The following is a 72,089-nucleotide window of genomic DNA, read 5'->3' on the forward strand; positions in this document are numbered from 1 at the left end:
ACTCAAAATCTAATACAAACACTCAAGGTTCCACCAATCAGGACATAAGAGAGAGAGAGAGAACTAAATAAGTGAAATAAAAATCATTCAAATAAATATGCTCTCAAATAAAATCAAGATAGAAGCAGGTTTATAACCAAACTAAACAATGCTCATGTCATGTACAGTATGTGCAAACATCACTACAGCTTGTTCAGCTCAGTGACAGTAGCAGGAACAAAGCTATGTTTGTACCGCTTTGTTCTGCACCTTGGAACTAAAGAAGCTGGGTGGGAAACAAATATGCTTGAATCTGTGTTTCATTAATACAAATACTGTTCTAATTACTCAGTTACAGCACGTTTGCAAAAAATACTTTATAACTAGAGACAAAAAGTGCAAGGCCGAGCAAACATAAAGCAGTTTACTTTCCTCACATGGGGTTATTAAAAAAAAGGCTACCATCTTGGCCCTGGAGCCAGACTAACCCATAAAATGTTTAGATGGCACTATCAACTTATAGTGGCTTGCTAATGGTTTTTCTGCTACGCTGTTTCTTCAAGGATTTAAAGCAAAACACCTAAACTAGAAAAACACAGGCTGGGTTGCCAAAATTAGGAATTTTACATCATGCTCAGAGGTCTGATGGTATTTTAGCCATGCTATCAGTGTGGCTCTGGGGATTGCAATGTAGGCTTTTTGGTCCACCACTTTGGTCCAGACTAAAATATCTCAACAACTGGATGGATTGTGATGCCTTCTGATACAGATATTCATGGTGCCCAGAGGATGAATCCTAATGACTTTTGTGATCCCCTGACTTTTCATTTTTACTTCTGTGCCTACGGCTGTGGACTCTTAGTATTTTTTGGCTCTAGATGCATCCTAACTTCGTCATGTTTACCATTTAGTTACACAAAAGAGGGAATTCATTTAGCTGATTTGTCACTGGATTAGTATTGGCTACTGCTGACCTTGTGGTGCCGATAACAGTTCAAAAGTTCAACTGAATTTCCATCTCAGTCTGTCAAGTGTATTTAGTTAAATTCTATCACAGCTCTTCAGCTCCAAATTGCCAAATTATGTTAGTTTGCAGGCACCTAGGGAAACTAAATTGTGTGTTTTGGCTCAGCTTTTGCTTACTACAGCTGTAGCTCGCCAACAGTTTTTGGAGCTCCCTGACAAAAGTCCAATATCGGAGGCAAATCGGCATTGGCTGGGAGCTCGCATGCACACGCTTGAGCGTGAACTGTTCAAAAATGCAAGACCAGAGAATATCTAGCAGGCTAAATATCTGGAGCAACAAGAGCCAATGAGAGTGCAAGAAACAGGCTCAGGGGAAACCAGTGGGAGGGGTGGCCTGTACTGTTCTGTATGTGTTGCATTTGCAACTAAATGTGTTGTTGCACATAGAGAAAACAGGCCATAAATAGTAAAGATGTGTAGAAAAAGGCTATTTTTGTGAACTTGTGTGCCAAAACCCCTTAAAAACGCTCTGTCTGATCTTTCTCTCCTGTAAATCAGCTTGGAGCACTTGTTTCTGGCAGACATCCCAAAATCCTGTCCCATGTGTGGTATTATTTCATGTCCCGTGTCACTTCTTGCGTGTTTTTTTGACAAAAACATAGCCAAACTATGACTAGACTATGACTAGACTCTGGGATTCCTCCTGGTGAAAGATCTAGTAGTGTGTGAGCCCCTGTCACCTGTCAGTCAGGTAGTGCGAACTGTGAATAGTACAGCAAACTGGCGACATCAAAAGTCTTGTAGTGGGAACTCGGCTGAACTAGCTAGTTTATGAACTTGTTAATCATCAATCACGACGACAGCACTCTGAAAGCTTATGACAGTTGATGATTATCTTTTTTAAATGAGGAAATAAAGACAAAAAATGTTAAAGGAGCAGTTGGGAAGTACTGACAGTTGGTGATGGACGGGTCACCAACACAGCCAATACGTTTCCTGGGCTTACCATGGCTTTAAATATAACAATCCAATTCTTTGGGGTGACAGATAACATGCAAAGCTGCCAACTGAATGAGGCCATTATCACAAGCTGCAACAGAGAGAGCAGGCTGCACGGCTGACATCCAGCCAAGGCAGACAGAATGCTTTCCATATTTGAAATGTTTATAATTACAGTGATAATAGTCCTGTGTAATTATAACCGTTTTTTTTTTTTAGAAATGAAAAAGTGATATAAATATGGTTAAACACATTTAACACTTCCCTCACTCTGTAAACACACACGCACACTCTGTACACACACTGTATACACACATTTTTATAAAATAGTTTTATAAATATGTAAGATTTTAACTGTGCCAGACTTTAGAAAGACAGCTTTCTAAATATAGGAGGATAATATCGTCTGATTATTTGGCTAAATCACATTTAGCAGAGATGTGACCTCCTGCTCGTCTGCTCAGATCTCTAGTGTCTCGGTCGTGGCTGATTCAATCTGGAGATGATGCGATTGAGGAAAGACAAAACAGGAGTCTTTCTTTTTGGGAAAGTATTAAATAGTGTTTACTGTTTTTCCAGCATGTGCTGTGTTTATATCTCCTTTCACCATCCTGCCGAGTTTATCAGCCTGCTGTGCATCTCGAGGACGGATGAAGTTCTCGATAAGTCTGGTGACTCAGCTGTCTCACTCAGCATCAGCACGGCTATTTTTATTTTCATTTTACTTTATCCAGTGGAGTAAATCAATATCACAGCATTTGCTTTGTTGTAAGAGTGAAGTAAGTGTGAAAACTAAAACCAACAGGGACAACAGAACCAAATAAGAGGTCGGCAGACAATGCTGTATCTAGTTTCCCTGGGCAACTGAGTACCAATAACTGTGAGCTGTGAATAACAGAGCGCTGTCCTAAAATGTGAAATGTTTGAGGGGAACAATCACTTCAGCTTGAGACAAAAACACAGATATTGACTGTATAAGTAAACTCTCTCGCTATCAACACTGAAAGTGCCAATATGGTGACCCTTAAGCATAGAGCTAAAATAATTAAACAGTTGATCAATTAGTGGATTGATAGAAAAAGAATTACCAACTATCTCTGGCTTTTGGAACTTTTGTTCAGACTAAAATTAAGTTTTACAGTTTTTCCCAATTGTTTACACACCAAAATTGGAACTTGAAACACAGTCACCGAAAACCTAAAACTCATGTACCAAATCCCTAAACCAAGTCTGCAAAATTGCAAGCACAATTCCTGCATAGCACTCAGTGTCCAATTCTGTATCACACTTTTTGCAAAAAGTGTAACCCTAGCTGTCTACAATAGGCACAAAATAAATAAAACCCTAACCCTAAAGAATTAGTCACTTTCATTTGTAATTTTTGTACAGTAAATCCTTTTTCTTACTGCATGTTTTCCTGGTTTTCTCCTTTTGGATATGGAAAGTGGTACATGCAAAACACACGTGTTTAAAAAATACTGCATTTTGGAAATAAATGGCAATGTTTTTGTCACTGTATTGCATTTGTGTGTTTGTTAATTTATATTTGAGTAGGTATACATTACTGTGACAGTCTTTTACAACCGGCTACAGCGTAACACTGAGAATGCAAAAGGCATAAACCTGATACTGATGGGATATTCATAGTAGTAGTAGTTTTGTATTGGGCACATTAGTGTGCTGTTGGTTGGTAGACAGATCTATTGATATGATGTGTGTGTGTGTGTGTGTGTGTGTGTGTGTGTTGTGTGTGTGTGTGTGTGTGTGTGTGTGTTGTGTGTGTGTGTGTGTGTGTGTGTGATTTTAATGCAAAAAAAAACATTTTGGAAAGAGATGTAACAGTTTTGAATGCAGTGTTTGCTTTTGCTAGGGACTTGCAGAGTTTACCATTTTGTGTTTGTAGTTTTGTGTTTACAGTTTTGGGAAAATGAGCCAAGGACGTGTGTAACCAACGTGTGTAACCAATTTGGAAAAACTGTAACGTCAGCTTGGGCTCTAGGGAATATTTTACTATTTTATAACATTTCATAGAACAAACAATGAATCAAGAAAATAATCAGTGCATTAATTTATAGTGAGAATAAGTTACACAGCTGTTACAAAAGGGCGTTCCCTTCCTGGTCTCCAAACCAAAGTCGGACCACTGAATTGCAGTTCAGGAAAATCATTTATTACTACAAAAAAGTGATGTTAAAGGGTAACTTCGTTTTTTTTTCAACCTGAACCCTTTTTTCCTATGTTTTTGTGTCTAGTGACTGATGGGAGACCAACAGATTAATATACTAAGGGCCCTATTTTAACGATCTAAGCGCACGGCGTGAAGCGCATGGCGCAGGTGCATTTAGGGTGTGTCCAAATCCACTTTTGCTAGTTTGACGGCAGAAAAAAGGGTCCTTGCACCAGGCGCATGGTTAAAAATTGTTCATTCATAGGTGTGTTTTGGGCGTAACATGCAATAAACCAATCAGAGTGTCATCTCCCATTCCCTTTAAAAGCCAGGCGCGTTTGGACCTTGGCGCATTGCTATTATGATGGCGGATTTACACCATAATATTTTTATTTGTAATCTTTTGCATGTTTGTGTGCTGCTGTGCATCCCTGTGTGTGTGTGTGTGTGTGTGTGTGTGTGTGTGTGTGTGTGTGTGTGTGTGTGTGTGTGTGTGTGTGTGTGTGTGTGTGTGTGTGTGCGTGTAACAAGCATAGTGTGTGCGCACTGTGCCCGAGCATAGGCGCATTTTACTAATTTGCTGTTACAATAACAATGAAATGCTGCGCTTTTGACTTTAGACCAGTTTTTTGTTGGTCAATGGTGCGATCACTTCCCGCTGCCTCAAGAAAGCAATACGCCAAGAATGCACCTGAACACACTTTCCTGTAAGACCAGTACGCCCATGGGCGCAAAGATGGGTGGAGGTGCATTTGCTATTTAAACGACGTGGGCGCTGGACAGGAAATTGACAACTGCGTCGGTCTTAAACTAGTAAAGACACTTGCATCAGGCTTTGCGCCGCGCCGGGTGCAAGATAGGGCCCTCTGTGTCTGACAACATTATGGAAAGGATTTCTAAGGAGGTCGACCTTTCTGTTAAAGAATAAGATCCTTTTTAAAAACATAAACACGTCCACAAAATTACGATCGCTAAACCCACCAGACTCCATGTAAATAAACAGTAACTTTATCATCGTATAATACATTTAACAACATTTAACATTGTTGTGATCCAACAATCACAACTCTAGTTTGTGTTGAAATAACACATAGTTTACTGATTTACATGTGAAAATATGTTGGCTCTAGACACGCTAAAAGTATTGTTTTTTTAAATGGAGTCTGATTTGTTTAGTGAGAGCTGTTACTAGTTAAACAAAGACCTTAAAAAACAGTTTTCTCTATAGGGATCCTTTCCATAATTTTGTCAGACAACGACACAAAATTGACGATGTACATTTGCCCAATAGGGTTGCATTGCAGCCCGGTTCGCGGCTGCTGATCACAGTGGTCTCACTCAACACTGGACCAATTTCAAAGATTGTTGTTCCCATCAGTCACATGGTAAAATAGGGTCCAGGTTGAAAAAAACTAAGTTGTCCTTTAAAGTGACAATAAACTGAAGCAATATGACTGAACCAAGGCCAAAATAACCAACAAAGGAATCTATCTGCCCAAAAGTGCCAAACAAAAATAGAGTCTTGTGTTTGTTTGCCTCCTGTTAGGAATTTGGCAGTTCTCTACTTCCTGCTTGGCTCCCATCATAATTACTACGGCCACTAGAAAGCGACGCCACCTAACAATAAAACGTAAATATCGGTTATATGGTAATTGCTGACGTACAAACGACTTATGCAGTCGTTTTTCAGGGGAGGACACATTTCACTGTCTGCTAATACTGTTTATTTACGTTATGTCACGAGCAGAACATTTGTCATTAACCTCGTCAAATATAAGTGGTGTTTTTGGCTTTGCAGCAGTGGTCTCACTATTATGCATATTATTTCACAGCATTTTTAGTTCACTGTTTCTGTGCCTTTAGTATGCATTGCACCCTTCTGGGTATGCTCTATGTTAAATGACCCTTGTCTTGTTGTCAAAAAAGGAAATATAAGGCATAATATCACTGTTGCAGCAATGATGCCAGGAGAAAGGAGATCTGAAATCCAAAATGGAAAGGAGAAGCAGAGAAGTGGGGAGATATCTTTTAAGAGAGTACAAAGAAAAATACAGAAATACAGATTGATGAGAGGATGTGGAGAAAAAAAGATCTCGATGTCTGAGGAAATTAAAGCAATCATGATTTGAAATGCCTTATCATGAGTCCTTGCCTGGGATACCCAAATATGTGTGTGTGTGTGTGTGTGTGTGTGTGTTTGTGCGTGCGTGCGTGCATGCATGTGTGCTCATCACAGCCTTGTGAGTGCTTCAAAAATATTTTGTGGATTATATGAAAAATATGAATTTCAAAAAAACAAAGTGTGAAAAAAATATATCAGTAAGTTTAGTAAATGCCCAAAACAATATATACAGTACAACAACAATATATAAATAATAGCATAACAGAAGAAATTGTTGAAGGGGCTTTTGCGTAATGCAACTTGCGCCGTGCCTAAACTTAATACAAACCTTCACTAAAGTTGTTTTTTGAATACCAGGAATATGTTAGCTACGTTTTCTACATGATGAACACGTAAAAATAAGCATGCCCAACTTGTTCTACAATCACTGATTAAATTCATGGTGGTGCGATGTCCATATCACAAATTTGATGAGACTGTCTTTGAGTCTTTCCCTCCTTCAACTTCTTTGTAACTCATTTGATAGGAAGGAATGAGAGCTACTCATAACTACATTCAGATCCAATTAACATGTAATCAACCCTGAGGGAACAAGAGAAGATTGGACAAAAGGATCCCACAACTGAGAAAAACTTTTATCTATCTATTTCGCGCCTCACCCCATTTATTACGTCTCTATTAGCAAAAGACAGCTTGTAAAAATCCTCAAACTGAAGGCTGTGTTGCAGGCTCTTTAAAATCTGTTAAAAAATCCTAGGACGTTTCAGTCGCAGTAACAGGTGACCACAGACAGACTTTTAGCTTTTTTAATTAAACACCAAATGCACATTATTTAGTACACATGCCCTCTATTAACACAGTGCAACACTGAGAAAGAGAGAGAGGTAGATGAAGAGTAAAGAGAGGACAGATGAAAGACAGTCACAGTATAATGTCATTGAGATTTTCTAAGGTACAACGCTACCTTATCCAATGATATAAATAGGACAGTTTCAACACAGTTTGATGCCTTGAGTGTTGCACCTCTTCCCTTTTGCTGCGAGGTCAGGAGTGTGATTAGCAGCTTGATGTCACAGCAGTTCATGCTATTCACCACCTCTGTCTTGCACACAACTGGAAGCAGCCGGGGGGTAGATTAGATTTTGTTGTTGTGCATGCATCTGTGTGTGTGTGTGTGTGTGTGTGTTTTTTTTTTTTTTATTATTATTTATTTAACCTTTAAAGCTATTTCGGCACCCTGTTTCAGTCCTTTGCTCATCAAAGCATGTGCTGGTTTGGCCAAAACTCTCCTGTTATCAAATACTAAAACTGATATACTCATGTATTTTTTCTGTAGCTATTCACAATGCAGTGAATGTGATGTATAAAAATATCACATGGGTCAGCTCACCCAAATTATAAACATTTTGTCTGACCTTTAGTAGTGTCTAGACATGCAGTTTTGGTTTAATTTGTCTTGGTTTTGAGATGTCTGCGGCTGAATACAACACCATTTTTACTACCCTAAAAGGAAGAAATAGTCCTGTTGACATGGTTCCAAGTATCATCCAGAGTATAGCATTAACATTGATATCCTAGTTACAGATCCCTTAAATAGGCTGGGAGTCACGGTCGTCCCACATCTAAAGTGTGCCAGTAGCTCCTTACAGGACACTGATTAGTCGGACACAAAATGTTGAAGCCTGACAAGATGGATTTTTGTGTGATCTCGTGATCCCGCGATTCTCGCATGATCTTGTGATATCGTGAGAATTCAGCTGCCATGCAAGGTAAAATTTGTTAGGCTTGGATTAAAAGAAAAATCCACATGGCAACCTTAAGTGGCATATTTCTTGAATCGCCATGAAAAACCTTGCAACCACTATTCCACTGTTGACAGAAAATGACATCGGCAGGATGGATATCTCATTCACTACTGATGGTTGGGGTAAAATAACCCCCACATCCACCAAGCAGAAAACAGCTAACATGAACACAGTGTCATGAATGATTAGGTAAAAAAAGAAAAATACATTGATTATGAGTCTAGGACACTGATTCTGGAATAACATCTTAAAATGTAATCATTATATCCTATTAGCACCATAAACAAAATGATGTTCTCCAAAATGACATATATTGGGGTGGCATCAGAAAAGCAACAGCAGGCCAAATTAAACCAAAACTTTCTCCATGATTAGAAACCACATAAGGCATGTGAGGAAATGTTTTTTGGGTGAACTGGCCCTTTTAATCCTCTCTGAATGAAGTAAACCTGGTTGTTTTGGGCTTATTTCAGACAATCTTTTTTAGATTTAAAGGTGCAATATGTAATACTGACAGCTAGTGTTTAAAATAGTTACGGCAGTACAAATTCAAAATACTGGAGAGAGTTGTCTCCCTTATTACGGTATTATTATTACCGTAATATTACGGAATTACGGTAGGAACCGCTAAAAACACAACAACCTCGCTGTCCTCTCCACGCGACGGACAGACTCTTGGCTTAAAATAACTCACCGTTGTACCGTTAGCAGTTAGCAGGGTTAGCATGGCGGCGTTAGCCAGGACCAGTCGGGGTCACTTTACTGGCTGTGTCTCAATTGTTTTTGCGAGTAACCAACTCGGGTACTCTACCTATATAATTCAATGTGAGTACACAAATGTTGAAATTACATAAAATGTCCCTTGTAGCCGTGATAAATTAGCCTGAAGCTATGCTTACCTGTTCAGGAGGAAATTAGCCAACTTGGCATTCTTTTGGGCTCTAAGCTGTCTCCATCTTTCAAATACATCTCTGATATTTACCCAGACGTGTTTGATAAGTCTCTGGTCATGCAACTGTTAGAAACATGCGGTTTTCTTTTTTTTTAGGTCGGGTAGAATCTATCTCCGGTGGATCCTGTTCGTTTGTGTGCTACTTTCATGGCTGTACTAACGTTAGAGCTGTAGCGCGCTGGGTTCACGTTGTTACAGGTATATCTGGCAACCCGGCCTGGCTGTCAAACTGGGCCGTTGATAACAACACACAAGCCAAAACACAAATATAAATTCCATTACGGAACGGAAATTTCTAAAGGAGAAAATACTGCCCTTGGCATTGTTGTCAGAAAAGATAGTATTTCAGTTTAGCATGTTTCCTTAATATCTGATGATGCATTGGGGTCATTTTTGGATTTATTACAGTAAATATATTACATATTGGACCTTTAAAAAAATCTGATGAGCCTTAAAAGTTTTTTTTTATACCTAAAAGCAATTTCACAGAGTTATGTGCAAAACAAAACCATACATTCTATTGCAAGTTTTAGATTGTCTCTTTCATATAGAATATGTCTCATATTCCCTGCAAATCAACTGCATGACTGCACAAGTGAACAACTGCTGCTATGGTACACATTTTTCACAGACTGCAGACATTGATGGTGACATTATCCTGTAAAGACCAGTCAGAAGCTCTAATACATTATGTCCCTGCATTAGCAAAGCAATAAGAAAGAAAGAGAATAACATAAAGTAAACAAAACTAATCACACATATGCACCCTGCTGGGTTATTGACTTAAGCAGACATGACTGTGACTAGCAGCTAAATCCCTTATGATATGACTTGCATGTAATGGTGCACAGCTTTAATCAGTGATTCTGGGTGTTAACTGGCCCGTGGCTACACAACCCCCAGATCTTCCCCCTGCAGGCTTCACTCCATCACTGCTCCCTCCATCTGCCTTCAAAAACCTGATCGTTGTGTGAACGTTGATCCTGAATCCCCTGTGCTTTCGATGATACTGAAAGAATACTATACAGAGAAGGAAGGAGTGTTTCGACCAAGCCAGTTTATCCTCAAGACAAAAAATGGCTTTTGCAAGGGATAAACCCACACTGTCAACTGCAAACTGAATCAGGAGCCGATTTAGTTTTTGCTGCCTGTGGGACTAACAAGAAAAAAATCTCCATGCTGATTCTTCAGATAATCTGCAGCTTTCACAGGCTGGTCATATCGGTTGTTTCATCCTGCCCATCTCCTACCAGATAGTAGGTTTGTGAGGTTTTGCTTCTGTACTGCCCAGAGTAACAGAGAGCGTCTCTGCCCATGGTAATGATGTCTCTCTTATCAGCTGACAGACCATATATTCTGTCCCCCGAATGCCTCCTCAAAGGCAGCACGTCTATGTCCACAGACTCCATTCTTAAAGGTAATGATCCTACGTTCTCCATCACAGAGTGTCTTCTCGTTGGCAGAAAGTCTGCTGTTTGTATGGAGTGCTGGAGTGTGTGGGGCTGGCAGGGGAACAAGGAGCTGTCACACACACTGGGACTGGACCGACACCAGTCTGAGATACTGTGGTCGGATCCTGCTCGGCTGTCTGAACTGTCTCCGACCTTCCGCCCAAGTCCCTGTCCTCTAGCTAAGCTCAACAGCCTGGGGATTGCAACGATGGATGCAGACGCTGCCACAGCGGCGGCAGAAATATGGTGCCGCTCAGCAGCAGTCACTTTGGTGTCTGTAATCACTGCAGTAGGAGACATCACGGCAGCTGAGCTGGAGAATGAAGAGGAGCCGAATATAGCGGAGACTTTCTGGTAGTATCGCGTCCGTATCACTTTAGCTGAGCGGTACAGATCCCCTATGAAACAGTAACAAATGGGGTTAAGGCTGGAGTTTGTCAGGCCCAGCCACTGGGCAAATGGCCGTGTCTGCAGGAGCCAAGACGACGGCCTTTGCTCGCAGTCGATCCAAAGGTCAACCAAGTAGAGCGGCAGCCAGGACACTGCAAACAGCAGCACAAGACACACAACCATCTTGGCGATCTTCTGGCGCGTCTTTAGGCGCGAGGCATGCAGAGCTTCGCTGCGAGGGTCGAGATCAGCGAAAGTGGATTTTCTTCCACCCCAAAGCCGCCTGCCAGTTAGGAAGCCTATGGTGAGGTTAAAGGTTACTGGCAGGCAGTAGAGCATCACAAACAGCAGCACATTATATCTGTGGAAGAAAAGTGAAACAATTAAAAATTAGATACTGATTTAATTCCCTTTTAATTAAAATATATCTATTATATCCATCTGTATACAGTATGTGATAAAACACTAAAGATGCTCTCCATCCTCTGCTATTTAGATATGCCTGAGGAGTCAAGGATATTTTTATTATAACGACCGCATGCTTCATTTCAAGTTATGGATTGCAGGTAAGTATAGTTATCAGGAACACAATGGGTTCCTTTCAAGACTATTACACTTGCTCTTGTTTTCATCAACAAGACACAAGGACCAATATGACAGTATTATAACCAGCAGCGCCGTGTTAGAACTCCCAATAGGATTAGGTTTGAGGGTATCTCTGGATAATCAACACTTTTTCTAACACTTTGCAGCACTAAGTTGCAAGATGGCTGACACACAATGAAGCTATAATGGCATATACAGAAAGCTATTAAGTGAACACAACAGTCAATCTGAGAAACTTGACATGATTCATGAAACCAAAACAGGGAAATTCTGCGAAGGATAAAAAAGGAACAAAAGCCTGTCACTAAAACTGTGTTTGAAGTACTAAATAGTGCTGAAGTTGACAGTCTGAGCTTCAAGCACAGCATTGAAGAACCTCACAGGTTTTAATGGCAAGTGGGTTCCTGTATGAAAATCTAAAGGGACCAAACACACCAGTACCAACTGACTACATGTTGAGCTTCGCCTCAAGTTCCCTCAAGTTGCAAAGACGTGCACGTAAGTTATGCGCCTCACATATAACAGAAAGACCTACCTAATTAAAAAGGCTTATTACTTCCTCAAAATATCAATTAAAAATATGTCTGGCAAAAAGTTGCAACTAGCCCTGTAACATTAGTTTGCTTTGCACTGGTTTTGATAGTCTGTGGTCTTTTTTTCTGACTGGGATAAACAGAGAAGGAGAAAACGATTTCAATGGGTGAAATCGCCGATTCACTGGGTTAATCAGCCAATCGGAGAGCTCTTTTTCATTGACAGCGTCTTCTAGTTCCACATGCTCAATTGGCCATTAAGAGCCAATTACTGCCAACAGGGCTGGACAAAAACTAATGGTGATGGATGGCCATTTAGCTGGACAATGGCTCAACAGCGCCTAATTGCTCAGTGTCAGCTTGGTGTGTCAAGCTGCATCATGGTTGATTCTCTGGTTTGTAAGTGAACAAAGGATCTGAAAATGTGATGAAGAGCAGAAGGATCCTAGACTTGATGATACTGGTACATTTTGACTGAACTTACCCCTGTTTAAGGCGATGCTGAGGCCACCTCTCCTCACACACCAAGATGGCAAATGTCTCAAAGCTGATCTCCCGCCGCTGGTTCATCACTGCAATAGGAGCGCACATGATCGAAGACACTGTCCACACCACGGCTACAGTCGCCAAGATTCGACGGCGGGTAAACATGGAGCGAGCTCGCAGTGGCGATCGAACACTGTAGTAGCGATTCACGCTGATCACAGTCAGCGTTAACACACTGGCTGAGACTGAAACAGCCTGCGTGAAGGGCACCGCCCGACAAAGGAGGTCGCCGTACACCCAGGCGGTGTAGATCTGACTTCCCAGGGTGATGGGCATGCACACACACACCACAGCCAGGTCACACACCGCCAGGTTCACCAGCAGACTGCGAGTGGCGCTGACACCAGCTAGCCGCCGGCTCCGCCTGTTGGTGAGGACGCGCAGGGACATTAAGTTCCCAATGAATCCCAAAATGAAAGACAGACAGTACATGACGGTCAGAGCGATCGTGCTGGGCTCGTGGACAGTCCAGAGCAGCATGCTCTCCAGGTTGGCCAAGTCTTTCAAAGGAAAGGTGGACAGGGACAAAGGAAAGGAGGAGGCTTGGTAGACAAAAGTGGATGTTTGTGGAGAGGATGAGGCTGAAGTGGTGGAGAATAAAGGGAAGGAGATGAGGGAGGAGTAAGGAATGAGGGAGGAGGGGAGCAGAGAAGGCAGAGGTTGATGGAGGGAGGCAGTGGGGGAACTGAAAGTGGAGGACAGCATTACAGAGCTGTGGAAGCCGTAGGTGTGGTTGAGTCTTTCCTGAGAGCCGTCGTACTGCAGCAGCGGAGAGAAGCTGGGCTGCACTGAGCTCCAGTCTGACAGGTGGTCCTGGGACAGATCCATGCCGTTCTCCCAGCGGAAAAAAAAGCCACAGCCAAAAGGTAGCAGAGATGTATGCAGATCTCTCGACTGTAGGGCTTATTGTACTGGTGTCCCTTGGTCCTCATTAAAATCCATAATAATCCACATCATTTCAGGTTTCAGTTATGTGGTCTGCAGGTTCCTCTATTCTGTGTGGATAAAAACATTTCTAGACAAATGTAAATCATGGTCCCCCATCTTATGCCACATCTGATGAGTCAGCTGGAGTCATCATGCTGTTCAGCACTGGTCCCAGTGCAGTCCTTACGCTATGTACAATCATTCCTCCAGAGAGTGGCTGCCTGAACCTGATTTTCCGCCACAAGCTGTTAATAGATAATCTCACCTTCAAGGAAGGCAAACATCATGCAGACCTCCTCACTGTCTCTCTCTTCTTCCTCACCCCTTTAGTCCGTTACAGGGATGCAATCCGATCTGTTTTGAGAAAACATCACAGATATCAGTGGCTGATTCTACCTACAGTTGTATTAAAAGCTCTGTAGCAGACCAAATAACAGCAAATAACACACCCCTAGATAGAAAAACACTGAAAAGCTTTAAACACCTCCTCCTGGTAGATCACAGCTTCTCACAGTTAGGTAAATAAAGTGAGGACTGTTTCTGCTCAGGAATGGATTTGTTGTGTAGCCTACTGTAGTTTTTAGAATGTAGAAAAATTGCAGTATAGCTATAATATTAATTATTAATTGATCAAGCACAGATAGCAGCATGTCACCCTGGGCATATATAATTCTCACCAACATCAGATTATTGCCATTTAAAAAAATAAAATAAGAAAAAGGTGCAGAAGTCAAACGTTTCAATAAATAAACTTAAATATGTCCACCCCAGCCACATCTTACAAAAGATATATGTGAATCCTAAGTGGATGTAAAGCCAGAGATGAGTGGCTGTTTGTTAAAATAATTATATAACCCTCAAAAGAAAGCAAATATCGCCTTATTTCAGTTATCGTTTATACTGACCGTGTGCGGATCCCTTTATGTTCAAAGCCTGGAGATGTTGAGAAGGTTGCCAGCTGGTGACTGAAGATCTGCACCAAAATAAAAGATAAAATAAAATTAAAAAAAACAGTAGCAAAGTTGCTCCTGAATCGCTTCGAGCCGGTAAATGCGCTTTATAATCCGTTTTGAGTCTCAGAGCTACAGAGGGATTTGTTGTTGGGAGAGCTCTTTTGTTTTTCCAACAGCTTTTCCTTTTCACTACGGGCTCCTCACATGTCTGCGCTCCAGGAGCTCCGAGCCCGTCCGCCACTGCAGGACTGGATATAAGGGAGAGGAATCAAGTCAGGGAGGGAGCAGCTGCTGCACGCACGCACGCGCACGCGCGCGCACACACACACACACACACACACACACACACACACACACGCACACACCGGCACGCACTCAACCGCGCAGTACCTATGGCAGTTATTAAACCCTGTGATCAGTCACAAAGTGTATCAACGTAACTCTGCAGGCTTCATGTTTCGGTTCGTCACGAAAAATGGACTGTTGTTGCCTCCTGTCTTGACGCTCCAAGAAAAAAAATCAGGATAACTGGATTTGTTCTCGTCTGATTGGGCCAAATAGCTTAATGACTTATTGGCTTATTTTCCTTTCCCGACTTTTGTATGAGATTTTCTATACTGGTAACAGCAAAACACATTCCTCTTAAAATAAATGAGATAATGATAAATAGCAGGAACAAAAATATTGCAGAAAGGACAAATTAAATTGTTTTAGAAATGCTTTGTATGTTATGTATAGACAATGATGGAAAGAATAATTAATAACTTGATTTATTTATGTACAATTTTAACTTTCCTTAGCTTTTTCTTCTACTTTATGCCTCTACTCCATTTCCGCATGGCCAGATGAACCTGCTATAGAGGGCCAAGGGGCAATAATCTGTTGTTGAGCCCCTTTTGCCCTATTTGACAGCTTCAATATTTCCTAAGACACCCAGAGACCAACCAAGGCCTAAAGGTGAGGTCCACTTAACGTAGTAAATAGGATCGCACTCAGCCCAGAAAAAACGGTGTGGTGTCCCGGCTCTGATGCTGGCTAGGGCGTAATTTCCACTGCAGGGGGGACATGTACCCCCAATCTGTGATTGGTCCCTATTTTAAGCAATAAAGAAAGTAAGACATCTTTTTCTTATACATAGTTTAGTAGCCTACTATTCTTCCTGGCATAATTTGGTTATGGTCAACTTAATAATTTCATATACCATCGTTAGGTGCTTCTTATAACCTGTTACTGAGCAGATTCCTATTCAGACTGCGTGAAACCAGTTTCATGCTTGGTCAGTAAGAAAATGTATTTAAATCATTCAGACGGGATGGAATAATTGGAAAAGGCCACAGTATTGACCATACCACAGATTACTGTTGTCAATATTGATAACCAGTGAGCTCAGAGATCTCTCTGACGGCCCTTTTGACAAAGGCTTTATCCCTGGATCAAATACAGAAAATGAATTCTCCACCAATTAACTTGGAAGGTTAAATTAAAATGTCATGGACCTGAATCTCAGTAAGCCCAGTATCAGTGAATTAATAATTCCCTGTCATATAGCGCTTTGATCAATTTGGCAATTTATGCATATCCTGCTATAATTTTCTCCACATTAGACTCATTTATTTCATCTCAGGTCAGGACAGGTTGTGTTTCTTGTACATTTATAGAAAATGAGTTCATAGCTTGTGGCAAAATAACCGTCTCTCACATTTTTAATGTGGGTTTAGCACATTTTCTTTGGCATGTTTGGGCAACAAAGATGGTAACTTTAACTTTCATTGGGACTTTATAGTATAGAGAAAGTCCAGTATCATTAGAAAATACTGCCACAGCTTTAAAACTAGATGCATTATGAAATGTCAGAAGATCATATTCATGTCCACCTTTTACAGTGATGAAAAAAATGTATCATGTTATATAATAAAGCTATGAACCAGTCAATATTTAAATAGTTTAGTTCCAGAAAAGCATAAGGGAAAAAGACACCCACTCTGCAATATTGACTGCTGCTGCCAAAGTTGGCTGTGAAGTCATGACTCAGCTCAAGAGATATATATATATTATTTAGTTTCATTTTAAAGACTGAATCTTTTATGTTCTTTCCCATATTCCCTGCTGAATCTCAGATCTGTCTCCAAACAGACAGGGACACATACCATTTTGTAATTAAACCCTTTGTTTCAGAGTTGTTTTTTTACATGGTTTACATGGTGTTAGTTTCCACATGTATTCACAACAGGAAGTGGGAAACTGACAGAAAGAGTTTATACTCTTTTTTGGGGGGGGGACCAAAAACTGTGTTAATAATGTACAAGGTTAGTCTGGATATCACCAAACCAAGCTCAATCTTTTCAGATTGAACATTAGTCTGGGGAGTCTGCTCTGTGTTTCTACTGCACAAGAGGCGTGATCAACGGGCATAGTTCAAATGACTCGGTACGCAATTGGATAGTCCTTCAACCAATCAGACCAACGATCCGGGTGACGTACTGCCGGTCAGTAGTAAAAAAAAAAAAGCCGGTCTGTAGTAAGGCAAACACATCCTTCTTTTATAGGAATTGTTCCAGGGCAAGTTTCTGTTCCGTTTTCAGAGAAAACTTGTCTTTGAAATCTTTTTAAACAGCTGCGACAGCGGCATCAACGGGTTGCTGCGCTTCGGTGCCCGCCATGTTGAATGTAAACAAAAAGCTGCCTGGTCTATCGTCAACGTGTTAAACCCGCCAATAGCGCGCCAGGTGGATAAGCCAGTTTGTGATTGGTTCCTGCAAATTTGTAACGGAAGCAGGATAGATAAACGTACAGGTTTCCAGCCTGAGCTGCAGGGAGGAATCATATCGCCGGCATATCGGGCTGGGTCTAGTACAAGGTCAGAATGGTGACGTAGATTCAACAATAGTTTGGGTTTAAAGTGTTGCGAGCTTCATCTGTGTAGGTTCTTAAATGTGGTGGGTTTTTGCCATTTAAATGAGCTGCAGTATTTTTTCCAAAGCAAGAGTAGAGAGCAGAAGTGTTTATTTTTAAGAAAAGGATGAACACATTGCTGTAGCTTTGACTTGCTGACTAATGAGAACTGTGAGAGAGAGAGAAGAGTGTGCCAGGTTTGATACTTCAGACAGTGGAAATGCTGCAGAGTAAATGCCATTTGGACTCTTCATAGCTCCTCCGGTGATGAGTGTTAGCAGCACCTTGTTCAAAAACTGCCTTTGTGTTTTAGCCTGTAAAGGGCAGCAAAACAAAAGGGCAGCAGCACACCTGTGAGTTCAGTTAGTTTGTCAGGACGCACACCTTCACACATCAGCATCATTCTGAATCAAATCGCAGCATGGTACCATGGACGTGTTTTTGCTACTCATCATTCAAAGCCACAATGTCACTATACCATATTATTGAGTGAGTTCACGATATGCGTACATTAAGTTAAGTTTTAAGTCAAGAGTAAAATAATCTAAACACATTAGAAAATAATACAAAATACCAATAATTAATTACAAAGCAACAACAAGCTAAAAACGAAATGTATCAATAGTCCCTTTCCGACCAGAGGGATTTTTGCAGTTCCTAGAACATAACGTTCCTAGAACCCTTTTTTTCTCGTGTTCCGACTGGTCCAATTTGGGGATTATTAAGTTCCTCTGACTGTAAGTTCCTGTAACTCTTTCAGCTCCTACTTCAGGGCACAGTCTTTTCCCTTTTCCCTTTTCCATTTTCAGCGTAGGAACCCTTAGTGACCTAGCAACATCTGAAACACAAACAGGACATGTTCTTCACTGTCTGTTGCAATTCGCCTACGTATGCTAACTCATAAGACAAACAAAACACATTCAACCAGCTAACTGTTACAGTTTTTCTCGATTGTTTACACACAAATACTGGCACTTGAGACACAATGACCACAACATGTAACTCATGCACCAATCCCCTGAACTAATTCTGCTAAACTACAAGCACAATTCCTGCTTTACACTCAAATTGCAGTTCTAAAACACACTTTTTTTCAAAATTCTGCATTTGGCACAATTTTCATGAAGAAAATCTCTTGTTTTCACAAGGAACACACTGCCCTTCAAATATGCACACTAACTCATCACATGGGCAAACACCTGTCACACAGTTTTACAATTAGCAATCTGAGCTTAAGCATAAAAGGGCAACAGGTGAGCTCTTCTGTTTTGTAAAAAATGTTCTGCCTGGAGATGGAAAGTGTATGACCGAAATCCACAAACGCGTATACCCCTCCTCCAAGCTATGGAAGACGCATGTGGAGATATAGCAGTTGATGCTTTTCATGGCTGGACTCGCCATGCTAGGCAATATTTCCCCCGCTGCTTGGCCAGGGAAAACATTGCTTGTGATGTTGATGAGGTGCTGTGGCCTGACCGAAACAGAAGAGAGGACGCAGCATAGTTTTTTTTTTTTTTACTGTAACTGTATACAGTAAATTCTTCTGTTGTTTTGTATGTGCAACTTTAATTGTTAATAAATAACATTGTTTTGTGGGAAAAATAAAATATATTTGTCGTGTATTTGTGTGTTCTGAGTATAAAAATAATATTCTCAAATATTTTACAACACACTTATGTATGTACTGTCTGTAGTAAGTGTAACACTGAACAAAAAAAAGACCTAAGTCATTATGATGAATGGTGTTTTCCATTCATCATAGTGTTTTACATTGAGCACATCGGTGTTCAACTGGTTCTTATACATTTCTATTCATATGATGGTTTGTGTGTGTCATTTGAAAACCATGCTGGTTTGTTGTATGTGGCGCTAAAGTCAAGTGACAACGCTATAAAGACCGTTGTCGTGCTTGCATCACTCCCTTACCCCTCCTACCAGTTCCTATGGCCACTTGGCCAGTGTGAATGCAAATGGCAAAACCGGTTTTGCGGGAGAGTAGTTAGTAGAACTGTTTAGAAGTGGACTGTTCCTATAACTATGTTCCTGTAACTACTTGGTCGGAAAGAGGCTATTGTAGCCTTCCAAGAGTTGAATAGTTTCATGGAATGTCCTTCTTTTGAACCTTTTAGATTTAAAGGTCCCATGGCATGAAAATTTCACTTTATGAGGTTTTTTAACATTAATATGAGTTCCCCCAGCCTGCCTATGATCCCCCAGTGGCTAGAAATGGTGATAGGTGTAAACCGAGCCCTGGGTATCCTGCTCTGCCTTTGAGAAAATGAAAGCTCAGATGGGCCGTTCTGGAATCTTCTCCTTATGAGGTCATAAGGAGCAAGGTTACCTCCCCTTTCTCTGCTTTGCCCGCCCAGAGAATTTGGCCCACCCATGGGAGAGAGACATCATGGCTTTCAAACGAGAAAAGTGGCAGTTGGTCAAGGCCACACCCCCACTCTCCACTTTGCCCTGCCCTCTCTCCTCCTCAATAGCTACAGACACAAAAATGGCACATCCTAAGGAAAGCTCATTGTGGGACTGGCTCTAGTGGCTGTAATTCTGCACCAAGGCTGAATTTCGGGAAAGAGACTTCAGATATAGTATTAGGGGACCACTAAGGTCTATATAAAAGCATCCAAAGAGCAGCATGTCATAGGACCTTTAAAACTTAGTTGAGTAAAACCTTTTGCCAGAGGGCATTTTCCTTAAAGAGGGGAAGCTGCTGTGGCCGGGTTGGCTCAGTCGGTAGAGCAGGCGCACATATACATAGAGGTTTATGCCTCGGCACAGAGGTCCAGGGTTCAAGTCTGACATGTGGTGAGTTCCTGCATGTCTTCTCCCTCTCTCTCCTTTCTCACCTAGCTGTCATTGTCCATCAAAAGTGGAAAAGCCCCAAAAAACATCTTTAAAAGAGGGCAGCTGCTGCGAGAATCATCCCTAACAATGTTCAGAGCCTTTTGGTGAAGCCAGACTTTGTAAACTGAAGAGACAGGAGGAAGTGTGGATTTCAGATGCAGTTTATTTAGTTTAGAGGTCCAATTTAGGGACTTATTTAAAATGGATTTATACGGCAGTCCTGTCGTAGATACCTACAGTGTAGGTTTTGAAAGTTTGATGCTGGATTTCACACGTTAACAAAACCACAGCAACGCTACACGAATGTATCGTACGCAAATTTTTCTCCACACATTTCACATTGTTCACAAGTTCAAATTTTTCACTACGTTGTGATACAGCATGACAGCTGTAGAGTCACATCCAGGTTACATTCTATTTCATCTTGTCCCATTACTGAAAATGGAACAGCTGTAGCGTAGTTGCCTGTTGAAGTTGTTTCATTCCCTGTGGAGAGCAACTGCAGTGATCAGAAGGTTGCAGTTGCCACCGTGCGGTCAATGAAATGATGTGAGACCACACAAATTTGCCCATGGCTGTACGAACTGAGGCGAAGACGCAAGTTGAAAAATGTTTCAATAATTTACACTTGGGCTTTATGAATCCAGCATTACTTCATAGAGGCACAGAGATAAGGGGAAAAAAGGAGAGAGACTGTAGGAAAATAGCTGGAGTTCATGGTGAGCTCTTAGAGTCAGAGGCTGATCTGAGTACACCCACCATTGCTAACTAGCTTACAGCTAATGCTAAACACAAGCTGCAAACTATTCAACTTCCTTATCTTACTCTCAGCAATCTCTCCTCTCTACCTGTAGGGAAACTTGTCAGAAACTTGTAAGGAGAAAACAAAAAGCAGCCCAAGCAGCCAACCACAGCTCTTGCTGTCCCAACAGTAGCGCACATATTCTCATGAATGCATTTGTATGATATTGTATGAAAATTATATTTATACGATATTTTATTAAATTATGGCTGGTCACGTAACAGTTAAGTTTAGTGCCTGTCTCTTTAAGCCCCCTCCCAAAAACCTGCCTTAGAATTAAAAAAATAAATCTCACTTTTTACAACATGGGACCTCTAATGTAATTAAAGCAAATGTGACAACAAAGCAAAAATGACACGATTCCTTAATAGTAAATATAATGCAGATAAATATCCATTCAGTTTGAAAGTCAAAATCCTGCTGACAGAACTCCTCATGAATGTGAAAGTTTAATCCATTACTGAGATGCTGACACTGTGTCCATACTATGCGCAGTTGAAACAAGATTGCTTCAATCAATAACCTTCACCCGAACAGCAAGTGTGCCATGGGTTTGTACGAAGTAGTTCCTGTAATGGGTTTTTCAGAGCTGCACATTATGTGACCCAGGGATTTATTGAAACTTAGACATCATCATTTAAATAAGGCAAATGAAGAACGCTTGTATTTACTAAGCAGCATGAATTCCATTCGAAGTGGACATTATTTTCCTCCAGGGGCACTTCAAAGACAGTGGCTTACTGTGCATGCATGCGTGCGTGCGTGCGTGCGTGCGTGCGTGCGTGCGTGCGTGCGTGCGTGCGTGGTCAGTCTGGCCAGTGTGACAGTCTATTTTAGATAACGGTCGGTTTTCCATCATCAGTTTGTCTGGTTTGCAGAAAGTGAAATGGTGGCAGAACATGATTTTCTAGTGGGTCTTTGTGTACCCACTGTTGTGTTGAAGGTTGCAAATATATAAGTATGCTGAATCACATCATGCAAAATAATGAAACCTGTAGAGATTTAATATGTCAGAGCGTTTGGAAATAGAAAATTGAATAATGTTTTGAAGAAATCATTCGATGAGGAAGTGAGTAAACAAACTGTTGGTTTATTCATTCAGTCTTTCATTCCAGTGTCTATAAACTGATTTAAACCTCTGTCACACAGCACAAACTAAAACATCACGTTATGGAGCAGACAAACAAATGTCGATTGATTTTCATCAGAAGATAGTAACCATGCTTGCAGAAAGCTTCCTCACGCACACGTACACTAACAATGAGTCTCTGTGACATGATGTCTCTGTTATGTGTGGAAATATATGTGGATGCCTATCACACAGAGATCTCTGAACTCTCACTGTTGGATGCAAAACACACAGTCAACCCTCCATTGTGCACCATTACTCTGAGTAAACACAACAAAGTCTGGGTGGGTGGGGACAACATTTAAACATTCAAACATTGTCTGAGAGCCCTTTGTCCAGTTTTTGTCCATCCATCCATCTTCTTCCGCTTATCCGGTGTCGGGTCGCGGGGGGAGCAGCTCCAGCAGGGGACCCCAAACTTTCCTTTCCCGAGCCACATTAACCAGCTCTGACTGGGGGATCCCAAGGCGTTCCCAGGCCAGGTTGGAGATATAATCTCTCCACCTAGTCCTGGGTCTTCCCCAAGGCCTCCTCCCAGCTGGACGTGCCTGGAACACCTCCCTAGGGAGGCGCCCAGGGGGCATCCTTACCAGATGCCTGAACCACCTCAACTGGCTCCTTTCGACGCGAAGGAGCAGCGGCTCTACTCCGAGCTCCTCACCCTATCTCTAAGGGAGATGCCAGCCACCCTCCTGAGGAAACCCATTTCGGCCGCTTGTACCCTGGATCTCGTTCTTTCGGTCATGACCCAGCCTTCATGACCATAGGTGAGGGTAGGAACGAAAACTGACCGGTAGATCGAGAGCTTTGCCTTCTGGCTCAGCTCTCTCTTTGTCACAACGGTGAGATAGATTGAATGTAATACCGCACCCACTGCGCCGATTCTCCGACCAATCTCCCGCTCCATTGTCCCCTCACTCGCGAACAAATCCCCAAGGTACTTGAACTCCTTCACTTGGGGTAAGGACTCATTCCCTACCTGGAGAAGGCACTCCATCGGTTTCCTGCTGAGAACCATGGCCTCAGATTTAGAGGTGCTGATACTCATCCCAGCCGCTTCACACTTGGCTGCGAACCGATCCAGTGAGTGCTGAAGGTCACAGGCCGATGATGCCATCAGGACCACATCATCTGCAAAGAGCAGCGATGAGATCCCCAGCCCACCGAACTGCAACCCCTCCCCACCCCGAATACGCCTTGATATTCTGTCCATAAATATTACAAACAGGATTGGTGACAAAGTGCAGCCCTGGCAGAGGCCAACCCTCACCTGAAACGAGTCCGACTTACTGCCGAGAACCCGGACACAGCTCTCACTTTGGTCGTACAGAGATTGGATGGCCCTGAGAAGAGACCCCCTCACCCCATACTCCCACAGCACCTCCCACAGTATCTCCCGGGGGACCCGGTCATACGCCTTCTCCAGATCCACAAAACACATGTAGACTGGTTGGGCATACTCCCAGGCTCCCTCCAGGATCCTTGCGAGAGTGAAGAGCTGGTCCGTTGTTCCACAACCAGGACGGAATCCGCATTGTTCCTCTTAAACCCGAGGTTCGACTATTGGCCGAACCCTCCTTTCCAGCACCTTGGAGTAGACTTTACCAGGGAGGCTGAGAAGTGTGATACCCCTGTAATTGGCACACACCCTCTGGTCCCCCTTTTTAAAAAGGGGAACCACCACCCCAGTCTGCCACTCCTTTGGCACTGTCCCAGACTTCCACGCAATGTTGAAGAGACATGTCAACCAGGACAGCCCCTCCACACCCAGAGCCTTGAGCATTTCTGGACGGATCTCATCAATCTCTTTGCCACTGTGGAGTTGTTTGACTACATCAGTGACTTCTGCCTCGGAAATTGACGACAATCCCCCATCATCCTCCAGCTCTGCCTCTAACATAGAGGGCGTATTAGTCGGATTCAGGAGTTCCTCAAAGAGCTCCTTCCACCGCCCTATTACCTCCTCAGTTGAGGTCAACAGTGTCCCCTCCTTACTGTACCCAGCTTGGATGGCTTGGATGGACCCGCTGCTTTGCCTCTTTCACGGCAGAGACTGCAGCCCTTCGGCCCCTGTCTGTCGGACAGGGGCCTCCTCCAGACGTTCCCAATTTACCCGCACTACCCGTTTCGGCTTACCAGGTCTGTCCAGAGTCTTCCCCCACCCCCTGACCCAACTCACCACCAGATTGTGATCGGTTGACAGCTCCGCCCCTCTCTTCACCCAAGTGTGCAAAACATACGGCCTCAGATCAGATGAAACGATTATAAAATCGATCATTGACCGTTGGCCTAGGGTGCTCTGGTACCAAGTACACTTATGAGCATCCCTATGTTCGAATATGGCGTTTGTTATAGACAATCCATGACTAGCACAGAAGTCCAACAACAAACAACCACTCTGGTTTAGATCAGGGAGGCCGTTCCTCCAAATCACGCCTCTCCATGTGTCTCCATCATTGCCCACGTGCGCATTGAAGACCCCCAGCAGAACAATGGAGTCCCCCACTGGAGCCCCATGCAGGACTCCACTCAAGGTCTCCAAGAAGGCCGAATACTCCGAACTCCTGTTTGGTGCATATGCACAAACAACAGTTAGAGTTTTCCCCCCCCACCACCCGCAGGCGTAGGGAGGCGACCCTCTCGTCCACCGGGGTAAACTCCAACGTAGCGGCACTCAGCCGGGGGCTTGTGAGTATCCCCACACCCGCCCGGCGCCTCACACCCTGGGCAACTCCAGAGAAGAAAAGAGTCCAACCCCTATCCAGGAGTATGGTTCCAGAACCGAGACTGTGCGTAGAGGTAAGCCCCACCAGATCTAACCGGTAGCGCTCCACCTCCCGCACCAGTTCCGGCTCCTTCCCCCACAGAGATGTTCCACGTCCCCAGAGCCAGCGTCTGCTGCCCGGGTCTGGTCCGTTGAGGCCCCTGACCTTCACTGCCCCCCGTGTGGCAGCGCACCCGACCCCAGCGGTTCCTCCCACAGGTGGTGGGCCCATGGGCTGGAGAGATGGGGGCCACGTAGCTTTTTCGGGCTATGCCCGACCGGGCTCCGTGGCAAACCCGGCCACCAGACGCTCGCCATCTGGGCCTGGCTCCAGACGGGGGCCCCGGGCTTCCTCTGGGCAGGGTCACTTCACCTCTTCCTCGTTGTTTCATAGGGCTTTTGAACCATTCTTTGTCTGGCCCCTCACATGAGACCACTTTGCCTTGGGAGACCCTACCAGAAGCACAAAGTTCCAGACAACACTGCCCTCAGGTTCATAGAGACACACAAACCTCTCCACCACGATTAAGGTGATGGTTCCCGGAGAGGTGTTTTTGTGGATTTATAAAAGTTTAAATCTTATATTTTTTCTCATCACTTTAAGGACTTTAAAGCTAAAGTGTAGTAGTTTAGTTAGTTATAGTTTCTGTCACCCCCATGAGGAATTCTATGTAATGACAACACCACTGTTGTTACATCCACATGACACAAGCCTTCCGTAATTGCGCACGCACCCCCACCCCTCCTCCACACAGTTGCTGGTAGCCGAGGACGACATGGAGGATTAAAAAAACATGATGGACTCTTCAGAAGAGGTAATAATCTTCACTCGAGTTTCTGCACCCAAAAGTCGCCGGACGACAACAATTTCTAAACATAGCCATACTGAGAAATACAGAGATAGTTGTGTGGAGCTGATAGTCTTAATTAGCTTTGTAGCAACTCATTTGGCAATGGCTTGAATGTAACAGACGTTCATTAATATGAAAAAAAAAGTTTTGCACTAAAGCAGGCACAAACCTTAGGCACAAACCTTAGGCACGCGTGCCACCATGGGCACGTGGGACCTTAACCAATGGCAAGCTGGCAATATGTGTGCAAGAGAGTTATTGATGTGTTGAAATCATGGTTGAAATGCTGAAGCACTCTCTCATCCGCATGCCAAATTACAAGGTTCACAGTTGCGCGACCTGTTATTTACGGTAGTTTGATTGACTCATATCTCTGACTGGGAACAATACAAAGAGGATTACCAACGGCCGCTGGGGCAGATGAACTAATGCTAGTCTTGTTACTGTAAGTAGGCTACATTAAAACCTTTGTGAGTTAAAAGCCAATACTTATCAATGCACTCACCTGTGTAGACCAGCATAAACATGTAGAAAGCGATATTTCAATCTGCTCTGTCTGCTCAGTACACTCAATTACAATTACAATTTTTACAAAACAAGCTAAAAAAAGTGCTGTCGGTTTGTAGTCTGTTTATCTTAGTTTGCAGGGAATCTTGAAATTTGGACAAATTCTTATAAACTTAAGCTGGCTGAAGAAACCATCCTCTCCACTGGAGCGGTAAATATGGACGCATTATAATACCAAAACAAATACATGTGGCTACTTAATATGCACGTGAATGACGCAATCGTTATGTTCGTGTACTTCATTCTTGATAATGATGCTGGTTGTGTTATTATTATTTTTGCCACAGCATCGTTTCATTGAAACTGAGGCATACAGGACCTGCTTATTCCCATGCTTATACCATTCATCATTAAAACTGGGCTTTTCCACGTCAACTTTTCGCTTCAGGCTCTTTGACAGTGATATTTTTGTCATCCCATTTTCCACCAATTAGGACGCTGCATACTAAAACCATGTTTCCATAATCATAATAAGAATATACAATAATAATAATTACAAGGTCCTGATTATGAGAAATAAATGTTATCAAATGTTGCTATGGAATAAAATTACAGATTCCCTGGATATTACATTTTGATGTGATGTCATAATTAAACTTAATGTTGACATGGCACACTAATAAACAAGACATTTTGAAAAGGGCGCTTCATATCAAAAAGGTTGCCGACCCCTGCACTAAAGCTTTAAGGACTTCCAGATTGGGTTAAAAGCAGTCATCAGACCTCTGTCTGACCCTCGTCATCATCATCAGTTGAGAATGGAATAAATTAATTAGTGGGTGGTGCAAATTTACTGTAAGTTTCATCCATTTTGACTTTGGATGTTTTGGACTCTCCGTTTCCTCTCTGTGTAGAACTGACACAAAGGATTGCACACACAGTAAATTCCACAGTGTAAAATATGCAGTGCCAAATTACATGGACTCTTTCAGAGTTATTACAACTACAGCTGGAGTAAGATACTGCCCAATGTTGGTAAAAAAAAGTACGTAGTTAAAAGACGCAGTTTCAGACGTACACTGGAAAGCTCCGCCCACCTCCGCCTTGTCTTAAACGGACCAAACATTTTCACAGCGCCATTTTGTTTCATGTAGAAGGACTGCAGTAAGTTTCTCCTAAACAGCTATTAAACACATTATTTGGCATTTCAGCAGAACAGGTCAAATAATTAATTTGCTTTAATTAACTTGGTAGAATAGTCATGAATGTATGTGAATATGCCCCACATTGTTATGGTAGAAAATAAGTACAAATTTCAGCCTTTTATGGCAATTGACATTTAATGATATACTATGTAATGTAGATCTCAATTAAATTATTATTTCCTTCCAACCTGTGAGTGATTGCCACTGATTGCAACTCTATTGAAATTAAGTTCCAAATATCCATCTTGTGTTGGGCTGACCGAGTCTAAAGACTTTTTTTTTACTTGAATATTGAGATAAAATAAAAGATAAGCCTTAAAATGGGTGAGATGAATGATGTCTGCACAAACTGTCATCACTTTGCTACATTTTCCTCACTGAGAGTAATTGTATTGTAATTATGATAACGTTTTTGTTTTGTGTTCTTGTTCTCTTCGGCTGTGACAGATCAATGACACTACTCTCTCTCTCTCTCTCTCTCTCTCTCTCTTTCTCTCTCTCTCTGTTTCTTTCCTTTTCCCTTTCTGACATCATATTAAATGTTGTACTTCCTTTAAGGAAAGGGATTATCATAAATCATTAGAGCTTCTCTGCTTGTGGTAATGCTGGGATCCCTGCTGAAGGCATATATAAATCATGTTCTACAAACACACGTGCACAAACATACATATATACAGTATGCACATGCACACAAAATGATCTAATTTCTGCTATTAATTGGATCTTGTGAAAGCGATTAACGTACCATCTCTGCCATCAGGAAGTGTGTATGGAGACAATCAATTTCCAGAGGCATCGCTAACCCCCTACACACACACGCACGCACACACACACACACATCTCATGCCCCTTATTTGATAGCTCCTTGACTCCTTGGTCCTCAGCTGAACCAGAAGTTGTTCTGTCCCTCCTTGGTGAAGGCCGTCTCAAAGCTCTTATTTTTGCCCCGAGGACCGAGGAGGGATCATCGAGGAGGGATTTTCGGGAGCGACAGGAATAATACGAGGCCAGCTTAGCCGGAGGAAACAGAGCAGCCCGGGAGCGTGCAGCTGATGGAGTTGCTAACTCTGCCCATACAGCTGACGAATTAATGTGACGCTTAAGAGGAAAGGACGTTTCATCCCTCTAAAACACATTTGCTCATTTCTTCTCTTCTCCGATGATTTCCTCGCGTCTTAGTCCCTCCCACAGAGGAGGCCCGGCAGAAACGCGAGGAAGGGAGGCAAGTGGAGGAGTCGGGGATGCAATTTAAGGGCTATGGGACGTACCCACAGTTTCTTTCCCTGATCTGCCTGCCTAATAGTGACCTTTTACACCTCAACAAAACCATTTCTTTTACTCGTCTTACACACTTTTCCAGCACTTTACACCACAGTGAATGCAAACTTAAATTCTAAACCGAGGGTCTTCAGTGTTTTTTTAAGCCAAGGACCCCTTAACTGAAAGAGAGACGGAGCAGGGACCCCCCTACTACATATTGTATAAAATGAAGTTGCATATTAAACTGGGCCTACAATAACGTGTAGGACTGCAAAAAGCCTTTATACATACCTTTTTGCATAGAATCCTAAGCTATGAAATAGGCCTAATAATGGTTAGCATGATTTTATCAATCATGTTTTAATGTTAAACATACATGTGGCGCAGTGAATAGCAGATTAACAATAGAATAGAATAACAGATACAGTGAATCCTTAGGATTCACTGTATCTGTGGATGGCCTTAGTGACTACCTGGAGGAGTTATATTTGCTAATAATATGTTGGACACATGTTAAGACTTTTTAATTTTTGAAAAAACTTTCAAAAATGTAACAATTTTTTTTATTTAACAATAATTTGGATGCCCCCCCCTGCATTGACTCTGAGGACCCCCTAGGGGTCCCGGACCCCCTGTTAAAGATCCCTGTTCTAAACCATTAGAAGGTAAAAACAACACCTATTAAAGAAAACAAGTGCCTTACAAAAAAAAAAGAATCCATATAACAGCTTATTCCTGTTCTGTTTCCCTCGTGACTTTTAGCACGGGGCAGGAGGTGACCGGGACAGGTGAAAAAGTCTGAGGACATCTGGTGGATGAAGGGGCCTTGGGAAGTGGCAAAGTGGCTGAAAGGAGGGAAAGAGAGGCAGAATGGGCAAGAATAAATGCAAGTGAAGCAGACATTTTGACAGATTAGTGTCATCATTTCAGTTTTAAGTTCTTCAGTCTCTACGGTGACTACGTTTACATGCACATAATATTCCGTGTTTTGCCCTTATTCCAAAAAAGATGATATTCTGACTAAGCTGTTTACATGGCTAATTCAATTGAATTTTATTTATAGCATCAAATCCTAACAAGAGTTATCTCAAGACACTTTACAGATAGAGTAGGTCTAGACCACATTCTATAATATACAAATACCCAACAATTCCAGTTATTCCCCCAAGAGCAAGCATTTAGTGTGACAGTGGTGAGGAAAAACAGAACAGTGGCTATAATAGTCATAATATTTCTAGTCATTTCTATGACTAGAAATAGTAATAGTAATAGTTCATGGCGTAGCATGGCACTGCAGGGCATAGCAGGGCATAGCAGGGCATAGCAGGGCGCGGAGCAGGACCACGGCAACAGCTGCAATCATGATTTAGATGCCACCCTAATCCAAGGAAAACTGCTGGGCGAAAAAAACATTAGGACTCCGGGGAATAAACTCCCCAGAGCTAAATTAAATAATATTCCCGTTTACATGTAGCCATGCAAAATTACGAGGTTTTCCAGCGGTGGCGGACTTGTTGGACCGTGCGAACACAGCGTCCCTCTTTCATTCCTTCAACCAGCTTCTTGAAAAGGTCAGCGTAGGGAAGTGTGCAGGGTGCGAACTACGGGGGAGCTAGGGGGAGCTCGGCTCCCCTTAATAAGACATGGGCTCCCCTGAAAACGTGATTTGTGAAATTTTGGGGGGTCTCTAAAAATATTGACAATGTGTCATTTTGACGTGCAATTTCAGTTTTGTGTAATGTGATCATCGTGGATTATAATGTGTAAAACTTCAAAAATGAATCCATGCGTGATGGTGATTTAAACCCAATTCACTTCAATAAAGAAAACTATACATGCTATTCTTGTTATGAGCATCAAGGCGTGGCGGCGCTGCGGTGCAAATCCAACTCATGTTTAGTACGTGTTAACTCAAAGATTCGTAGAAAAAATATAAACATTGGAGGCCATTAATCGGTGCGCAAGTCCTTGAAATCCATTCGGCAGTAAGCATCATATAGCCATGGCAAAAAAAAAACAAGGCAGTATAATTAATTTTGGTTTTACTAAGAAACTGTGTAGCGATGATGTTAATAGCACGACTAATTCACCTGCTGCAAGCCCACTTAGCACACCTCCAAGAAGAAGCTGAAGAAATAATGTCCTCTCTGGCTGAAGATGATCCTAACCCCTCTCGCTCCTCTCTCCCGTTAAATTGGAACAGCCGGCAGTGGAGAGCCTGGAACAGCCGATATACATGGCTGTTTGTTAAGGATGGAAGCTTGGGGTGCGTCGCTATGGTCTAATTGAACGGAGGAATTCTGGTATTCTTCGGTAGCCTGAGTAACTTTCACCGTTGTTCATGTGAAATCTCAAAAACAGCCTGATGCTTTGTTTATATATTTGTGGCTGGCTGTTTGCCCTATCTATTCCTGTCGATAAAGTATGATAGGGTAAATCCTGTAGTGCATACACTTGTAGCTGTTATGTATCTTTGTAAGTCATTGTAAGTTGCAAGCGCACGACCCCCCCCCCGCGTGGAAAAAAAGTGGGCTCCCCCGAAGGCCACGGTATAGTTCGAACACTGGAAGTGTGCGCGTATCCAAAAACCTGTTGATATCCAAGTCTTTGATAATGTTTAAAAGTAGCTGTGTTTCTCCTACTTATCGGGTCTAAAGCCTTCCAAACTGTTGGCTGGTTGGTTACAGCAACCATAGTAGCACACAGAGCTGACCATACCATAAACAGGCAGGAGGCCGTAAACTGGGCTGAAAGAATGCCTCTAAAACCCGAATAATACTCGAATATCTCACGTCTTAATCTGAAAATGCTATATTCGGAAAAAGGCCTCATTCGGAATATCCAACCGGAATATGCTGTTTAGATCACCTGTATCAAATTGGGAATAATATTCAGAACAATAGTGTAAAAACAGTGATAACAAAGATAAAGGCATATGTATTTTTCTTACATTTTTTTTGATTACTGATCTTGGTTTTTATTCTTATTTACTTATCTCTTTTCGTTTCCCAAAGAGGTTCGTGGGTGGGTGGGTGGTGGGGTTCTGTGGTTGATATTATCACCAAGATGTTCTGTGTTGTACTATTTCATGTTATCAGACTGCTAAATAAAACTAGAACTGTTTGTTCTACAATCAAACAATCAAACCAAAAGCGTCCAAAAAAAAAAACACAAAGAAGCTGGTTGGGAACTAATCATCAAGAAAGGTTGAGCAATATCCATCACAAGTCATTCTCAGGCTCCTTCACAGATAGCATATGGGTGTTGCATTGAAAGGTTGCAGATAAACAAGGTCAAAGCTGAAACTGACTGATCTTAGAGCACACAAGCGAGACCCAACATCTGAAAGGCATGCAAAACTCAAGGTAGCTCTGCCGCAGGGCTTAGCTGTCTTCAAAACTGCTGAATGGGATTCTGCTCATTTATAAAAGGCAATGCTAGTTATACAGTATGCCTTTATGTGTTGAGATTTACATTTTGTAGTTGCTCAGCAACGCACATTTTGCTAGCTAATTTTCTAACTCATGAACAAGCAAAGTGACCTGTCCTGCCATCCCATCACGAAATCCAATTTCCTGCACGTCAACCTTCGTGGACTGCTGGATGTGTCAGTCCGAGTATGACCACGTGTGCATGTGTGTGTGTGTGTGTGTTTGTGTGTTTTTGTACAGGTTACAAAGGAAATGGATGCTTTTTGAAATGAAGTGCAGTTACTCAATGCCCGGCTCATCCGGCAAATCCTCTGTTTCAACCCTTTGCTTTGAATCATAAATATTTAATTTCTTCTAAAGTCACCGTTGTTTCTCCGCTTTTATGTGCGCGTGGGTGTGTTTCTGAGAGTGTGAGAGGGTATGACTCTTGGATTACTTCTTGCTTGTCCCTTATTGGACTACAACTGAGAAGAATTCATGTTTAAATCATTTTTCCTCTGGAATTGATATGAAGGTGTAGTGAACTGACAGCTTTTGCACTCGGAGCTACAAGAAAAGGAGAGACCACAAACGTGAGATGACAGAGCTGCTCGTATCAGATTCGAAACCCTGCGGCTGCCGTTAAAAGATTGATTCTCATACATCTAGTCCGTAGTCAAGCATTGTATGGCAGGCATGCACGCTTTGCTGTACCTGCACTGTTGTAACCTGCTCATCCCTCAGTTTGGCCTTCCTCTTTCTCCCTACAGCAGAGTCGCTCATTATATCAGCAGCTATAAAACTCAAGCAACCTTTCACATCCTCCTCTCATCATGATTTATATCACCCTATCTCATTCTGTGGCCCCAATTTGAGTTCAGTTCAACCAACAGAAATAGGACGTGGTCTGAGGTAGCTCACCTGGTACAGCAGGCACCCATATGCAGAGGCTCAGTCCTTGACGCAGTGGCTAAGGGTTCAAGAGTGACCTGCTGCATGTCTTCCCCCTCACTCTCTCTCTCTCTCTCTCTCTCTCTCTTTCTCTCTCCCCCCTTTCCTGTCTACAGCTGAAAACAAAACAAAAGGTAAAATAGTTGCCGCCATGATAACTTTCCAGAGTAAAATCGTGTGTGACAGAATTACAAATAGTTGTCCAGTTATATGGCATCTAAGTAAACTTGAAATTCATGGACTATCCAAAGTGGAGTTCCTGGATCATATGTGATTGTTTCACCAGTGTCTAAAGCAACAGACCCTCACCAACTCAGCCCCTTGGGTTGTTTTAACGCAGGGCTGTTTTCAGTTTGAAAGCCTGCCAAGATGCTCCATTCAGATAACAAAAAGTTCCCAGAAAAAAACCTTTAACCGGAAATTGAAGTCAGAAACCAGAGAAAGAGGAACTGAGGAGGGATGCCTCGTATGGATCTTAGATGTCTTAGATTTTGACAGAGAGGGGACTCAAAACAAATCTGATACCAGATTCTGTGACAGGGAATCCCAATGGACTCGATTGTCTGTCTTCTTTCTCCTTTCATTCGGCTCTTCTTTTTGCCATCCAATTCTTTCCAAACACCAAAAACTGAAAGCTATGAGATTTCTGTATCTCGTATACCCACAGCATCTCTTCGGGCCATTTTTATTGTAACTGGTTCAGAAGATTTTTTTTCATTCATGTACCATTTCAAGTGTTACTTAGTACATACAGTATTTCTATCATATCTGATCATGTCCTACATGTAGACCTGGTGATAAAGTGAATATATGAATACATTGATTTGAACGGAAGCTACTATAAATAAAACATACTTAAAACTAAAAGGATCCCATGCCATTCACCAAAGTGAATCATTTATAGGCATCACTGTCCTTTTTCAAGCTGTGCGGACACCTGCTGTACAATAATGAGGGTAGTAAACAAGGAGCTTATTATTCCGCTCTTACTCCTCTCTGAACTCTACACCTCATCCTGTCCTATAGTACATAAGACAAGTTACTGACGTCATAGGAAAAGCACACGCCTTTTTTTTTTTTTTTTTTATATGTGATATTTTTTCCCCCTCTTTTCACACCACAGTTTAAAAAAAAAAAAAAAAAAAAAAAAAAGAGGGGTAAGAAAAAAAAAAAAAAAGGAGGGGCCTCTTTTTTTCTTTTTTTTTTGGTTGTTTTTTTTTTTTTTTTTTTTTTCCCGCTTTTTTTTGGGGAGACAATCTCAAAAACAAAAAGAGGAGTGTATTAAAAAAAAAAAGAAAGAAAAAGTTTTTTTTTTTTTTATACTAAAGGTTTTTCCATCCCCATTTTCCCCCCCCCCGTCACTGCACGAACACCCACACAAAAAAAACCCGGGGAAAGCAAAAAAAAAAAAAAAGAAAGAGATGGAGGGAGGATGGAGCGAGGCGTATATGGATGTGCATGCATGTATGTTTGTGGAAGAGGAGGAGGAGGCAGGACATACAGACTGACAGTGTAATTTCCCATGGCACCATAGAATGATTCTTTTCGATGAGTCCCCATCTATTTCAGAAGACTGGAAGACTTATGAGCTACATGATTGATTACCAACCCATCTCAGCCGTGTGAACCATCAGCTGTCACTCTGTTAAGAGTAACAAATGTCCTCACATACATTCATTTGTCTGTGCAGTGTGTGCGTTTGCACTGTGTATGTGTGTGTGTGTGTGTGTGTGTGTGTGTGTGTGTGTGTGTGTGTGTGTGTGTGTGTGTGTAGGAACTAAACAAATACATGAATGTGACATGCTACAGACACAGGCAACAGCATCATCTAGTGGATAACAACTGCTCTACTCTACATGTGTGAAGCAGCTGTGTACAAGCTCCAAAACATACCAAACTGACTTGTGTGTTAGAACTGTGCCCCGGTACATTTTTATGGAAATGTCTGAGAACTGCAAGTGACAGAAATTAATACAAACAGTGGATTAAGGTCCAGTTTGGCTGCAAGTGAATCAAGATAAATAATACTTGCAACAAAGAATGACTTAAGTGCATACCCAGTGGACAATAATGCAAGAGCACAACTATTGTATCTGAACCTATCACACCACCTATCTAATAATGAGAACATCGGTCTCATGTGCTGTTCCTTATGCATTTGATTTGATACAGTGACATTAATCGGACATGAGCAGTTATTGTCCGTTTGTTAACACAGTGACAGGATGTTTCTTGCATGCTAAATATCTCTGTATTATTTAGGTGATGGATTCAAGTTAAGTAATGAATCATTTAGGAGTCCAAAGTCTCAGGATGCTTTAAGGCTCTGACACACCAACCCGACGGCCGACCTTCGGCAGAAAAGGAAGTCGGACTGACTGCCTCCCCGAGTTGGCCAAAAAAGTGCCTCGGGAACACACCAAAGCGAAGCCGACTTGAGCGTACGTTCTGCGCGTGCGCGAGACGTATACAGCAGGCAGCGCTAATCTGTATTGTCGCCCATAAAATGAAAACTGGCAGCTGATTGGACGACCGCGTCACGTGGGTCTGGCTTCTCCGCAATTTCAAAGCCAGACCATCATGGCGGCTCATTCGATCTCATATTTTATGAAAAATAGTTCACCGAAATGTGTTTCTGAAAACATTTCAACAAAGGTCACATCCCGCTCGTCATTTCCGGGTTAGCACTCCACCAATCAGATTGGTCATTGAGTCCGACTGCCCACCTTCCAATTCAACATGTCAAATCGGCCCAAATGAAGGCCGACGGCTCCTTCAACTGACGACGGCACGGAACAGACTCGAGTCACTGACCTCGCCAGACTGTCTGACGGCCGATAATCGGGTTGGTGCGTCAGGGCCTTTAAACGAACAAGCTTGTGCGACGTGTCGTCCAACCACATCTAAAGGCAAAGAGGTGGGATGAATCGTAGAAATGGGTACAATGAAATTAAGTAATAATCAAGCATGAGATTCCTTTGACAGGAGGTTATAGACACTGTTAGAAAACTTTATTTATAGCACACTGAGGCCTTTAGGGTTCAGTATAACATGCATTTAACAGCAACATTTCAGACAGAATTCTATTAAATTAAATTAACTAAATTAGTGTTCAGTTTTCTTATAGAGTTCAACTTTCGGGCAGTTTTGACACGTGAATTTGTGCCATTGACCAACTGCAACGCATCTTGACAGTGCTGACCTTTGAGGGAACAGAGAACCAGAGAGTCCAAAATGGAGGAAAGTGCCCACTTAAATATACCCCTGCTCTGCTGGAGAATTAAGATTCAGAAAAGAGATGCAATATGTTTTGCAGTCAGTTGTGAGAAAGGAATGGAATGGTACTAATACATTCCTTTGAATTATCTTAACTTACTGTCTGATTAGCAACCAAGGACTCTAGTTGTCACTGTGTTTCCAAACTTCCAGCATCACATATTTCGCAAGAATGGTCAAATAAATTATTCTGTGACACTTTCTGTAGTCACCAGCCACTTAGGTCACAATTACAATATGTGACAGATTATGTGCTACTAAGCATTGTATGATTGTTGTTGTAGTTGAGTCACCAAATCTGGGTCAATTCAACAGAAATGCTGTACAAATAGCACTTCTTGTCTTGTACAGTAGACCGATATGTTGAGCTTGTCTTCAGCTCTGACTTAAAGAAGTCTGCTGGGAATACCATGTTGCTCTCTAAGGCCAGCTCAAATAAAAAAACACTCAAAGTATTTCAGAGGATTGGAGCAGCTTTTGTCTACTGGACTTTAAAGTGCCTGAAACAAACTCCAGATATGGTCTCAGGGTCAGCGTGGATTAGTTTAATCTGACCAGAGATGGCCTGTAGATCTGGGCTGGAGCCTAAAGTCATCCTTTGATTAGTTTCCTCTGATTCCTCTTGCCATGTTTGAGTCCTAAGGGGAATTAAAACCATAGATGGCTTCATTTGGAGGGCTCTCTGTCTTAGACAAGGGTTTTTTAGGGGGAACTTTTCTTGGACACACATAGCATGCAAACACACATACATACATTTATATGCATGTGAAAATCCACAGATAGTCAGTGCTAAATCAGTACTAAAAATGATTCTATGTGTCCCTAGGGTTGTTTGTTTATCAGTGTTAGTGGAAAGTGTTGCACTGTAAGGCCAGCTACTGTGTGTGTGTGTGTGTGTGTGTGTGTGTGTGTGTGTGTGTGTGTGTGTGTGTGTGTGTGTGTGTGTGTGTGTGTGTGTGTGTGTGTGTGTGTGTGTGTAAGAACTGTTCTCACACTATGACTCATTGTGACACTGTTTTATTTTGGTATCACTTATACTTGATTTGATGGGCTCAGAACACACATACACACACACACACACACACACACAAACACACACACACACACACACACACACACTTCAGTGCAAATAATCTTTTATCCGGCAATATTGTAGTTAAAAATAGTTACCAGTTACATAAATAAAAACATGTTGCCATTTGAAGTATTTTATTAGGATCTGGACTTTATTAGGATCTGGACTCAATGTAATCATGTCAATGTAATATGTAATCATAAATCAATAAAGAATATAGACGTTCTTTAAGTTTACTTTTAAATGGGGGGCTGAAAGGGAGCTAGTAGGCTTCAAATGTTTCAAATGAGTGATTCTCCTCTCTGAGTAACAATCACTCACCCTTTGTACAGTTTATAAGGTGGCTATAAAAAGAGGGCAGTTTGCTCCTTCATGAGGAACAAAGGATGAAATATGGTCATACTTTCAAAACAACTAATCAATAGAAACTCCTCAAACTACTTTTCCACTCTTATACTTAGTATTTACACGTTTGAATTGCTAAATAAAAAGCTTCTAGTTGAGCTTCAGGGCCTCAAGAAGGCTGATAGCATGACATGAAGGGCTATAGAAGCAGTGTGTTTAGCAATAGTTTACAAAATGATGACTATTTGGCACATACTGAGCATATGGATATACAGCAGAGAATTATGGGTTATGTTGCAAGGTTTTATGTTTAAAGGAAGAGGGGTTTAAAGGAATGTGCTTATTTGCTTCCTTACCAGGAGATAGATGAGAAGATTATTAACACTCTGCGTTAGATATAGAGCTACAGCCAGCAGCTGGTTAGCAAAAAGACTGGAAGCGGGCTTGAAACAAAAGATAAATAAATCTGCCCCATGGTGACAACAAGGTTCCAGAAAGTTACTGTCCCGGCCAATACATACGTAAAGCCCCAAAAAAATGACAATGTTTTGTTTTGACACAATGGTTTTTATGGATTACACAAAAGGATACAAATTGTATTGAATGCCTTTATTGTCATTGTACTTTACAACACAGCAAAATTAGGAGCGCTACTCCACTGGGTGCATACAATAAATAATCCTTACAGGACATATAAAACAGAATAAAAACAGTAAAAGAGCAATGATCAGATAAGTGCAAGTATTGAAGTGCAGGAGGTGACAGTGAGTGACTGGGTTTGTCTAACTACATTTGTTTAGGGAAACTATTGCAGCATGTTGATTTGTGAGCTTTTGAGGCCCTTTGGACAGAGCCAGGGTAGGTTTTCCCCTGTTTCCAGTCTTTATGCTAAGCTAAGCTAACTGTCTCCTGGCTCCAGCTTCATATTTACCAGACGTGAGAGTGATACTGATCTTTTCATGTAACAAAATACAGAAAGCCAAGAGCATATTTCCCAAAATGTCAAACTCTTTCTTTAAGAATTTTCAACTGATGTTTTGAGATTTGTTTTTTCCACCACGATACATGTCATTTAAAGGCCTTTATCACACTTTACTCTCCGTAAAAAACACAATGTATGGTAGCTGTCATGAAATTACAGCCTGAAGGACTTGTTGCCATTCTCAAATTAAGAGACCTTTAACTTTGAATATCCTTCCACGATCAACAAATGTGATCTACGCTGACCATTTGATGTTCAAAAAATAGATTTTTCATGTAGCATTACTTAGGAAGTAAATCAGTTGTGTACCTCCTTCTATTGTAAACTCCTGGCATGGTAGGGGTAGAACAGAGTAGAAAGAGAGAAATAGAGTAGAACACATGGCTCGGTGTGTAAAGATTAAATAAAACTTTAGATGAATAGCAGGAGTATGTATGCATGCAAGGTGTGTGTATGTGTTATATGTGGGAGTCGGTCCTTAACGAGGATGTAACTGGCAGTGTGTGTGAGTGGAGATTTGCAGGTGTCGGACTGATGCCACACACTTCTGCTGCAGGCCTGCTTGTACCTCGCTGATAAGATAAGACTTTGTGGCTGTCACTATCACATTCACACAAACTGAAAGGTGTCGGCTCCATTCATCCTGACAGATTCATGCGTTGCCATATCTGAAGTGTTGTTATCGCTCACACAGCAGACACAAACATGTTCATGTTCGGCTATGCTTGTGAGGACATAACATGGGTTTTCTTCCCAAATGTGGCTTTACCTCATTTTCTTTTAAAGGGGTGATATAATGCAAAGTTGACCTTGTCATAGTTGAATAACGACAGTTCGGTGGGTAAATAGGACATACATAGAACCTCAAAGTCCCATTGACACCCCTTTCCTCTGCAAATCTCACAATTTGAAACTCTGAAAACAGGCAAATCTCAACGAAGCTAATAGTTGACGTCAACTCGGTGGCTGTACCTTATTTGGCTCTGGTCTCTACCTTTGTCACGCCCCAAAATTTACATAGCTACAGACCCACTGTTCTGAGACCAGCTGGTGTTCTAAATGTAGCTGGCACAGATCTGACACACTAGTTGTGTGCACCTCCACGGGAATTACAAAGAAGAAAGTTTGGAAGTTTTTCAAGGATATTGAAAACGAACCACGGTCGTAAATGCAGTGTTCCAGGCTGTACAGGGAATGCTGACACATTTTTCACATTTCATCGCGGGCTACAGAGCACCATGAGCTCCATCAGGTCAGCGTAGTTGGTGGTCTAGTTACCGGGTAACTGCGAGTGTGGTAGGCATGTTCCCTGATATACACTTAGTAGCGGAGTGGGAGAGTCTGGACTTTTCCCGGCTGGCCAGTAGGGGGCCAAACTGTGCAGCCTCTGCTCAACCCGTACGGTGGGCCGCAGCAGCGGGCATCATTAGACACACACTGTCTGTTAACGTTACCGATAGACTTCCAAAACAGGCAGCGGCCGTGGGCTTCCCGACCGCGGGGCAGCCTGCCGCACATTTCGAAGTCAAAGACCGGGCAGCTCGCTGCGGGCTTCCTGACCGCTGGCAGCGGCCGTAGAGCAGCCCGCTGCAGTTTGGAAGTCAAAGACCGCTCGGTGTGTGTGTGTGTGTGGGTGGGTGGGTGGGTGGGTGGGTGTGTGTTTGTGTGTGTTTGTGTGTGTGTGTGTGTGTGTGTGTGTGTGTCAGTGTGTGCTGCAGGCAGCGGTGTGTCTGTGTGTGTGTGTGTCTTTGAAAGTCTATCGGTAACTTTAAAGGTCCCATGGCATGAAAATTTCACTTTATGAGTTTTTTTTAACATTAATATGAGTTCCCCCAGCCTGCCTATGGTCCCCCAGTGGCTAGAAATGGCGATAGGTGGAAACCGAGCCCTGGGTATCCTGCTCTGCCTTTGAGAAAATGAAAGCTCAGATGGGCCGATCTGGAATCTTCTCCTTATGAGGTCATAAGGAGCAAGGTTACCTCCCCTTTCTCTGCTTTGCCCGCCCAGAGAATTTGGCCCACCCATGAGAGAGAGACATCATGGCTTGCAAACGAGCAAAGTGGCAGTTGGTCAAGGCCACACCCCCACCCTAATCATTCTATCACCCCTTTAAGAGGGCGGCTTCAGCAGGGCTGTGAGAGGTCTCAGTAGAGTGGAAACAGGACGGCTAATTACTTGATGAACCGCTGAATTCACTGATTGTCACTGTTAGTTTTCAGGATTAAATAGTTATTAGGATTCATTATGACAAAAAGGTATTTTTTTAAATCTGATGATTATTTGGTGTCATGGAGCAGCGGACTGTGCAGTTTTAAAATGTCTTTCTAATTGGTTCCAGTTGCACTGCGAACACTGAGCAGAGCTCTTTTTAAAAAAGGATAAAGATGACGTTTTTCTATATTTTTGTTACAGTCAACAAATCAAAAAATCAACGGTCCATTAGTCCGTTTCTCAATACCTCCACAACCTGCCTATGGAAGTCAGCCCTAAGCCCATTTAGTCCTACAGAAGATGTATAACTTTGAATAATAACTCACAAATATATTGTATAAAGGATTAAAAAGGACTAAATAATTTCCTAAAACAGCTGGGCACTGTGATTTTTAAGCACACTTTAATGAAACAGGAGTAAATTGTTTGGGAATATTGTTTTAAGCCACGGATTGATATGCGATATCTACAGCAGCAGGACAATATATGTTGGACTGACAAATAAACTAGTGTGTGTTCTTTGTAATGAAGTAATATGTCAAAGGAATAAGTTATATCAGGTTGTGGCTACAAAGACGATACATGGAAGAAACAAAACATTTTCACGTGATACATGTAGTATATAGAAAATATAGAATATTCCTACACATGACATGACATCTTTTGGGCCCAGTCATCCAAGGTACAACTCAAGTCTTCGGTTGTAGAAGAATGTAAGAAACAATGCAAGTGTTTAAGGTCTCCAAATACTGCCCTGATTATTAATAACGTGGCACTAGTGGATGTTAAAATGTTTCTTTCAAAGCAGTTTTTATAGTGCTGGGACCAACTCCTGTCAATGTATTTAATGAAATCCTTTATATTGAGTTATGCTGGAATTTTGTGTTGTAAAAAGTACTTTTGCACACTTGATGCTTGTTTCTCAAACACCAATGTTGTTCCATTTATTCTTCCGGAGGGCTCAAATATTTGAGGTGGTACCATGTGTTGCCACCTCTCTGAAGTGGCCAATAAGAATGCAAAATACAGGACTGCTACGCCGAGCAGACATGACATACCAGTACGCATACACAAATAATATATCTAACCACTGACTAACAAACAAAAGTTATGTTTACATTCAGTGTTACTCACCAAAACACACTGTTGGAATTGAGGTCAGCAAACGTGTTGAATGGATTTCCTTCCTCATTAAACAGTTGCCAAGTTGATCTTGCTTAAAAGTTTGAAACCTGCAGTCTTCTTCTTCACTGCCTTTGCTGGCGCACTGCTGCATTTCGTCACACATTTCCTCCACCTGTAGGTCAGTGGAATAATGTAAAACCAATGGCAGGACTTGTAGCTCCAGCCTTCTTTATTTTTTGGTTCAATTTTCCAATGATGTTGAATTTGTAAATCAATTTTGTGTTCATCCCTTAACTGTCAAGACTATCTTCAACATTTCTTTGGACTAGGCATCAATTTTAACACTAACTGTGACTCTAAAGCTGATTTAATGTAAGTCACTTGTGATTTATTATTGACTGTGACTTTGTTTCTGTGCAAAGACAGATCTTAGAATTGAATACATTTTAATAATTAAGTTAAATACTTTGTTTTATATATATATATTGATTTGTTATTGTGACTTTTCTCTGAGTGCCGCCCTTCTGTCAGTTTTGTCTTGGATCGATAATGTTCTCTAAACTATATAGCTAGGGGGTATTAAAAGATACAGAACCAAAAGAGTCGTTCACAGGGCTGTTCGCTAGTCGCAAGTGAATGAAACCAACCGGGTCCGTCACCTACTGGCTATGATATTTTTTGGCTGGCTGGCTGAATATGTTTTGAGGCATCTTGGCAGAACACAGATGTCAGAAGGATTTGAGTTGAGGCTCCAGCTGCTGTGAGCTTGAATTATAGTTTGTTTAAAAATGCAGTTTTGTTGAATTTTTTTTGTCTCTGTTTTTACATACTGAGCGGGGTGATTTGTACGGGATGGGGAGTGTTTTATAGTATTACATTTTTATAGCATGACATACTATAGATGTATATGAATCAATGTTCCCATGCAGCCATTACTGTAACAACACACAGCTCAAACAGCCTCACAGGGAGGTCACCAGTTGCTATAAGTGTCATGTGTTGTAAAATGGAAAGTCTCTTTTAGCAAGTAAAATTTTGCTCTCACACACTCGGGTCCAGCAGACAGTTTAACCAGATATGTGTGTTTAAGATTGAATAACAGCTGTAGATTTATCACTCTGTGGAGACTAACTAAATCTGATCGGCTGCTTCATTTTCCCTTTCCCCCCCATCATCCTCCTCCTGTCCTCAAATTATAAAAAAAAAAAGAGACATGACACCTTTACAGTCATCACCACAGAGGTCGAATGGGGCTTTTGCCTGTTTCAATTCCATGTCAGTTCAGCAGATTCACTTTCCAGTTTGAGACGATGACTGTAACACCGTGACAGTGCTGAGGCTCCACACACAGACCAGAGGCTCCCCTGCATTTGTCATGGCTTAGAGTTGGTTGGCTGGATTTTAACGGAGCCTGAGGATGGGGTTAAAGTTGTCAAATGTGTGTGTATAAAAGTCAGTGTGTGTTGAAGAAGGTCAGGGCAAACGGTGTGGATTTCAGTGACCAAAAGAGCAGGGGTTAAGGGTGAATCACCGGGGGAGGGGGAACAAATCAGCCATTAGATTCAAGGGTTGGAGGGAGAGCACTGAGGGCAGCGGCTGGCCGAGGTAAAAGCAACAGGGTCGAAGTTTTTAGTTGTAACGAAAACAAGTTTAACCTTTTAAACCACACTGACCAGCTGGTGGTTTCATACGTTTCATATGGTGTGCAGCCAAACATTAGTCAATCCCAAAGAACTTTTCTTATTCTCGTGATGCAAAGATGCTAATATGTGAGTTTGAATTTTGGGTAAATAACAATAAAATGATGCACAAAAACATCTAGAATATTTACATTTGATAGAATGGAGCAGCCAAAAAGACACTTCTATCTATCTATCTATCTATCTATCTATCTATCTATCTATCATCTATCTATCTATTTATTTATCTATCTATCTATCCTGGGAAAGTGTTTGCATTCGCACCAGACACATGAACCTCTCACCTTTGTATCCATCTGTTTTCTTTTCATTCTTTTAGTTATTTTCCCTTCACCCTTTCCCCTTGCTGTGTGTGTCAGTGAGTGTGTAGCTGTACACATGTGTGTGGAGCGATATTAATCCAAACTGATTAGATGTCTTTTGGCTCAGACCCAAATGAAACAGCAGTAAATTACCCCCTTCTTCCCTTCATTATTAGTCTCTCCCAGTCCTATCTGGGTCTCTCACCCTCACTGTTAAACCTCAAACACACACACACTGGGCTTCATCATCATGTCGCTGGCTTTGATGTGAGTGATCATGTAGAGCTGATGTGCAGTGGGGGTTCAGTGCAGCCTGTGGTACGATCGTGGGAGAGGTGATGGCAGGAAGTGAAAGAGGTGATGAGAGAAAACAAATTCACATTTGACATGTACTGCATTACAGGGTCATCAGTCTAACTATTACTGCACCACTGAAGGACTCTACTTTATTTTCATAACGGACTTGTCCCCTTTACAGCCCTTTTACATTTTCATAACTCCAGAGTCTCTCACTATAGCTTGTTTTATTTGATCACACACACTTTTCAGAATCCTAACAGCCTCATATGCACATTCCCACACACACACACACACACACACACACACACACACACACACACACACACACACACACACACACACACACACACACATACACACACACACTCTTAGATGTACTATACAAATCTGTCAAGTCAATTTTATTTATAGATCACAAATTTGCCTCAAGGAGCTTTACAATCTGTACGGCATAAAACACGCTCTGAACTCACACTGTAAACCCTCAATTCAGATAAGGAAATCTTTGTTAATGTAGTATGTAATGTAGTTCAACAGACTCTTTATTAACACACCAGCAAGCCTGGTAAAGCCACATCTGTCAATCTCGCACATCATCAGCAGACTCATTAAGTTAACTGCTGTGGAATCTTGTGATCAGGGATTCTGCGCTTCAATTCCCCCCCGGGATCATACACTGTCTCCAACTGCTCCTGGGAGGCGCCTTTGACCCACACACGCACACACACACACACTGGGTGGTATGTGCTGTTGCGATATCATTTAATGGACTCACATGGTCCAAGTTAATCAGCTTTGCGTAAGTAGCTGCTAGGTCATCCATGAAGATTTATTCCTGTTTTCGATTAATCATATGATTGTGACTCGCTTTCTTCTTTTAGTCTAGAAACGTATGTGGCTCTGAGCGTTATGTAATCATCATCATCATCATCATCATTATAATCAGCAGCAGCAACAGCCTTACCACACTGTCATCTACCATATAACACCATGTAAGGCTTAATTAATATTGACACAGTTCATCATTCCAGCTGAGCTGAGACAGCAGTCAGATTCTTGATTAGGACTTCAACCAACAGTAACAGTAAGATGTACAAAGACACCACACACACACACACACACACAAACACAGCACTTGTTTTTATTACAGTAACATATTGACTGTGCAGTATCAGTCCTTTTATCCAAAACTGAGGGAAGTATTTTAATGAGAAGCACATGACTGTACAATCCTGGTTAAGATGACAAGACCTCTTGTTGTAGCTGCACACACACACACACACACACACACACACACACACACACACACACACACACACACACACACACACACACACACACACACACACACACACACACACACACAAACACACACACACACACACACAGCCTACTGGAAGTTGTCAAACATCCACTAAATTGAAAGGAAATTTCTCTTGTCTGTGGGTTTATTTGTTCAGGAGAAGAAACAGAAGGTCTAAGAAAGAACACACACATTTTTCACTGTTAATGGGATTTTAATTGCATAATAGCATGAAAACAGACAAGTGATGTAAAACACAAGCAGGGAACAGGGAACCTTTTGGAATGACCACACAGACAGTCGTATGCATCCCTACTCTGTTCAGTGGTTCGCCGCGGAAAGTACCTTGCATGACACAGAATCAGAGAGATGGTGAAGCACAGGCACAGGATGAGATAATGATGAAAATTGAGGGGATGAAGAGAACTGAGAAAAGAGAGCACGAATGGATAAAAATAGAGAAACGAGTGAATGAAAAAAAGTGCTCATCCAGACTGTTCTCATTTGTCTGTCCTTGAGACTGAAAAACACTGTTTTGTTCAATGTTAATCTTATTCTTTTTCTCTCTGTCCCTCTCTCTCTCTCTCTCTCTCTCTCTCTCCCGCGCTTTCTCACTCTCTCTCACACACACACACACACACACACAAACACACACACACAGTACACAAAGGCTGTGCCTATGTTTTTCACATCAATAAAACGATACTGATCTCAGCCTGATGAGCATTGGTGTCTGTTTGGCCCCATACTGTCTCTTTCCATCTTTTAAGTGGGCTGACTCTTTTATGCTGAAAGGTTGCTTGGAAAAGTTAGCCACTTTTTGTGGAAGACAACTGCTCAGATCCACAGCAGCTACAGTTCATTCTAATAGTGACCAAGAGTCAAAGCAAAAAAATGAAACTTTGCAAACCACTGACAATGGTCAAAAACGTTTAATATGTTGCGCTCATTGCTTCTCAAAAACAAAGCCATAATTATTTTGATTTTGTTTTTCTTAGAATTTCCGGCAGACTATAGGCACGGGAAATGCATTGCTGCTGCACACAGTTAAAAATAACAATATATTTGGTATTTTCAAAAGGAAATGTACATATTTATTATATTTATTTGAATATAGAGCGGGGAAGTGAGATCCGATCGTTAAGTGATTACTCGAGACGCATTCTAATGCCAGGTGTGAACTGACGTACTACGAGCTGTCTACTTGTGACCGGATCACCTAAGACACGTGACACAGCTAAGACACAGCGTGGTTTGGTAACTGCACTGCTGTGGAACGAAAGGCCCTGCAGCGGATTGTGAGGATGGCTGAAAAGATCACTGAGGCCTCTCTTCCCTCCCTCTCTGACATCCACAACACCCACTGTCTGCGCAAAGCCATAAGCATTGTTGAGGACACAACACACCCGTCCCATGCACTCTTCTCCTTACTGCCATCAGGTAGAAGGTACCGCAGTATAACTGCCCGCACCTCCAGAATGGAGAAGAGCTTCTTCCCTCAAGCAGTCAGACTGTTGAACAACAAAACATGATGCAACATTTTCACACTGAACAGGAATGCACTCTTCCACTTTTTTTTCTGCTGCTAAATTCTATATATTCTACCTTCACCTCACGGTGAACCTAACTTATAACAACCAGTGCTCTTTTACAAGTCTACTTATGCCCTGTCTTTTGTTGTCTGTTGTCTGTCCTGTCCCTTGTCTGTCTTAAATGCTCTACGTTAAGTAGTAATTGCACTTTATGTATCATCTATAATGGGAGTGCACTAAATGTAGCCTGTCTCAAATGTTGTTTTTATATATTTTAAATGTGTAACACCACTTGATCCATGGTGAAACGTTGTTTCGTTTCACTACATACAGTGTATATGGTTGAAATGACAATAAAACCCACTTGACTTGACTTGACTTGACTTGATTTGACCAATGCCAGGTATGAACAGGGCCTGAGGCTCCAGGGCAGCTGCCCGCTTTACCTGGTTGGTCATTTAGTGTTGCGTTCTGAACGCAATGATTTGGATTCAAGAGCAGAGAACTGGATTATGGTGCAGGATCAGTTTGAGAAGTTTTAGGTTGCTTTCACGCCTGCCTCGTTTGGTCCGTTTAAAACGAACCCTGGAGCCTTTGGTCCGATAGTCCGGTTCGTTTGGGCTGGTGTGAAAGCTCATCTGAACTCTGGTGCGGATCAAACAAAGGATCTCGGGTCCGCTTAAAAACGGGGGTCTCGGTTCGCTTCCAAGTGAACTAGAGTTCGGTTTACTTAAGGTAAGAACGCGATCCGATCCAAATACAGGAAGTGAACCAAAAACAGAGCATTTACTAGCCTGCAATTTCAACTGTTCTGAGCTCACATCGCCAGTCGTCTGTGTGACATCATCAGTCTGTTTGACATCATCATCTCTCTCTCTCTCCTTCACCTGCTGTCTGTCAGCTGCTCATTGTTCGCCTTCTTCTAAAATATTAGAAACGCTGAAGCAGAACCAGGAAACCCGAGACCTTATAATTGTGGTGTTGCTCCATTGTTTCTGAGACCAGAAGTGTCGGCGAGTTTCGGATATTCTGTCCAATAAACAAGCAACCGTCTCAATCGCGTTACGTGTGTTTACAGTGTTTGGTGCGTTTGACAATGTGCAGTGTGAAAGCAAACGAACCACGTGGAAAAAAATGCAACAATGTTGTAACTTCACCCCCGAATCGCACAGAGTCCACAGAAATATAGATGTGAAAGCGCCCTTAGTCTACATCCACGACATTCCACTTCTGGGATTCCCCCGGTGCTGCAGGAAATTCCGAAGGATGCAGGTCTTTTCTCCGATGTCCGGTACCTTCCGCTTTCTTTGTGTTGGAATTTTAAACTCTGGTCGATTTATGAGGACTATTAACTGCTCCTCAGATCTCTGCAGGGTAAATCAAGACAGCTAGCTAGACTATCTGTCCAATCTGAGTTTTTTGTTGCACGATTAAAACAACTTTTGAACGTACACGTTCCACCAAAACAAGTTCCTTCCAGAGGCCATTTGGCAGCGGCTCCATGTGGAGCTTAGCGCCGCCCATGACGATTGATTTAAAGGAATGCCAGTAAACCAGAGCACGTTTATCTCCCATCCCGGAATGCTGTGTGGACTCGCCAGACCCTCCTCCGCAGCACCTTGGAGGATAGTCTGGCAAAGCGAGACTAGAGAAGTTGCCATAGACGTTTTGAGAAGTTCTCCTTGATATTACTGTGGGTCTTCATTCGAATCTATTGTATTTGCTGTGAATCCCAGCTGACTGCAGTAGCTGTCCTTCACCAAGCAAACACAAAGCCACCCTTAAGGCCTAACGTTACTCAAAAAACACAATTTTCAGTAAAGTATTCATTTAAACACACACACACAGGCTCAAGTACACAAGCATATGAATTGTTTCCCTATTTTTCAGGGCAGAGAAAAGCTTTAATCAATATCACATTGTGGACCAGAATCCCTTGAAATCGTGACTGACGCCACGATAGCCACAAAGCTCTGTCCCAGACTGCGACCTATGACATATGTAATCCCCCCTCCTCCTTTCCCCCCAACCCTGATCACTTGCCCCCACTTACCCCTTCCCCCCTTCCTCACCACTGCATCCTCCTCTCCTCTAGATGTGGTCTGAGAGTGATCCCTCGCTCTGGCAAAAAAGAAAGGAATAAAACATCCTTGTTGTTTGTTCTCCTTCCCAGTCGCAATCACACAGCTCCACAGTTTCTCTTTTCACTGGAATAACCACATTTAAGCAGTTGATCTTCGATTAATTTAAACGTGGAGATGAAAGAGACTTTTAAAACTCAAAAATGTGTAGTTTTTTTTTTTCATGTCTGTGTGTGCAATTCAGAGAGAATGAGAGGAAACAGGGCAAAAAGTCCCAACTTGAGGCTTGGAAAACTGTGACCTTGCACTCTGAATCCTGCAACATATTGACGACAAGATGAAACAAGAGAGGAGAAAGCAAGAAGGGAGGGGAAACAAAGAAAGAATGGGAGAAAGGAGGGAGATTTGAGAAGCAGAAATCAAAGAGAGAGGGATTAAGCTAGGGGAAAATTGAGCTTGACTGTCCCTGTATGTTACTGTTGCACATATCACACACAGAGCCAAAGAGAACCATTATGTTCCAAACACAGACAGAAGGGGAAATTATCAGCACACACACACACACACACACACACACACACACACACATAGCTTCTGACAGGACTGTCAATAGAGATTCTTCAATCCACGTCTATTCAACAACCACAACGTTCTCCAGATACACGCTCACAAACGCAGCTTCAGCTCACACTGCGGCTGCACTGATATGGTCTGAGAGGAAATTAAAGCCATCATAAAGAGGGGGACTTGTGTATAAGTGCATGTGCAGTTCAGCTGTTGTGCTCCACATGATCTCCAGTAAGATGAAAGTGAAGCCAGTAAGCTGCTCTTGTCTTTGTTTTTTTTGTTTTTTTTTATGACAAAGACAGACAGAAGGGGAAAAAATGAGAGGTCTGGCTTTGCTCTTCGGCTGGTGAGTCTCTCAATATATGTAGGTTTGAAGTAAAAAGCTACAATATTTCCCACTCAAATGTAGAGGAGTAGAAATAGAAAGTAGTATAAATTGGAAATACTCGCGTAAATGTAATGTAAATTGTACTGATGAACAGAACTTGAGTAAATGTAATTAGTTACATTCCACCCATTGGGTTTCTGTTAATAAAATATTGCATTACTTCTATTGGTGACATCAAGGCCAATAGCTCTAAAGTGGAGTTTCTAAGTCTGTGGAGAAAGACCAGTTTTTGTCCTAAACAGAGTCATTGGGTTATGACCTGTTACTTCTCATTTTATGCCATGCTAGTGGCTTTAGGGATGGCAGTTATTGGTCGGTTGGTCAGTCCACCACTGGACAACTGGTCCCAACTAAAACTGTCAAACTAATAACATTGCCATCAGAGACTGTTGCCTTAAGCTCTCTTCTTTAACATGTCTTTAAGTTAGCTTTTTCCAGTGATCAACAGAATGATGACTAATGTTCCAGTCTAACGGATGATTAGATTGTGTGAGATAATATAACCACACAGTTCCAATGGAAAAAAACAACTCATAATCTATAAGTTACACAAATACAAGGGCAAAGATAAATGAATGCTCAGTAATATCGGTAAGTGCTGAGTTTCAGTATTGAGAAGCTTTAACATTTAGGTGTCATGTGAAAGACAAAACGGGAAGCATGCTAGTAAGCTAACTGTGTTTCCTATAATCTTTACTATCAGTAAAGCTAGTTCAGCTAGTTCTTGGTAACAAAGTTAACTTAATGGTATTAAGCTACAGGATGGGAAGTAATGATTTTATGTTGAGATATTTATACTTGATTCTACGGTATGTCGGAATACTGTATATTAGCAATTTATACATTAGCAGATACTGATTAAACATTTTAAGAATGGAAATTCATTCATCACCTTGGAAAGTGCAGTTTGACAAAATAATCTAAACTCAAGGTTCATTTACTGTAATTTTCCAGAGTGTTTACCATGGTCTTCATCAGCACATGGAGTTTGCCTACTTGTCATGGAGATGAAAGCTCAGTTACTGATATCATTTCATTCATACCACTTTAGGACTTCTCAACAGGTCAACAGGTCCCTCTCCATGACAAATGTGCAACTCAAACTGCTGTTTTCAAAGTAAAAAATTCACTTTTATGTTTAAATTATAAGACAACATCAACAAGTCCTCAAATTCTATGGATGGAATCAAAACTAGTAAACTAGACCTTGAGTCTGGATTGCCTTATGAAATTAAACATTTTGTCCATTTCACTTAGGTGCACCAGTTTTCCCTGGTGTGTATAAAGATAAGGCTTTTAAAAGGCGAACTTTGTGGGAACGCAACCTATACAGCATAATGCAAGCCTCCACCCTCCCAGCGATGTCAATCCAGAGAGCGTTTCTTAAAATGTAATATTATACTGACTTAGCTTGAGGGATCGGCACAGAGTATGCAGCACAGACAAACTGCACATTATTAGAGAGGAAACATTCCTCAGATGGTTGGTGGATCTGGCAACCTGCTTGGCATGTCTTTCCTGTGTGTGTGTGTGTGTGTGTGTGTGTGTGTGTGTGTGTGTGTGTGTGTGTGTGTGTGTGTGTGTGTGTGTGTGTGCGTGCGTGTGCGCGCGCGTGTGTGATTGGCAACACTGCACTCACTCCAATGTCACAGTCGTCTTCAACATCTGTTCACTTGGAGAATGACCCGCCATGCTCCCACACTGCTGCTTTTATCTTCTGCAACTCCAAACAGCTGTAATGTGTTAAGTTATTATATGCATTCATTTGCATATAAAACACTGCAATAACAGTCATATTTTAATCCTTGTATCATTAAGGCTGTGAGTGCATCAGTAGCGGTGAGGAGGAGAGGCAAAGAAACACCACCATAAGAATTCTTGCAGATATTCCCACATATTGAAAGGGAAAGTAAGTGAAAGGGCAGGACCTTTTGGGTGTACCAAGGTCAAAGATGAAAACTGCCGCATCCTGCGAAATCTGTCAGACAAATGAAATTGAAATTGATAACCTTATTGATGGCTCAGTTCCATCAAGTGTCCCAGTGAGCTATTTCAGTGAGTCAGCATGCACAATACCAGGGCCTCTCCTAAGTGGAATGCAGCCATCATTAATGGTTTTGAATACACCTGTGCTTTTCCTACTATGACATGTCAACATGTCTGCCGTGAACAAGGTCTATAACAATAAATCTAAATCTTGTTTTGTTTGGCTTTTTTTTCTAGATTTTTATCTTTTAATATGTGGAATACACTTACAGTAATTATCTTTGTTTAATATATTCTCTTCACTTTCTTCTATCTCCAATTTTTCTTCGTCCTGCAAAGCACTTTTTAGCTTCGGTTTTAAAAAATTGCTACATAGGCTACACAGTAGCCTAGGCTACATTAGGTTTGCCTGTTTGCTGGAGTCAGTCTATGCCGCCATGTGGATGTTCATCCAGACACCTCTCCGCCTCTTTTTCTGGTTAACTCCGCCCACACCGAGCGCTCAAACCGGCTATTGGTTCAAGGCACCGTCCTGCCCACTGGTGGAGTTTATAACTCAATGTAAAAACAAAGCAGGGGAAACCGACAGAGTGGTTGTTATTGGAGTCTGCACGGTGGAGATGTTATAAACTGAAGAGAAGAGTTTCTTACACTGTTGTTCTGTCCATGAAAGAAGCTGTAAACCCGTCCCCACCGTCACAATGTGGAAACCCGCCGCCGGCGGATCAAAAGGCAACTTCAGCTCAGCAGCTGCCGCCGCGGTCACCTGTCTGCTCGTGACCGGGATGCTGGTCGTAACTGTCGGACAACCGAGCAGCGGAGACCCGGCGGAGCCTCTAGTTGCTGCTGCGACGAGCGGAAATGTTTACTCGGCGTATTTCAGGAAACTCACCCGGGAGAGGCGAGCGATAATAAGCGACCCTCCGCGGAAAAGCGCTCCCCCCGGGCCGGTGGAGCATCTCTCCCCGGCCGACCTGTTCATAGCGGTGAAGACCACCGGGAGATATCACCGGCAGAGACTGCAGCTCCTGCTGGACACCTGGATCTCCAGAAACATGCAACAGGTGAGCGTGGCGCCTTATGAGAGGTTACCTGATAACCTGTGAATTGGAAACAATTCAGCCGCTTGTCATACAGGAAAACCTCAGAGATCAGGTGACACAGAAACCGCCTTATTCATAGCCTACTTCATTAAAATGGCCTTTTAACTTAATAATAAATCAACAAAAACATGATTTGCACATGACAAATGCAGCTGAAAAGCAATAGATTACATGTCAATGTGAGTCCAAACCATTCAGAAAGTGAATAATCATTAGCCTTTATTATGTCATTTTGTGTAGGAGAATAAACAGGATGCCAAATAGTACTTTGAATTTACTTGATTAAACTTGAGATCTTGTGTTGTGTTTATGTGACGAATGAACATGTGTCTAGTGCCCTCTCCTAATTTAAGCTCAAATGCACATGATCTGGCCTTATGCAAAGTGTGATCCTGTGACCTGTGTAAATAGTTCCTATGTCAAGGGAAGTTGTAAAATAAAGCTTTCCCTCATCTCCTGCTGAAATTGCAAGTGAGTTATAAACCATTAACGCCCTGAAATGTGAGTGGGTCCACAGGCTCTTTGATCCAGCGAATTGTAAAACAGAGATAGAGGCCTTTGTAATGTACCAGAGGGAGATCTGAGGACTAACAGGCCGACACTGCTGCTAACATGTTGACATTATACAAGCAGGGGGCATAAAGAGGAAAGACTATACTGTAGGACTCCAGATAGATGAATGGACCCTGGATTACATTAAGTAGTCTCAATGAGATGCAGATTTGTCTCAAGGCTGAAAATACAACAAAACTATTATTCAGTTGTAGTTGAGACTGTCATCAACATGCAGAGAGACCCACTGTGGTGCGCATGATAAAAACCAGCTTCCAACATCATAAAAACTGTGATGTCATGGCTTTGACATTAAGTTCTTTTGGGCTTTAGAGGTGGAAAGAAACAAAATACAAGTACAATTTTAAGGTACTTGTTCTTTTTGTTCATCTTTCAACTTCTATTCTACTATATTTAAGAGTGAAATATTGTAATTTTACACACCACCAGAATTGTGAGACAGCCGTAGTAACTAGTTATTTTTGCAATACAGATATTGCAGTAACATGCAAAACCTCTTCTGGAAACTCAGTATGTTCAGTGCTTATAAAATACCTAACAGCAGTTAAAGAAGTTGGGATTATTCTCCACCTGGACCAGGTTAAACATTAAAATGCCTCTTACACACCTTAATACACCTTAATTCTAACCCTAACCAGTAATTTAACACTGAAAGGAGCCATTCTTCAGCCTCAGTATTTTTGCTTAAAATTACCTTAATGATCACCACTGATTGTTGCCATTTAATTTTTTTATTAATCTATTAATGATTGCAGCTCTAAATCTGAATTATTCTTCCTCAACTGATCATAAATAGATAGATAGATAGATAGATAGATAGATAGATAGATAGATAGATAGATAGATAGATAGATAGATAGATAGATAGATAGATAGATAGATAGATAGATGGACAGACTGTATTCATCCCAAACTGGGTAATTACTGTGTTACAGCAGCAGGTATAAGAGACACATCCATACAGAATTACAAGAAATAAAAGGTTACACTTTACTTGAAGGTATCTACATAGGAGTGACATGACACAGTCATGAACGTGTCATAAACATTATAAACAAGTCATAAACGTGTATGACATAACGCTTCTTTTAGTAAGTGTCATCCGGTTTTTGTCACGACAAATTATCGTTAGGGTTAGAGTTAGAGTTAGAGTTAGGGTTCATGTGTTCATGACAGTATCATGTCACTCTTATGTGGATACTTTCAAGTAAAGTGTTACCAAATAAAATAAAATACCAGAACACGTCAAACACATACACAGAAGGAATGAAAACAATGTGCAACACATATACAATTATTTGAAACCCTCTTTTCCTCGTCATTAAACCACCAGCCCTGTGATCCAGAGGAGTTGTAACATGACTACTGGATTTGAGAGAGGGATGTTGAGCCTCACAGATAAAATATTTGGGATCAAACAGTACAAACAGACAGCTTTTTGGTCTGAATCACAGTGCTGAGTGAGTCAAAGATAAATCTGTTGCTGCAAAACACATGGGAATGTGGTAAACTGCACCCAGCGGCTTCAAAGCTCGTAATCGAATGCAGACATGACCGTGGAGCGCACAGCGGTCGCTCTGATTCCCATTTAAACCTCAGTGTTTGAGGAAGGACTTGTCTCATCTCATGCTGCACAGAGACTGTTAACATGTAAATAGAGGGTGTGTGTGTGTGTGTGTGTGTGTGTGTGTGTGTGTGTGTGTGTGTGTGTGTGTGTGTGTGTGTGTGTGTGTGTGTGTGTGTGTGTGTGTGTGTGTGTGTGTTACAGTTTCTGACGCATTTCTGCATCTGCTCTCACGGTCAGGTGTGTGTAACTCCAACTGTTTCCCAGACACACCTCTATGCTATGAGACTGCTGAGTAAGGGAAACACATACACACACAAACACACACAAACACACACACACACACACACACACACACACACACATTCTCACAGTGTTACCTTCACAAACACAAATGCCCTGGGAACTCATCAGATTTCTCATGGGAAGTTTAAAAAAAGTATCTGATCACAAGAGTAAACACAGAGACACCACTTTCTCCTGCCTCTGTTGTTGTTGTTACCGCTGTTTCCTGTGTTGTAAAGCTCAACTCCTGGAGAAGCACCGAGCCACCACCACCACCCCCCTCCAGCACACACACTCAAACAGACTCAGAAGCTGACTGCTCTCTAGAGACTTAAGAGGCTAAGAGTGGAAGAATGAAAAAAAAAAAAAAAGACTGACGAGAACTCACAGCTGGCTGAACACACAGATATGTTTTTCTCTCTCTAACAGAGGCAGTGATGTGATCACACAGTACTTGGACCAAAGATTTATGATTGAATTTGTGCTGCATGGCAGGAAGGTTGCAGAGTGGAATCCCTCTGGCTTCTGACTGGGGGAGTGTGTTCAGTAAATACAAAAAGTATTAGGACATATTTTCTGTTCTTGTCCCTGTACTCCAGCACACTGGATTTAACGTAAAACATTGACTATGAGGTTAAAGTGCTGACTTTTAGCTGTAGTTTAAGGATGTTTACAATCATATGAATAAAGTATGAATTTTAGCTCGTTTAGGGGACAGAAAGTAAATAGACAAGTTAATGCAAGCTTGAAATGAAGTCATTATATATTTATTTGGTGTCAAGTCATTTGCAGTCAATTCATGTCTGAAGGCTATTGTGTAGAACATAAGCAGACTCTTGGCATCTTCCCTGCCGATGTGCTGCCAGGCCTGCACTGCAGCAACTCATTAGGTATTGATCTGTTGGTTTGCAGGTCTAAAGTCGACTTGGCATCGATGTTTGAAAGAGAAAGTGTTTTATAGACTTCAAGGACACATATATTCATTGTCTTAACAACATCTTAAAGACTATATTTCACTGACTTTACTTTCCAACCAAATTTACCCCGGTTTTACCTTATATACCTACAATTTTTTATCCATGCTAGCAGCATTGCTCCAGGGATGCCAGCGTCATGCTTGAAATATCTCAACAACTATTGGACAGATTGCTTTCAAACTTTATACACACATTCATTGTCCCCAGAAGATGAATTGTAGTAATTCTGGCAGCCCCTTTACTTTTCGTTGAGCTCCATCATCACATCAGCATTTCAATTTATCACATACTTTGGTTTATAACCAAATACCTGCAAAACTAATGACATTCCCATCAGCCTCAGCTGTATTTCGTGTTTAGAACTAATTAGCAAATGTAAGCATGCTAACACACTAAGTTAAGGTGGTGAACATGGAAACATTATACCTGTCAAACATTGGTTTGTAAGCGTCGTCATAGTGAGCATATTGCCTTGCTAGCATTAGCATTTAGCTCTAAGCAGTGCTGGGCCTAAGTGCAGCCTCACAGAGCCGCTAGCCTTGCTGTCGACCCTTTAGTCTTGTTTCACCTGCACATTACCAAACACACGCATACTGGGCATCATTACCTCGTGTTGATTGTTTTCGGGGAAAGTTTTGGCTTCAGTTTATTCTTCAGCAAGTGAAAAAAATGATTTGGACAAGAACATTATACTGCTATGAAAGCTCTTTGGATACATTGTCTGTCTGTTCAGGACCATTGTTCTGCTGCGTTATCCTCGAATTTGGGGACTATGTATATAAAAGGACTAAACAGTATCCACTGTTTACCCAATATGGATGTAAATAGCCTAACATTAAAGCTGAGATTAAGCAGTTTAATCTCATTGTCATTGTTTCATTTCAAATCTATTGTCCTGGGATACAGAGCCAAGACAATATTTACAGACTTAGCTCTGGATGTGCACCCAGGGTGTGTGTTCACTTCCTGTGGAAAGTTGAGGGGTCTACACGGCTTCCTGAGTGCGCAGTGACCCTCAACCCTGTCACTCATCACATAAACACTCACACACACACACACACACACACAGCTACAGAGTTGAGACCAGCTGCTCTGCTGCTGATAGACAAGAGGCTTACCTTTGTCTTGGCCTCCATCCAATATTAGCATTGCTTGCTTGCTTGCTGTGTGTGTGTGTGTGTGTGTTGTGTGTGTGTGTGTGTGTGTGTGTGTGTGTGTGTGTGTGTGTGTGTGTGTGTGTGTGTGTGTGAGACAGAGGAAACAGGTGGAGTCTCACCTGAGATTAGAAACTGTCTCCAACGAACCATGACGGTGGAGCAGTGAGAGCGTCTGTACGATGGTGTTTGTGTTTCCCCGCTGGTCACTAAAAGCTGCTGGAATAACACGAACTGTGTGTGTTTGTGTGTTTTTCCACAGACGTTCGTGTTCACTGATGGAGAGGACGAGGAGCTGAGGAAAAGCTTGGGTGAGCTGCACACACACACACACACACACACACACACACACACACACACACACACTCACAGAGCAGTTTTGCTGAGTAGCAGCCGTGTTATCTGCCGTCTGTGAGCAGGAAAGCAGGAACCAGGCTGCTGACTGGGCAATACTGTGTTTCCATGAAGTGCAGGAAGTCACTTTAGTTTTATCAACAGGCCTTTCCTCATCTTACTCATGGAATTGTTTTACTTTCAATGAGGTATTCTTTTCACTATCGGACACATTGTACAACTCAATGCAGAAAAAAAGTGTAATTAGGCTATTTATTAGCAGTCGGCTTATATTAGGATTTTTAAATGGCTTTCTTGCTTGCTTCTAAAACGAATATTTAGTCAAAGTTGCTTCATCAAATATACATCTTTATTTATTTATTTATTCTATTATTATAATTCTAACACTGTGTCAGGGTTGGCTATTGATTTTTGTTTGATTTTGATCATCAGGAGCTCACATGATCATCACCAACTGTTCCGCGGCCCACAATCGTCAGGCCCTCTCCTGTAAGATGGCTCTGGAATATGACACTTTCATTAACTCTGGCAAGAAGTAAGACACACGCGCCACACACGCGCCACACACACGCACAGTAACACTCACCCGTAAACATACGCCAAGAGCGTTTTACTAACCCTCGTCTGTCGCAGGTGGTTCTGTCACGTCGATGATGATAACTACCTGAACGTCGGCTCCCTCCTAAAGCTCTTGTCTCAGTACAGTCACACGCAGGACGTTTACATCGGCCGGCCCAGCCTGGAGCGACCAATAGAGGCCACGGAGAGGCTCGGCACCACTGAAATGGTAAATGGTTTATTGGTTGATGATTTACTTTGCAGGTGCTCAGACAGCAGCTTTGATTCCGATTAGAATCCTGCAGCTTCACATCCTTATTCCCTGCTCTATAACTCAAATATGAATCGAAATCTCTTTAAGTCTTTAAGAAAACATTCTTTAAGTTGCAAAAGGGTTTAAAAGAAACATCAGTTGAGTCTGGTTTTCTCCTGAGCTCAAGTAACCACAGAGTGAGTCATTCACTGATCCCAAGGCTGAAGCCCAACAGACAGAGCTGTATGATTACCCAACATTCACTCGCGCTGCGTTGTTTGTGTGCAGAAGCAGGTGACTTTCTGGTTCGCCACAGGAGGAGCGGGATTCTGCCTGAGCCGCGGCCTCGCTCTCAAGATGAAACCCTGGGCGAGGTAAAGTCTTCACTTCGATAAATTAGAAGATATCCGTGCCACTGTTTCAGGTTTCATCACAGAACCTCTTGTCTTGCTCTCTCCACTTCTTTCTCTGTCTAGTGATGGCACCTTCATGGCGACAGCTGAGCACATTCGCCTCCCGGACGACTGCACCGTTGGTTACATCGTGGAGGCGCTGCTTGGCGTGAGCCTCATCCGCTCGGCATTGTTCCACTCCCACCTGGAGAACCTGGGGCTAGTGTCAGACATACACAACCAGGTACACACACACACACACACACACACACACACACGCTTCCTGATCTGCCGACTGTGTATTAAAACTGCCACTTGTGTTGTTGTTGTGCCCCTTTAGGTGACTCTCAGCTACGGCACAGTGGAAAACAGCCGAAACACCGTCAGCCTGAAAGGACCATTTTCAAAAAATGAAGATCCTACGAGGTAAAATATCTGTTACAGTCCAAAACGGTAAAACATAAACGGCTGCAACTAATGATTACGTCATGATTAATTGATTCAGTGTTTGGTCTATACATTTTTTTTTTTTTTTTTTTTTAAATAGTGAGAAGTGCACACTTTCCAAAAGCCAGGTGATGGCATCAAATCGCTTGTTTTGTTTGACCAACAATACGACATGCAAAGAAATTCAGTTTACTATCACATAAGACAAAGAAAAGCACCAACTCCTTATGGTTGAGAAGCTAAAATTAGAAAATGGCATTTTTGCTTAACTAATTAATAAACTAGGATAGATAAAATAGCTTCTGTCGATAAACTAACCATTTAATCGATTCGTTGTATTTTTAAATAGACCTATGCCAAATGCTTATGAAGAAAAAGACGAAACTTTAGCCTGTGAATACGAGTCTGTGATGCTCAGTCTAACACAAAAGGCGACCTTCTCTGAATATTTACAGTACAGGGGCCGTGACACATCACCGAGAGGAACTACACTCGCGCTGACATTACAGGCAAACAAAACAATACAAAGGATAAAACACACACTGATCTTATCTTAGCCCTTCCTGACATTAAGGGGATTTGTTTTGTTTTTTATGTGTCCAGCTTCCCTTCTTTCTTTCCCCTTCTTTGCTTTGTCCTCTAGTCAGTAATTGTGTATTGAATTGTCATTATTTCTGTAGCTTGTCAATAGACACTGCCCACCAGTGTCTTGTTGACCTATTGATGGACTGGTTCATTGAAAAAGATTAAAAACCTATTTAAATAATAAATCAACTTATTTATTGGGTTTTCGTATATGTATATTTTCGTCACAGTCCTGCAGCTGTTCAGTCTGTTTGGGGGAAAAGGTTTAAAACGTGTGTACTACAGTTCCGCTTTATGTAAGCGCTTCTCGTTGTTTATGTTTTACTACTATGACAAGCTTCCTGGCTTTGTTCATTGTGTGTGTGTGTGTGTGTGTGTGTGTGTGTGTGTGTGTGTGTGTGTGTGTGTGTGTGTGTGTGTGTGTGTGTGTGTGTGTGTGTGTGTGTGAATGTATGCACACGGCTAATTGTATTCAGTCTCGTTTTGAAATCCCCAGTTGCCGGCTTCCAGGCATTGTGACACTCATTTCCCTCTCTTTCTCAGGTTCAGGTCGGTCCATTGTCTGCTGTACCCAGACACGGCTTGGTGCCCCAGGCCCTGGCGACTTTAACACCGACAGACCGGTGGAGGAGGAGAATGAGTAAATGTCTGGCTTAACTCAATTTTCTCTGATGGAGGAGGAAATCACTGCAGACGTCCAGGAATAGAGAGAGGGAGTCTCACCGCTGCCCTCCTCTGACTCACCAGTGCTGAAGAATCTCTGAAACATTTGGACATACAGGTTTTCCTCACGCCCAAAACAGCAGTCTGAGTAGTAGGCTAACTTTTTATGAGGGACTACAGTTCTATTAGTTTAGACACCTGAACTCTGACCCGGTGAAAAGTTGTTGGGAAGAGACGAAGACTTAAGGTCAATATTCTTGGATGGCATCTTTGCTGTTTTTTAGATGCTGAGGGTGGCACGATCCTGAGGAAAAGCTCTGTTGTTACCTAAATCCAAAGGATTTATCCTCTGTGCATCTCAGCAGAGCCTCATCTGTCCTCTTGTGCACCTTCTCACGCTCCGTTTTCAGCTTTTGTTTGTTAGCTTCAGCTGTACTTCGGCTCAGCTGTGCATTGAGCTTATCGCCATTATAATATGTAACCTTTAACATTGAGGCTTAGAGGGTGATTTTTGGTCTATTGGAGCTCGTTTCTTTATTTTTTAGCCATCATTTGATCAGTTATGATAACATTGTGCTCACCAATGTTGAAATCTAGGCATAGCTACAACAACGTCGGAAGGGGAAAGAAACATGAGCAGACAATAGTCAGACAATCAGATAGTTCATGAAATTGTCTTTTTTAACACTTTGCGTAGGTTTTTCTTGGGATTAAACAAACAAGACTTAACGTGTTAAAGGTCCCATGGCATGAACATTTCAATTTATGAGTTTTTTTAACATTAATATGCGTTCCCCCAGCCTGCCTATGGTCCCCCAGTGGCTAGAAATGGCGATAGGTGTAAACCGAGCCCTGGGTATCCTGCTCTGCCTTTGAGAAAATGAAAGCTCAGATGGGCCGATCTGGAACCTTCTCCTTATGAGGTCATAAGGAGCAAGGTTACCTCCCCTTTCTCTGCTTTGCCCACCCAGAGAATTAGGCCCACCCATGAGAGAGAGACATCATGGCTTGCAAACGAGCAAAGTGGCAGTTGGTCAAGGCCACACCCCACCCTCCACCTTGCCCCCCTCTCTCCTCCTCAATAGCATTTAAAGCTACAGACACAGAAATGGCACATACTCAGGAAAGATCATTGTGGGACTGGCTCTAGTGGCTGTAATTCTGCACCAAGGCTGAATTTCGGGAAAGAGACTTCAGATACAGTATTAGGGGACCACTAAGGCCTATACAAAAGCATCCAAATAAGCAGCATGTCATAGGACCTTTAAATTAGTGAGTTTTAGAGGTTCTGGAAAGCAGATTTTGTTACCACTGGACAGAGCTAGGCTAGCTGATTCACCCTGTTTCCAGTCTTTATGCTAAGCTAAGCTAACTGGCTGCCAGCTGTAGCTTCATGTTTATCGTACAAACATTAGAGTGGAATCAATCTTCTCATCCAACTCCCTGCAGGGATTCAACAAAAGCCTATTTTTCAAAATGTTGAATTATTCCTTCATGTCTAATTATTTCAACCACTTTTTTAGAGGTAAATCTGAAAATGAGTACACATGAAAGTTGCTACTAATCCCATTGTACTGGAAAACACTGTTCACATACAACTACATTAAGTAGAGTTGGTCAAAGTTGAATCGTGAGGTCATCGTTCGCCTTCATTTTGTTTTCCGGGTAAGTTTGACACACATGAACAGCTTTGTTTAAACGAGTTTCTTGCCCCTCCAAAAACAAATTGAGCGATGTTGCCACATTCCTAGATCTTCGTAATTAACATGGTGAGAGACAATGTTAGAAATCAAATGATGGCCAAAACTATGAAAGTTAGTTGAATTATCCTTATACTGTTGTGTTTGATAAGTGGACATGTTGGTGGTGCTGGATGAAAAGTCCCTCCTCTGGGAACCATAAAGGTCTGTACCAATTTATTGACGAATCGCCCACTAGTTTTTGCGAACCAGGACCAACAGATTGAGATTATCCTACCTAGAGATTTTAAACTGCTGCTGTTAAACATAGCTTGTTCTGCTTTTCCTCACTTCTTGTACGTTTCCAGTGTCTTTTGAATATATGTGAACATGCCACTTAGTTTGCCCACCCTGCACCCCTTACATGCTCCAGTTTTAATCAGTTTGGACTCAATGCATGGCACCGTTACAGTGAATAGATGAAGGAACATTCATTTATTATTTTTCAGCATAGCGATGCGAAACACATCTGGATCATTTTTGATGGTGTTATCTGAAGTTTTATCTTGTCAGTGTTCAGTATTATCTTTTCTCTGAAGTATATCATCATGACAATTCATTATATTTAAAAAAAAAAAAAAGACTCTCCTCTAACTCTTTGAAAGAAGGCAAATAAGAGTATTTCCCAAAATGCACAAACTCATATTCTGAACTCATCCAGTGAGGCCTCTGTTACAAATTATTCTTCTAAAAAGGTGGACATCACCTGCCTTTATCCATTTAAATGGCTGAATTATGATTGTTAATCATGTTAGACTGCTTTTAAAATGTTACACAGTAGCAGTGTAACAAAGATATCCCCAAATGACTCATGTTGGGTCGTCTTCTATCTTTCTGTGCATTGAAAGCAGTTGTTACAACTGAACGAAAGTGATTAAGTTAAATTCTATCCCTTGTTAAATGAATGTATACGATGAACTGTTGCTTCTGAAGCGTACGTGCTCTCTCCAGTATCTGGACTGTATGTAGACATGTAATAAAAACTGTTTTTGGTCCGTAATACATGAATGTGTGATTGTGTGCTGTATCACTTTGGGGGGTGTAAAGGGGTTTGTAAGGGACACCGCTACAACCTTTTACCTCGGCCCTTGTTTATGAGCTGTTGGGTTCCTGTCTGGAGACCCCCTCCCCAAAAGCTATAACCCCCCCAAAACAACAGCCGTCCTCTTATCTGATCGAGCCATACACAAGACCCTGGAGACTCTAAAAGGGGGCGCGCCAAAACATTCGCTGTGTGTGTGTGTGTGTGTGTGTGTGTGTGTGTGTGTGTGTGTGTGTGTGTGTGTGTGTGTGTGTGTGTGTGTGTGTGTGTGTGTGTGTGTGTGTGTGAGAATTTGTGAGGTTATTCTGAGGTTTATCATGTTTCTGAGCAACACCTGCTGGCTGCATGTGTTACTGCAAAGAGTGAAAACTAGTTTTGTGTATTAAAATTGTCTCACTGCTGTTTGTCACGAGGCTTTTTTCGATATTTCGCTGTATATTTACAGACAGACTTGCAACTTTACAATAATTCTTGTTCATAGGTATTCAAAAGTTTTTCTCATTTAAGAGATCTTTGTAAAGGTCCATGGACTGTGTAAACACAAGGGACAAAGATGGAGATAAGCCTAGGACTTTATCATTCTGTCCCTAACAAAGTTGGATATATTGTATTTTATAAATATATTAGAATACCAAACAAAAACAGAGGTGGCAAGTGCATCGTTAGAACTGTGAAACTCATCATCCCTCCTTTCTTCATTTTCCATATTTCCATTTAACAATAGGTCAGGTCAATTCTAGATTCAATTGGTCAAAACAGTCCTCACACATTCTTTAACCACCTGCCCTCTTCTTCCCAACATTTCTGCATTTTAGAAGTAGGGTACCACCACCAGACTTAGCATAAAGGCACGATGACCTGCATGATCCACTGCATTAGGTGAACATCTTTTTTTCTGAGTGTATGAGTCAGTCACATTTAGTTTTTTGTTTGACTCTACTTCCCCATAAACAGCATAAAGCATGTGCCGAGTGAGGTGCAGTAAATACATGTATATTGAAATACAGAATATGATGTCGGTGGACCCTTTTGCAACAGTTTGTAGATTGGCTAAGATCAACAACCTACACCCTTTTTTGTATAATTCTCTGGTGTAGTTTGAAGTTTCCCAGATCACAAGTGTCTTTTACATGTGTGTGTGTGTGTGTGTGTGTGTGTGTGTGTGTGTGTGTGTGTGTGTGTGTGTGTGTGTGTGTGTGTGTGTGTGTGTGTGTGTGTGTGTGTGTGTGTAAAGTAGCCTGGCTCCGCCCTCGTAAAGGCTACTGTAGGTCAAATGTTTGGGTGACAGATTTGGTGCTCATTGTTGTGGTTGGATAGATCCTGTTTTCGGTTTCAGACATCTTGTCTGAGTAATAACTGTCTGTGTGGGGAAATCAACCTAACCTGCACCACCTGGATTCACTTATTTGTTACTACACTGATCCTGATTAGGTCCAGAGCTGCTGCACACACATTAGGTCTGAAACAGTCCTTTCAGATTATAGAGGTATGAATGTAGCCTACAGTAGAGCTTGGTTCTTGAATGATGTAATTGCACTAAAAGACCACTAGGTGGAGATAACAGAAGATAATTTAGAGCAGGCGTGTCAAACTCATTTTCAATAAGGGCCACACTGGAAAATGAAAATCAAGGCCAGACATGTAGAGCTTATTGAAATTTGTCGCATTTTTCGTCATTTTTGTTGCTTTCTCCGACACTTTTTTTTACTTTTGTTGCATTCTTTGTTGACATAAAGCACTACAAAAGTCAGTAAAAGAGTTCCTTATCCATCATTGAGTTTAGCAAATCAAGCAAATCTAAGATTACATTTTTAAAAGCAGGCTACCACACACCCGACTCACAACAACCTGTTTCACAGCCTGAATATGAAAACTCTCGGCTTCTGTGGGAATTTCGGAGTCTCAAAGTCGGCAAATCTGCCAAATTCTGCTTTAAGTGTCGCATAATTGCAGTTTGAAAAACAGTTTCCTGTCTTTTTGGGTATGGCGTAGAACTGGATTAAGTTTATTGTGAACCTAAACTGATATAGGCCTACGGGCCGGATTAAAACCTGCGAGGGGCCGGGTTCGGCCTGCGGGCCTTGAGTTTGACACATGTGATTTAGAGCAGGGGTCTTCCATGTTTTTTAAGCCAAGGACCCCTTAACTGAGAGAGAGAGACGGAGCAAGGACCCCCTACTACATATATTGTATGAAATGAAGTTGCATATTAAACTGGGGCTACAATAACATGTAGGGCGGCCTAAAGCCTTTATAAAATACCTTTTTAGTGCATAGAATACTAAGCTATTAAAATATTAATTGTTGGCATGATTTAATAAATCATCTTGTATGTGGCACAGTGAATCTTTAGGATGAACTGTACGGCTATCTTAGTGACTACCTATAGGCCAGTTAGTCTGTCATCAGTGGAGATTTGCTAATAATATGTGGGAATTATGTTTAGACATTTTAATTTTTCCAAAATTGACAATAATATGGAGGCCCCCCCCCCCTCCAGTGACTCTGAGGACCCCCTAGGGGTCCCGAACCCCCTGTTGAAGATCTCTGATTTTGAGTGAGGAGTCCAGTGTAGTTTGATGATGTAATGTAAATTCCTGGTATTCCACGCCTTAACAGAGCTAAGTACATGGCATCAGTGAGTCAGTAACAGTAATCTATGCTGAGTAAATACGCTAAGGAGGCATTTCAAGTATGTTTGATTTTCTTTTGATCATATTTGATATTTTTCCATTAGCTGTGAGTTCAGTTGAAAGCTGCCCCTTTGGACTTGGCTTTTATACTTTAAAAATGTAATACAGCAGTTATGCGAAACACAGAGGACTAATGTATCTGAGTTCAGGAGTTCAAAATGCAAGTTTTCTAATGAAATCGGTTAAACTGTGAACATAAAGAGGTAATGAAAGAAACAAACATTGGCAACACATCGTTCGTATTTCCCAACATGATACTTACACCCAGCGGCTGCAGTAAAATAAACGGAACCCTAAAACATTGTATTAAAGGCACTCATCATTGTGAAACACTAATACTACAATAAATGGAGATTAAAGGAGGTATTTCCCTCATGTCATCACCATCGATCACTATCACTCTCTACTTGATATAATTAGTAAGGCACATAGTTATATACAACTATATACACTACCGGTCAAAAGTTTGGGGCCACTTAGAAATGACCATTACAGAAAAAAAAACAGGGGTTCTCGACTGTTGCAGAAAGAAGTGGCTGATCTTTAATGCAATATCTACATTGCCCATTATCAGCAATCATTCATCCAATGTTCCAAAGGCACTATCTGTTTACTAATCTGATATCATTTTAAAAGGCTAACTGAATAAACATTAGAGAACCCTTTTGCAATGGACCTTTTTTCACAGCAGCTACCTATGGTCTAGTACTTTCCTACTATGACATGTCGACATGTCTGCCTTGAAAAAGGTCTATTATCTAAGGACATAATGTAATCTGAAAACTGCTGCCCTGGTTAAAAAAAACAATGCAAATGATCTCAGCTGGTATTCTGTCTATTATGGAGTGGAATGGAAATTTCTAAGTGACCCCAAACTTTAGACCGGTAGTGTACTGTATGTATAACTGATTTCATTAAGCAGTAGACAGTTGAAATGAATCAATAAGGTAGGAAAGTGTGTTTAGTGGAGAGATCTTTCAAAACATTCACTTTGAGTTTTCAATTTGTGAAAACTAAGATGTTGCAGACCTGACGGATTCAGCTATTGCTGTATTATCTATCAAGTGACGTCAATGAAAAGACTAACACGACACGGACCACTCTGTTTGTTCACTCACATTAAAAAAGAACCCGCAGTCTTGGTCAGTATGTTAAAGTTGCTTTAATTTCTTTTTTTAAACATTTATTCCAGGCTGAATGATCATTACCACAGTTTTGACATGTACATCATTAATATCTTAGTTAAACCAAAATAAAAACAGCCATAGAAAACATTGTTTGTCTGTCACATCTGGACACAAGTGTACTTGAACTCCTGAAAATGACCACATATACACACAAACATGGCGGACTCTTAAATCTTTTTTTCCCCCCATCAAGACAGCAGACTGCACCAGATTGGTTAAATCCCAATTCAAATTCCAGGAATTCAAATACAACTTTAAGTCAGGTGTGCAGATTACACTGGAATAGTTGTATTAAAACATTGCAAGACAGAGAGTCATTCACCATTAATAAGAGAGGAAAAACGCTGCTCTTGCCTTTATTCTCCTACAAAACAGCTAGCTATTATTTTATCTTTAAAGTTTGTTTTTTTACAAGACAGAGAGAGAAAAAAAAGGAAAGAAAAAAAAAACATGTTGTGATATGAAGAGTGCTGTAACAGTTTAAAAACATTATGAAAGGCCATTAATCAGTGACTAGTCCCACAGATCTTAACATTGTTTGCATTTATGGTGCAAAAAAAACACTGTAAAGTACTAGACCATAGGTAGCATTGTTACCATAACATGGACATTTTCTTTCTAGTAAAATCACAAGTTTAAGATTGTCTCGCTAATACGAGAAGTGGTCATTGATTATTAATACAATATTAAAATGCTCGAATACAGGAATGGTGGTTGAAAGGTGTTTGAATGTTAGGGCTCTGCTCACTCAGCTAATTACTACATTCCAGGTTTCTCTGAAATGCGGTTACTACCTACTACATCACCCATAATGCAAATGGTTATCAGTAGTGATGTCACAGCTGTGGGAGGGCGTGCAGTTACTAGAGCTCTATATGTGAATGTAAACAGGACAAAAGTAGGGAAAGATGGGTTTTTATGAGAAACTGTGGTGTGTATTTAATGTAAATGTCTGTACAGCATGTATGTATGTGTTTCAATGCGTGTGTATGAGGGCATGCGTGGCGTCTGTGTAGAAATGACTCAGGCTAGATAGGCTGGCCCTTGCTTGTTGCCAGTCAGACACACTGTTCACCGTACTTACACACAGTAACACTGAGATAGAGCAATAGCCAATCACACTGCAGTGATGTCACACACACGGGTACACGAATACAGTTTTTATACACTGTACAGAGAGTTTTAGAGCGGGAGGAAAAACCACTGGCAGTGTCCCAGGCAGTGTGTTTTACTTCTCCATCTCGCAAAGCATCTCACAAAGTCACCTCGAAGAGAATTTGTGCTTGTGGGTAAAAAAATTAAATAAAAGATAGACTCACAACTATTGGCTAAAAGTTGATCCAAGATCACCAGTTAACAAAATAAAAACACAGGAAGAGAGAAAAAAAACAGTATAGAAGAAGAAACAGAATACTACTTGGTCACAGTATCACATCCTGAATTCAGCTTATGATAAAACATGAAAAACACCCACTTTCCTTCATTTTGAAACACTTTTATGTAACATTATTTATTAGGGACATGATTTTTTTTCAGGACTCGGGACACAACTTCCTTTCAGTAATGATGGAAAGCTGTTTTATTTTTACTGCTTTTTATGTTCCTGATCACATCCCTGAATGAAAACAAAACATTAAAGTAATAAAAAAACCAAAAACGTTTCCGTCCCTCCTCATTCCTGATCGTCTTCTGGGATCTTGACTGGCTTACGTAGCACCTGGCAAATGTGTAGTCGCAATTTTCAGTGAGTCTTATCTGATTTCTGTCCATCGTTTTCCTTTTTCAAGTCTCTTTACCGTTCCCTTTTTATTTACAGTCGGGAAAACATTCCAAGATTCCAAGTTCTTTTCCCTTCTTTGAGACGTGGAGGCAGTAGAAGATGAGGACAGAATCATTATTCAGTTTTTTTGGCACAGGTTGAACCTTTTCATGTCCTTTGTCTCTCGCTTCAATCCCCAAAATTCATAACAGTTATTCCACAACAGGATTTCTGGCTTATGCTTATGTTAAAAATGCCTTAATCGACATGTGTACTGTATGTGCATGTAAACAAATACAGAAAGAGATGTGGACACACTTTTCGAGCACGATTCAAGTCCTAGTTAGACTAAGCTAAAGAGGATGTGGTGGTACTGTTTTTATCTAAACATGGCTTTCTAATTCACTGGCTTATTATTTATACAGATGTGTCCGTCTATATGTGTGTGTGTGTGTGTGTGTGTGTGTGTTTATATGAGAGATACAGCAAAAAGTTCCATGAGAAACACGCAGCACACCACATTACCAGTAATGATTCAACAGTCCACTTCTCATGAAATCAGAGTAAAGCACACGTTTACTATTTACAGGTCTGTACAGTGTGTGTGTGTGTGTGTGTGTGTGTGTGTGTGTGTGTGTGTGTGTGTGTGTGTGTCGCTTGTCTGTGTGTGAGTGTGTGGTCTGAATGTAAAAGTCTCAGGGGATTGAGTAGTGAGAGCTGTCTCCACTGGAGGACAGTGTATGGATCCCAGTGGAGGGGTAGAGAACTGAAAAGTAGTAGAAGAAAGTGGAGACAGAGCCAAGGCGCTTTAGTTGCTGTGCATTGTGGGTATGTGGGCTGATCCATAACAGCAGTGGGGGAACGAGCAGCTTGGGGTGTGTGTGTGTGTGTGTGTGTGTGTGTGTCCACTAAGAAGAGGAGTAGAAATTTTCTGAGATGCGCTTCATCTTTTTAACTTTTGGATAATTTGGGGTGCGAAGTAGAAGTCGATCTTCAAAGTGCGGTCCTTTGCTGAGGTGCTTGGTTGATGAGTTCTGACTTGCTGAGTTGTTGTTTCTGGTGAACCGGTCGGTGTAATTCAATGGGTCCTGTAGGTGCTTTAAACGCTGCGCTCTGGTTGAGCTCTGGTGAACGCTGAGTTGGATATTATTATTGTTATTGGCTGTGAAAACTGGATTTAGGCAGTACTGGGGTGGACTGTTGCAGTTCTGTGGACAGTTTCTAGTGGACTGAGGACTGTGGTCGGGCAGTGGGGTGAGCCCGGCTAGCTGGGTCCAGTTGGTCGTTGGGAACGGAGCGTCGGTTCTGGTCCGGTCGGTTGGTAGCCAGGTACTTTGCTCTCATACTGGAGGTGTACTGAACAGATGGAGGACAGTGAGGACAAAAGGAGGGGATAGAGGTGGAGTAGAGGAAGAGGTGGGTGACAGAGGGAAATATGTCAGGGAAGAAGACAACCAGAGGGAGAAATTGAAGTAGGATAAAATTAGAAGCAGGAGAGAAGAGGAAAACATGTATAGATTAAGATCCAGCCTTATTTAAACTGAAGAATACAATAATTATTGTAGAAACAGTCTCAGTTAAATGTGAATGGTTGTGACAGACAGACAGACAGACAGACAGACAGACAGATAGATAGATAGATAGATAGATAGATAGATAGATAGATAGATAGATAGATAGATAGATAGATAGATAGATAGATAGATAGATAGATAGATAGATAGGATTACGACGTGTGAGGTAAACAAACACAAACAGGTACAGCAGAAATACTTTGACTAGTCATTTGGACAGCCGGGGGTTTGATTACAACAGTCATTAGTTATATAACAGCTGATTAGGTCTGGATGATGTTATTGTAAATTAGCAGATGTGGTCCATTTTGTCAGTTGTTGTTGTTGTTGTTGTTGTAGTTAGTGCTCTAGTTCTGATGTAGTAGGTTAGCCTGGTATGAGTTAGTGGTCTCTTGTGAGCGGCTAGCTAGTTACTGTCGGAGGTCTGGTTTCCACATCACTGCAGACGCTGATGATGGGGGAGCACTCTGGGCAGCAGCCGGGGTCGACAGCCCCTGCCTAAGAGTGACGAATCGTGGCCATTTTGGTGGGCGCTACAGTTCAACAGTGGAGGCGGGAAACGTGTGCTCCTGTCACTTTAATGGTGAAGGGTGAGGGGGCACAGAAACAGAGGACACATACACCTCGACAAGAAAATGCACACATAAGACACACTGTGGGAACAGGGAGGGGGGGGGTGGAGGAGGGGAGCAGGAAGTTTAGAGGTTTGGGCTCAAAATCTAAGATCTTTCATCGTCACTGCAGGGTACGGCCAGTTGACATGAAGTAATAATTGCTAGATTTGTGGATTCAATTGTGTCAGTTCACAGTATTGTAGCCCCAAACGTATACACTTGATACTGCATGGAACAACATCCACAACTACAGGCCCAGCAGCACCTTGTCAAAGCCAGAATAGTCAACCTGTTTGTGACAAATAGTTGAAACAAGAGGTGCACCTGCAAGACTGGCAGAATTGTGTCTTTTGGTGTTGAACGATAAAAGGTTGATGTACTAC

The 72,089-nt window shown here is 41.8% G+C and overlaps 3 protein-coding genes across 5 annotated transcripts in view; 1 reads left to right on the forward strand and 2 right to left on the reverse strand.

The window, feature by feature from the left end:
* Positions 1 to 9,421: 9,421 nt before the first annotated feature.
* LOC120567649 (cholecystokinin receptor-like) lies at positions 9,422 to 42,143 on the reverse strand. Of its 2 annotated transcripts, XM_039814595.1 has the most exons (4): positions 42,041 to 42,143; positions 14,349 to 14,416; positions 12,455 to 13,797; positions 9,422 to 11,192 (listed from the first exon to the last, which is right to left on the reverse strand). In XM_039814595.1, the coding sequence occupies exons 3-4, from the start codon at positions 13,342 to 13,344 to the stop codon at positions 10,196 to 10,198; spliced, it is 1,887 nt and encodes a 628-aa protein (XP_039670529.1). In that variant the 5' UTR covers positions 13,345 to 13,797; positions 14,349 to 14,416; positions 42,041 to 42,143; the 3' UTR covers positions 9,422 to 10,195. The 2 variants fall into 2 exon arrangements, with proteins under 2 accessions (XP_039670529.1, XP_039670519.1); XM_039814585.1 differs by lacking the exon at positions 42,041 to 42,143 and having other exon boundaries at positions 14,349 to 14,626.
* A 10,636-nt stretch (positions 42,144 to 52,779) lies between these two features.
* On the forward strand, positions 52,780 to 61,885 carry LOC120567654 (beta-1,3-N-acetylglucosaminyltransferase lunatic fringe-like). The gene is made up of 8 exons (XM_039814611.1): positions 52,780 to 53,254; positions 58,109 to 58,157; positions 58,633 to 58,735; positions 58,834 to 58,987; positions 59,300 to 59,385; positions 59,488 to 59,647; positions 59,744 to 59,829; positions 60,979 to 61,885. The coding sequence occupies exons 1-8, from the start codon at positions 52,892 to 52,894 to the stop codon at positions 61,043 to 61,045; spliced, it is 1,068 nt and encodes a 355-aa protein (XP_039670545.1). The 5' UTR covers positions 52,780 to 52,891; the 3' UTR covers positions 61,046 to 61,885.
* Positions 61,886 to 67,715: 5,830 nt separating this feature from the next.
* The window catches only part of LOC120567658 (protein tweety homolog 3-like), a 29,664-nt gene continuing 25,290 nt past the window's right edge, over positions 67,716 to 72,089 (reverse strand). For both annotated transcript variants that reach the window (XM_039814629.1, XM_039814621.1), the window contains one exon: positions 67,716 to 70,874. In XM_039814629.1, coding sequence (XP_039670563.1) covers positions 70,859 to 70,874 — 16 coding nt within the window. In that variant the 3' untranslated portion in view covers positions 67,716 to 70,858. The remainder of the gene's footprint in view (positions 70,875 to 72,089) is intronic.

The sequence above is a fragment of the Perca fluviatilis genome, chromosome 1 (genome assembly GCF_010015445.1).
Source record: "Perca fluviatilis chromosome 1, GENO_Pfluv_1.0, whole genome shotgun sequence".
NCBI lineage: Eukaryota > Metazoa > Chordata > Actinopteri > Perciformes > Percidae > Perca > Perca fluviatilis.

Coding starts and splice junctions, on each gene's coding strand:
- LOC120567649 (XM_039814595.1), bottom strand. CDS start 13,344: ATGGATCTGTCCCAGGACCACCTGTCAGACTGGAGCTCAGTGCAGCCC. Junction 11,193..12,454: donor CAGCATCGCCTTAAACAGGG/GTAAGTTCAGTC, acceptor TTTCTTCCACAG/ATATAATGTGCTGCTGTTTG.
- LOC120567654 (XM_039814611.1), top strand. CDS start 52,892: ATGTGGAAACCCGCCGCCGGCGGATCAAAAGGCAACTTCAGCTCAGCA. Junction 53,255..58,108: donor TCTCCAGAAACATGCAACAG/GTGAGCGTGGCG, acceptor GTTTTTCCACAG/ACGTTCGTGTTCACTGATGG. Junction 59,830..60,978: donor AAAAATGAAGATCCTACGAG/GTAAAATATCTG, acceptor TCTCTTTCTCAG/GTTCAGGTCGGTCCATTGTC.